The sequence below is a fragment of the Globicephala melas genome, chromosome 4, assembly GCF_963455315.2.
Source record: "Globicephala melas chromosome 4, mGloMel1.2, whole genome shotgun sequence".
Classification (NCBI taxonomy): Eukaryota; Metazoa; Chordata; class Mammalia; order Artiodactyla; family Delphinidae; genus Globicephala; species Globicephala melas.
Genome location: NC_083317.1, coordinates 58,794,637 through 58,866,725, shown reverse-complemented (window position 1 = coordinate 58,866,725; position 72,089 = coordinate 58,794,637). Strand labels below are relative to the sequence as shown.

General features: G+C 41.3%; 1 protein-coding gene across 1 annotated transcript; it reads left to right on the top strand.

The window, feature by feature from the left end:
- Nucleotides 1-37,161: 37,161 nt before the first annotated feature.
- CCDC80 (coiled-coil domain containing 80) lies at nt 37,162-71,522 on the top strand. Its single transcript, XM_030836784.3, has 8 exons — nt 37,162-37,296; nt 37,712-39,612; nt 47,558-47,714; nt 58,368-58,504; nt 60,096-60,244; nt 66,134-66,237; nt 68,702-68,782; nt 69,868-71,522. The coding sequence occupies exons 2-8, from the start codon at nt 37,723-37,725 to the stop codon at nt 70,212-70,214; spliced, it is 2,865 nt and encodes a 954-aa protein (XP_030692644.2). The 5' UTR covers nt 37,162-37,296; nt 37,712-37,722; the 3' UTR covers nt 70,215-71,522.
- The last annotated feature ends 567 nt before the right edge of the window (nt 71,523-72,089 follow it).

The following is a 72,089-nucleotide window of genomic DNA, read 5'->3' as shown; positions in this document are numbered from 1 at the left end:
GTATTTTGTAAGTTGAAACTCAAGTAGAGGTTGAGAAACAACTCATAGAGCCAGTAATGGGTGAAGCCAGGATTTTACCCAAGCTCTAACTCTTGCCCCAGTGCTCTTAATTTCTGTGCTGCATTCTGCTGGTTTGGAGTCACAGATCTTTGCACATTGCCACACTTAAATGTTTGTAGAATTGGATTGTTTGTTCAGGGAAGTGCTGTAGGGTTAGCTTGTGAGTGAAGAGAAGGTGCTGACATAGGTGATGAAAATATTATTAATTACACATGGCCTGAAATTCTGCTTTGGGATTTTCCGTGGGAGGTGACTAATTAGTCTTTTTTTCAGTTCTCTTTCAAAGAGTGCATGACTCTGGAGTATTGACGGAGGTTCACATTCAGGCCTGAACATCTTAATAAGAAATGGTTTTATCAGTCTTTTCTTCCCCTCTGGAGATAAACAAACATCCTAAGAGAAGGAGATTTTGATGAGTGTTTAGAATGCTTTGAGGGCCAATGAGTCTCCCAGTGCCCTTTGAACCCTAGGGCTGGATCTAGGAGTGTTATATGGGTATTTCACTTGAAATCAACTACTCTTGTGAGACTTTACCTTTGACAAGTTATTTATCTCAGATCATAGCATGCCCCCTGGCCATTACTCAGCATTTCTGGGAAACTCTCCACCCATCTGAGTTTGCAATAATCTTCTTGTTTGGCTGAATTGCAAGTCAAAACAACATCACCCTCCCTGGTCCAATTTGTTTTTCTTAGCATGGTGGAATCAGTCCCCACCGATATCACACAGGGGATTTGGAGGACTGTGGTTATAGTTTTCCAAGGTATACTAGGGTCTATGATAGGAAACCTGCTTTCTCCCCATGTTGGGAATTCTCTACTGTCAAGGGAAAGGCACATCCCAGTAAAGCAAAGATTTGGCAATTGGTTTCAAAGACACAGCCATTTTATTGCTCAGGTCTGCAAAAATAAGCATGGTGTCTTCTGGGACAGTGCCCTTGTAATTCAGCTATTGTTTAAACTCCAAAGCCGTAGGAGTTGTTTGGTTTGTGGCTCAGCACCAACACAGTTGCTGTCAATCCCCAGGCAGACACAACTCTGTCTGGTTGGCAGGACAAAGCCCATCTTCAATGGGAAAAAGGATAGTTTCATTGTTTGAGACAGCGAAGCTCCGTAAGAGAAAGAAAATGTTAATTTCAGACCTATAAGTTGCTTTCTCTCCTGAGCAGACCCAAGCATAGAAAAGGAGAGACACCATAGTGAGAGACACCATTTGTTTCGAGACTGAGAAGCATCTGCTTTTTTCCCATCCATAAAGAAGCAGGTGGCAGAAAGAATCAGATGTGGTCCAGGTGCTAAAAGGATTAAGAATTCTCCAAGGAAATAAATGCTAAGTCCGACAATCTTGCAAATAACCTATTCAAGAAATTTTACACCTTACCAATGAATTTTCTTTTTTGAAGGTTAGCACAACAATAACTGATATTTACATAGTGTTTATTCTGTGCCAGACACTAGTCTAAGTGCTTTTTTTTAAAACATATATTAAGTCCTTAAATTCTCACAGCAGCTCTATAAAGTGGGTGCTATTTTTATTCCCATTTTAAAAATGAGGCAACTAAGACACAGAGAGGATCAGTATCTTGCCCAAGTTTTCACAGTGAGCAAGGGCAGGGTAAGGAGTTAAATTCAAGCCGTCTAGATCCAGAGGCTAAAGATACTCCAAACACTTTTGAAACAGGAGGGAAGGGAGTAGGGCACAACCTCTAAAAGAATGACATAGCCCTTGAGGGTGGACATAAACTGGCTGGAACCAACTAGGTCCAAGATGGCGGAGGATTCAACTTCCAGTAAACCTTGAGCCTCATTACACACTTATTGTAATACATTAGCATCTAAATGACATACCCACCAGCGCCAGGACAGTTCCGATGCCAACCATCAAAGGTCAAAAAGTGGGTGGTGGGGCTTCTCTGGTGGTGCAGTGGTTAAGAATCCACCTGCCAATGCAGGGGACACGGGTTCGAGCCCTGGTTCTGGAAGATCCCACATGCCGCGGAGCAACTAAGCCCGTGCGTCACAACTACTGAGCCCACGTGCCACAACTATTGAAGCCAGTGCGCCTAGAGCCTGTGCTCCGCAACAAAGAGAAGCCACCGCAATGAGAAACCCGTGCACTGCAACGAAGAGTAGCCCCCGATGGCTGCAACTAGAGAAAGCCCACGTGCAGCAACGAAGACCCAACGCAACCAAAAATAAATAAATAAAATAAATAAATTTATAAGAAAAAAAAAGTGCGTGGTTCCTGGAAATCTCTGCCCCTTCCCCAAAATAGTTGGAATAACCCTCCCACTCGGTAGCCTATGAAATTACCCAGCCCATAAAAACTAACCACCCCATATTTCGGGGCCTCTCACCCTCTGAGATGGCCCACACTGTCTGTGGAGTGTGTTTCTCCCTTGGCTGCTCTCACTTTCCAAAATGATCTCATGCCCTGGGGCCACTCTTGGGAGGGACCTTTTGGGAGTGACCTAATTCTGTCTATGGAATGTGTATCTCTCTAAATAAATCCACTTCTTACCTATTACTTTGTCTCTCACTGAATTTTTTCTGCGCTGAGACACAAAGAACCTGAGCCTCAGTAAGTCCAGACACCAGGTGAGTGATTCTAATTAAAAGACCATGGGTGCAAGTCCCAATCTGGGTTTTGTCTGGGTTCGAGTCCCGGCCTGTGGGTCCAAGTCCCGATCTGAGGTGCATGGTTTCACTTTCACCAGAAAAAAAGGGAAAATGTAAAAGCAGGTAAAGTAGCATCAGTCATTTCTTTCCATTGATCTAGGTGGCCATGCTTTATGAATGACAAGAACTAAGCCACAATGTCCCAACCAGTGCTAATACTCTGTGGCTCTGGAATCCAGTTCTCTCTCCCTTTATCCTGACTCCTGCCTCCCTGATCTGGCAGGCTACTTCACGTACCAGCCGGTATCAGTGGGCTGATTATGTCTGAAATGATGCTGGGGAATGCGATATATGTCCATTTGTAAGAAAAGTCATCATAGAGTGGAGCCCTCAGTCGGGGTTTCTGGGTGCGTTGGATCAAGTCACTTCCCTTTCAGATCTGTTACAGCAACCCACACATGGACTCTGGTTAGACAGTATGTCATTTTCCAGAACTCAGCACATGATTGCCAAATTTCTATTCAAAGGTGACATTTTATAAAACACCAGATGTTCTTTGGTGTCTGACTAAAGTTAAGTATAAAAACAGCCATGGATTCATAAATATAGAACAATAATCTCCTCAGGAAAGTTTTCTGTCTCTGAGATCACTAATAATTAAGTTGACCAATTCAGGAGGATGATTAGTGCTGCAAAGTGAAGATAATCAGCTGTAATGGAAAGAGATGCTAACTAGCTGAGCTCATCCAGGTTAAAAAGTACATCTTTGTCATTCATTTGTTTTATTTTGTGTTTCAGTATGTGACTCTGTTTTTCCTACTGACTACTTTAATAGTCCCTGTTTTATATTCATTACTTAATATTTTACATCATACGTTCATGGTGATTGCTTCCAGTTCTAGGATCTCCAAGTCTGAGAGCTTGGACAGATGTTAGGGCCACCTGGGCAATCATCTTGAATGAAAAGGCTGAGACCCAACTAGGTTAAGGGACTTCTTAAGATTGTGTAGTGAGCGAAATGGTAAGAGATGATGCCCCACTGCTCTCATGATGGCTAGAACTCAGCTTCCTCCAACCACAATTGGTGATGGAGCAGAGAGAGGAGGGCAGGAGCTATCTGACACCAGCTTTCTCCCTTCTCCCTTTCTCTCCCGCTGGTAGGTTATCCTGTTACAAACACCAGCAACCATACTGATGACTTTGGAAGTAGAAGGGTGAGACAGGGTGGTGTATGGGTCTACTCATTGTAGAGTGACTGCCTCCAGGCGCTGTCTGCCTCCTCGTGGTTTTCAGTCCTTAACTTCAGGGCATTTTTTACCCAATGCTTTTAGCCATTGGGATACCTGCACTATGTCCTCCTCAAGGACAGGAGATAGTTTGGGGGCTTACAATTATAAAACCTTCACATTCTTGGTCACAGGTAAAATAAGTTTTTCTTTTCTTTTCATCATTTTTGTTAAGAACAGCTTCTTTTTACTCAGAAGCAGTTAAGGGGTCTAAATGGCTCTAAAATTGCTTACATTCTGTAATTATTTTGTCCTAAGTCACAAGGTGTATGTGTATATTTATTTACTCATATTTATATGTCTGTTTCTGAATCTGGGATACGAGTTTCTGAATCTAGAAAGGAAGTGGGGTGAGTTTTATTTTTATGTCTCAGGGTTTGAACTAGAGTTAGATTGAATTAAATGCTAATTGCAAAGGTCGAATTTAATAATATACAACAGTCCATATGTCAATGTAGAGATTTGTGTTTCTTTGAAACCCTGTTCTTCTTTAACAGCTCTTTCTTATGCATAGCTTGTAACTAGATATTAATTCCCCTAACTTGATATTTAATATGAAGTTAAACTTTTAGGGAAACATTTAATTTATATTCTTGGTTCATTGAGTCAGGGAAATACCATGGGTCAAACATATTCACAGCTAAGGCAAACCCCTTGCTTGGCGGCATCTGCTAAAGGAACACAACAAAAGAAAAATGACATCTTTTTCTTTATGGCAAATATCACAAGATCCTTACTAGCTGAGTTTAATTTTCCTGTTTCCAAGCGGTGAAAACAAAACCTCTAAGGGTTTCTTTGATCTGACCATGATCATGCAACAGAATGCCAAAGAGGAAACTCCGGGCTATTCTAGGTACCAATGTGTTCTATTTACCTAGTTCACTTCCCTTCTACTTGCAGAACTCAATCTGATCTCAACTTTACTGACTTAGACATTTCCTCAGATAAATAACCCCAAAGTGGATTCTGAATCATATTTGCCTCAAAATATTTGAGTACACTATTCTATGAACTCCTGTATCTAAGGGCTTCAGAGAAGAAGTAAAAAACACTCTGAAACATCCTAATGGGTTGGCAGAGGCCAGGAAAAGCAGCCCTGTTATGAAGAGGAGTTTCACTGAGACTTCTGAAGGAAGGGAATGTTTTATTGTCCTAATTTCAACACAGTCAGTGAGGGGGGTGTCAGCTGGATGCCAGATAAGGAAATTGAACCTGTAATGGAAAAAACCCACATCAGAAATCCAGCCACATCTATCCTAACGTTCATTTGAATTTTGTAAAAAGGCTCTTACAAAGTAACCTGATAAATTTAACATTACATTCATTTCCACCTGCTGTACCAGTGTGCTTGGGATTGGAATGCCCATCAGCTCCACCAACCAGAGAAATAAAGGCATTCCTAACTTTATCCCATTCAAATGATTTGTGATCTGAGCCAGGAAGAAACCCAGATAGGAAAGCCAAGCCCAGCCCGCATTGGCTGCATTCTGCCTGCAGAAGACAACTTAGCTTCTAAAGAAACTCCAAAGAGCCAAGAGTGAAACTTGACAAAGGCCAGAGGGTTATCTCAGCAACCTTCACTTAGACCTGCCTTGGAGGGTGTACCTAGATCAATATGTTTTAAATGGCTGAAATCACGTGAAATATATTCTCTGACCACAATGGAATAAAATTTGAAATCAATAATAGTAGGAAATTTGGGGAATTCATAAACATGTGGAAATTAAACAACCTATTCCTAAATAACCAATGGTTCAAACACTACTAAAATTAACTCAAGAAGAAATAGAAAATATGAACAGATCTATAACAAGTGATTGAGTTAATAATTTAAAAACCTCTTAACAAAGAAAAACTCTGGACCAGATGAGTTCACTGGTGAGTTCTACCAAATATTAAAAGAAAAATTAAAACCAATCCTTCTCAAACTCTTCCAAAATAATAGAAGAGGAAGAAATAGTTCTCAACTCATTCTATGAGACCAGCATTACACTGATACCAAAACCAGACAAAGACTATAAAAAGAGAAAACTATAGAACAACATCCCTCATGAATATAGATGCAAAAATTCTAAACAAAAGTTTCGTTATTTGAATCCAAAAATATGTAAAAGGGATAATATAATATGAGGAAGTTGTGTTTATCCCATGAGTGTGTAGTGCTGGCTTAATATTCAAAAATCAATCAATGTAATTAACCATATTAACAAACTAGAAAATAAAAACAAACCATGCTGTAATAATTGGATACCTTTATGCAAAACAAAGCAAAAGAGGTTTGATCTATCTCACACCATGTGAAAACTTAACTCAAGATGGATCATAGACCTAAATTTAAAATCAAAGCTATAAAACATAGAATAAAATCTTTTGTACTTGGGTTAGGCAAAATTTTCTTCTGTCCAACACCAAAACCACTATCCATAAAAGAAAATAAAAATAAATTGGACTTAATGAAAATTTTTAAATTTCTACTCTTTAAAAAGCACTGTTAAGAGAATGAAAAGTCAAGCCACAGACTGGATGAAATATTTGCAAAGCATATGTCTGAAAAAGAACTTGTAGGCAGAACATATAAGTAATTCTCAAAAATCAATAATCTGAAAGCCAACTATCCAATTTTTAAAAATGGGCAAAGTACTTGAACAGACATTTCCCTTCATCAAATAAGACAGATGACAAGTAAGTATATTACAAGATACTCAGCACTGTTAGTCATTAGGGAAATGCAAATAAAGTCACAAGGAGCTAACACCACCTATTAGAATGACTAAAATGAAAAAGAGTGACCACTGAGGGGAGTCTGGGGGAGAATGGACACATGTATATGTGTGGCTGAGTCGTTTTGCTGTGTGCCTGAAACTATCACAACATTGTTAATTAGCTATACCCCAATATAAAATAAAAAGTTAGTGGCTTCCCTGGTGGCTCAGTGGTTGAGAGTCCGCCTGCCGATGCAGGGGACATGAGTTAGTGCCCCTGTTCGGGAGGATCCCACATGCCGCGGAGCGGCTGGGCCCGTGAGCCATGGCTGCTGGGCCTGCGCGTCCGGAGCCTGTGCTCCGCAGCGGGAGAGGCCACAAAAGTGAGAGGCCCGCGCACTGGAAAAAAAAAAAAAAAGAAAAAGAGTGACCATATATAGCATTGATGAGGTTGTGGAGAAACTGCTGGTGGGAATGTAAAAATGACAAAACTACTTTGGCAAACAGTTTCACAGTTTCTTAAAATGTTAAAAATATATTTACTCTATGATCTAGCCATTTCTTCTCTTAGGTATTTACATAAGAAAAACAAAAACCATGTCCACACCAAGAGATGTATACACATACTCATAGCAGCTATTTTTGTAGTAGCCCAAGCCTAGAAACAACACAATTATCTATCCACAGGTGAATAGATAAATTATGGTGTATCTATACAACAGAATACCACTTAGCAAAAAAAGGAATGAACTATTGATACATACAGCAACATGAAAGGAGATTAAAATAATCCTTCTGAGTGAAAGAAGACACAAAAAAGAGCACACATGATTCTATTTATATAAAATTCTAGAAAATGCATACTAATCCGTGGTGACAGGAAGCAAATCAGTTGTTTGTTGGTAACAGGGAGTGGATGGGAGTGTGGAGGACTGGAAGGAGGGACAACTAAAGACCACAAGGAAGATTTTTGGGGTGATATATATGTCCACTTTCTTGATTTTGATGATGGTTTCATGGGTGTATATAACGTCATGTATATAATGTGTGTATATATATATATGTACTCAAAATTTATCACATTGTATACTTTAAATACGTGCAGTTTATTGTATGTCAATTATGCCTCAAAACCAAAATTTTGTAAATAACAGAGAATTATGACTATAGGTTGAAATTTTTTAAAAATTTAATTCAGTGCTCAAAAAAAAAAAGTTGTGGTATTGTGACTAAACTCCCTTATTCCTCCCAGCATTAAGTAATAATAAACAGCTTACCATGAATGAGGCCAAATTTTTAGCTACTTTACGTGTATCAGCCTTTTTAGTACTCAAAACATCCCTGGGAGATCAATAACCCCATTATAGCATTTTATAGCTGGGGAACCTGAGGCCTGGTTAGACTCCACCAGGAACTCACTGCTAAAACTAGCCAAGCCAGGATCTCAGTCCAGACTACCCTGCCCTCCTATGTTCACGCATGACCACCTCACTGTACTACCTCTCAGAAAAAAGTCTCAGATGGTTGGGAACTGAGCTTACTGGCTTGAAATAGAAATATTAGGACTAGGAGAGAGACCTCCAGGGAGCCAGGGAGGAGGGCTGAATGGGGGGCAGAAAGAGTCCAGATCTGGCTGCACACGTGTCCTGCAAGGGCCCACCTGGCTCTGTGCCTGATACATCACCGCCTGTGTCAAATGGCTTAGCCTAGACCTCGACTCTCTCCCTGGGTTGTGCATGCTGACTGCTTCTGCCCCAGGCCAACCTTGATGCTCAAGGCCGTTTACCAGCTTTCACAAGAAATTCAATCACACAATTTTGTTTTTAGTTTTCACAAAGATCTGGGGGATTCGTGGGAAAGGGGCACACCTCCCAATGCACCACATTTACTCAATTCCTCCACCTCAGGTAACACGAACTTCTCTAAGGCTCTCTCCCCTTCCCGACGAGTCTCCCGTCATGCCTCATGTTTGTCCTGCAAGGCTTGGTCCCAGTCGTTTTAAAATTTTCTTTCTCTACTTAAAACCTAGACCATGGCTTGTAGCCTCATCGCAAGCCCATCAAAACCATTTCTGCCTTAGGAAACTCTCAGATCAGCCGCTGAGAAGATAAAGTTGTCAGCATATCCTAGTAGAAGCAGACTTCCTAAGGTGCATCTATGTGTAGCTGTTGGGATCATATCCGTAAGAAAGGCATAGCCAGTGGACAAGGACCTTCCTCCGAACAGAACCTCAGCCCTTGGTTATTGAACCGAAGGCCGAAGCTCAGTGCACCCCTCAGGAACCCCGCCAAGATTTCCTCAGACCAGTACTGGGTGTCCCCTGGTGGCTAGTGGACTCATCTGCCTCAGTTTGTGTGGTTCTGTTTTGGGGGAGATTAAAAGGCTTGCACACTTCTCTCCCCACAAGCTTTGTACAGCTGCCTCACCTGGGCTTGCAAAACATAGTTATAAATGTGAAGGTAGCATTGGCAGCGGGGAAATTTATACCTCAGGATCTCAGGTCTCCAAGGGTGGAAAAAGCAGAACTGGGATGATCTCAAACACCAGTCTGGATTGTCCCAGCCGCGCCCTCTCTACGATTGCATGTGGGAGGCCAAGGGCTGGAATGGGAGGAAGAGAAACACATGCGGCTTCTCTCCAATCGTTCGTGCAGTGTGAGGTACGGGAGTGAAGTGAAATCCCCCGTGGGACGGTCTTGGCCAAGCCTCTTGTTTGCTAGGTCACCCCCTCACTCCAGCGATGACTAAGCTGATTCATTCATGGCATATCCATTTTCAAATGTCGAGAAACAGGTCTTGAGAGAGAAGAAGGAAGGTACAGGCCACAGTGTCCCCTCCTACAAGAGGAGAGATGTGTGTACAGAGCAGAGGGGTCAGTAAACATGTCCTTTGATTAGCAGTCACAATGTTACAGAAAGGCCTGAATCAGTTGCCATTTCTTTTCTTTTTTAATGGATTATTTTACATAAAAAAACAGAGTTCGTGACTAGCAGGTGATCTGACAACCTCACCTGTATTTACTTTAATAGCTTCTTAGCAGGTATCACTGCTTCAGTCTGTTTTATTTTTTTAATACCATGTGTTTTATTTGGCAATAATGACTTTTTTAAAATAAATTTATTTTTGGCTGCATTGGGTCTTCGTTGCTGCGTGCGGGCTTTCTCCAGTTGCAGAGAGCGGGGGCTACTCTTCGTTGTGGTGCGCGGGTTTCTCATTGCGGTGGCTTATCTTGTTGTGGAGCATGGGCTCCAGGCACGCGGGCTTCAGTAGTTCTGGCGCGCGGGCTCAGTAGTTGTGGCTCATGTGCGCTAGAGCGCAGGCTCTGTAGTTGTGTCACATGGGTTTAGCTGCTCTGCGGCATGTGGGATCCTCCCGGACCAGGGATCAAACCCGTGTCCCCTGCATTGGCAGCAGATTCCCAACCACTGCACCACCACGGAAGTCCCTACAGTCTGTTTTAAGCCCAGCAACCAGACAGATCCTTTTACAATGTAAATCAAATCATATCACTCCATTGATTGAAATCTTCCCATGGTGTCCCGTCTTGCTCAGAGTAAAAACCAGAGTTCCAGAAGTGCTCTGCAAGACCCTACAACGGTGGGACACCCCCTTACCTTTGATGTCCTCCCCTTCCTCTTCCTCTTCCTTCTTTCCATAGATTATGCAGATTCAAACCCTGGCTCTATCTTCTGTGTATCTTTGGGTGAATAACTTAACCAATCTGTGTCTCATTTCCTCATCTGTAAAATGAAGCTAATAATCCTATCTTGCTCATAGTGTTGTTATGAGGACAAAACATTTAATATTTTAAAAGCCCGTAAAATAGCCTGACACGTAGTAAGGACAATCCTATTTCTCCCCTGCTCCAGCCATGCTGGCTTCAGTGATTTTCCTCAAATAAGCCAGGTTTGTACCTGCCTGAGTGTCTTTGCAAATATTACTTTCTCTGCATGGCCCTGGCTTCCACAGATACCAACCAGACTTCCCCTCATCGCCTTCAAGCCTTGCTTACCAGTATTTGGGATGAATCAAAAATTTAAAAATTCAAAGCAAAAGTAGACCAAAAAAAAAAAGCCAGTCAGGAAGAAGTGAAATGAGTAGTGATCAAATTCAGGAAAGAAATGGAAGAAAAAGACAACATTATCTCACAATGAAGACTCAGTTACAAGGTGGCTAAAGGTGAAGAGATTTTTTTAAAAATTTAACAAGGAGCATTGAACAAAGACTGGAAAATAACTAAGAGAATTAAACTGTGTGATAACTTTTTTTTTCCTAGAAAATCATGAGGACACCTCAAGTTATAAACTAGATATAGATCAGCACTGTCTAGTTTCAGATTTACCAAATTATTGTTCTAGATATTTCTGTCTGAGAGCCCCAGGCCAGCTTGTCACCATCCTTGGCTATCAGAAAACCTTTTGGGGGCTTCCCTGGTGGCGCAGTGGTTGGGAGTCCGCCTGCCGATGCAGGGGACGCGGGTTCGTGCCCCGGTCCGGGAGGATCCCATGTGCCGCGGAGCGGCTGGGCCCGTGAGCCATGGCCACTGGACCTGCGCCTCCGGAGCCTGTGCTCCGCAGTGGAGGAGGGCGCGGCAGTGGGAGGCCCGCGTACCGCAAAAAGAAAAAAAAAAAAAGAAAACCTTTTGGCCGGTACCTCCATTCTGCTTCTTCCCCTCGACCAGGCTGACCTGTCTTTGTCTGGCCCTATGGCCAGCCAGGAAACAGAGAGCTCTCACTCTCTGAGGCCGGGCTGAGATGCACCCATCACCAGGCTCCCCAGACTTTCCGAGCAACCAGTCATGCCACATGCCTGGTTCCCCTACTCCCTGTCCTTTCTCCTCCTTCCCCTCCATCTCCAGGGCTGCCTTTGACCCATTGCTTCTCCCAGCAATCACACTGCTTCTGTTCAGCATGCTGGTGGTTATTACTTTCATTCTTTCATCAACAAGATTTATTTTAAGCAATAAGCGCCTACTTGTTTTCTTCCCCAGAGATTTCTAAACAACTTTATATATTTTTTCTCATTTCCAGAGAGCTCTAAACAATTATAAATGGAGACTTCCACGTGAGCACTGTTGGGGCCCGGGGCAGGCTGCTCCAAAATATGGCTCAATGGCATATTGATTATTTTGAATTTTAGTTATTTGAGAAGGAGCCAGTGGGGAAAAACCGATATTTAAACACCCCATCCTGACCCCTTCTTCCCTCTGAAAGCAGGAAATAAAATCTCCCCTATGAAGGTATCCTCCCCATACCAGGAGGATAGAAAGCATCCTTATCACCAGAGTTAGGGAATTCAAGGCTAAGAAAACTGTATAAGCAAGCTTTGTTACTTCTCCATTAGTCGACTACCCCAAGCATAAGCCCACTTTTTTGTTAAATCTTCACAGATAATTGTTTCTTTGTCTAAAAATGGTATATAAACAGCCTGTTTGGTGACTTCGGGGGTTCTATTTCTATGAGACCTCTGTGCCCTAATTCAATCAGTTTTTTCTCCTGTTAATCTGTCTTGTGTCAAGTGAATTATTAGGCCAGCCAAAAGAACTCAGAAGGGGTGGGAGGAAATTTCCCCCTCCCCAACAATACAGTGGACTCTTGAACAACACGGGTTTGAACTACTCAGGTGGATTTTTTTCGATAGTAAATACTACAGTCCTCTAAGTTGGTTGAATTCACGGATGCGGAAACACAGATGTGGAACATGGACTGTAAGACTATAAGTTATATGTGGATTCTTGACCGTGTGAAGGGTCGGTGCCCCTAATCCTCTCCACCCCCGGCATTGTTCAAGGGTCAACTGTACTTTAAATAAATACCACCTATTCAGAGACGAAAGTCAGGGGGAACTCTCCATACTCCAACTTTGCTCCTGTGGGTGGCGGGACTACTGAAAAGGGTATCTTCTAGGCAGTTTGGAAGATTGTAACTCCTTACCCATCCTGCCCTTGGCCATGCCTGTACTGCACTCCATGGCTCTGTGGGGCTGTGTAGGGAGGCCCGGTGCAAACTATAAAAGAAAAAGATATTATCTCTCACTCCTGGCATGAACCCCCTCTACACTCTATCCTGGAGAAGTGAGACTTAAGTCTGGGAAACCCAAACTCACTAAAGTGGAGTCAGAACTAAATAAGCTGTCAAAGAGATACAAAGAAATGTCACATGACTGAAAAGTTTTCAAAATACTAAACAGCTCAGAGTGGGGAAGGGGAACAAAAATATAAGAAGAAAAAATCTCAAAACACATACGAAGATTTTGTTTGATGTCCTTTGAATTAGAGCTGGGGGAAGAGTGAAAAGGATGAAGTTATGGGCATCTCCCCCAGGAGAATCTTTAGGGGAGGGAGGAGGACTTAACAATCCTCAGGTGTTGACCAGTTTGTTTTTCTTGTTTTTCTTTTCAGGAAACTTACCTGCTGGAGTCCTCATCTAACAACTGCTCTCAGCACCTTCAAATGATATCATTATTTTGCTGACAAGTTTTGGTGTGAAAAAGAGTTCTGTGAATTTGTCCCGGAATAGAAAGTGTCAATTTCACTGAGACTCACTCTTTGATTGCAGAGTTTTCCTGCAACCTGAAACAAAACCAACTTCCCCATTTTGCCACATCCGTCTTCTCTCTTCTCCTTTAACCAGAAGCATGCTGATGCGACCAGAGTGGAGAGGAAGTGAGCTGACTCAGTGTTCCCACCCCAAATAGAACCCTACAGAGCATGGAATGACCTGCTCAGGATGGTCATCATCACCGCCTGCTGGCTCTGACCTATGGCAGAAGGAAGAAGGAATGAGAAGCATGGGGAGGGAGAGGATTAAATTAAGAGACCAAACATAAAGAACATTCATGAATGGTTTTAAAGTTGGAGTTTACATGCACATTGATTCTATAAATACAAATTCTAGAGAAATCCTAAATGTGTTCATTTTCACAGTTTGAAGGCCGTATTGGTTTTCATTTTTGTAGTTATGCAATATACCACTTCCCCTAGTTTCCCATTCAACTCCAATACTACTGCAGCCTGAATTTAAGATTTTACTCCTTGAGTTTTGACTTTTGACATTAGGTGTTTGTAAATATAAAATAAACTGCCTTTGAAAATCTAGAAGTGAATGGCTTTTAGTCTGTCAGCCACACTGAGAATACTAGGGTTTTGGGGACACTTCTGTATACCCACCCCACTCCCTTTAGCTTTTACACTCTGCCCATGGACATACCTGCCCACCTCTACTCTCAACCTGCTGTGCCTGGATGAAACTTGGCTGCTGTTCACACATTCTATGGGGTGTAGTGGAAGAGTGGTTAAGACCACATTCTGAACACTGACTGACTGAGATCACAACGTGACTTTGCCACTTATTGGCTGTGTGACTTTGGGAGAGTCACTTAATCTCTCTGTGCTGTATTTGCCTCCTATTTAATATAAGGGATAATTTATATTGGAAGGAATAAAATAAATTTTTGTGTATAAAGTGCTTGGAACAGAGCCTGGCAATGTTACATGAATGTTAGATACTACTTTCCAATCCTAGAGTTCATATTATTCCTCCATGACCCCCTCCTGAGTTGCTCCTCTCTCTGATAATCTAAAACTTCCCTATTGCTTTATTTATTTATTTTCCAAAGAGGTCTTTATTTTGATTATTTAACAAAGTCACAATGAAAGCCAATATTTTAAAGTAATTATACTTTTAAAATAAGGTATATGAAAGATCACTTTTTAGTGTTTATAACCAATTTATATAAATAATAACATAAATCACAAAATATATACTTCAAATTGTCACATCAAATAGCTAATGGAAAGCAATATACTGATTTAAGCGATAGTATCTAAATTATTTGGGGCTCCTATTGATTTCTTTTCAGAATTTCAAATGTTCCTGACAACAAAATCAATACGGCACTTTACAAGACAGTTGGCCAAAAGTGAGGCCATTCTCTAGGCAGTACTTTCAGAAACATATCCATCCCATACCGATCTAGTTACCCATATCAATTTGTTAATAGAGATATTAATTTGAAGAGTACAAGGGACAACATATATTTGCAACTAAGTACAGGACATTCAGATATTTTGTACAACTAGTTGACAATGAAAAAAGGGTTCTAGATCTGGTTTTTAGACTGAATTCCCAAGATGGTTTAGAGAATTTGAGAGATTAAGAGAGTGAAGACTCTGCTCTCATAAACGAAACCCCAACAGGTGAATTGGGATGTACATAGTTGCACTTGTCTAGTATGATATTTCAATATTGGAAGGTTATGGTCTATATCCAAAGAGCCAATTTTGATGAGAAATATGATGGAACACATTGTTGAGTATTGGGTATAGTTTTAATGGTACTATCAGAATTTAAAATTATATTTTATCCTAAATGATAAATTATGAAATATTTTATCCTAAGCATTCATTTTGCATCACCATTAAGATACTTTCAATTTTATGTTTTCCTCTGTTGGAAATCCCCTAACATTTTTTTTCAAAAGACCAGAAGTTAGAAATAATATAATCAAGAGAAAAATGTTTATGAAGTTAAATAATACCAAATAAGAAGATGTAGTTTCAGCAAGAGTAATGAGACGGGACATTCATTGACAATTGCTTTCTCCTGTTAATGAAATTATTTAAAATATTACTATGTACTTCACAAATAATTCAGAGAGATACATTTTGACAAAAAGATATATATGCTTTTATGTTATTGATTCATAAGTACATATCTGGTTATTTCTGTTTTTTTCTTAGGATTCTCTAAGACATATATGCTTTACCTAAATATACAATAGCATTGTATTCTATACATAATATAAAGTAATACTTCAGGAAGTTTACACCCTTGGTTGTAAAAATAGAGGAAGAAATAATCCCCAAGAAATTTACAATTACATGGGGAAAATAAGAGAAATAACATTGTGGGACCAAATTTGAGAATCGCCAAACTATGGTCACTGTGTTGGCCTGACTCACTTTTGGCTCTGAATCTCTCCAACCCATGCAAATAGAACACATTACTCTCCAACTAAATGTCCTATTTCAGATCTGAGGACCAATTCTGCCTTTAGGAAGATGGATTGTAAAGATCTCCATATCTACAGCACATTTTTGGAAATACATTTTTTCTTTCGGCAACTCATTCTGCCAGATGCAGATCCCTAAGATATACAGCTGGGGGCATGACCCAGCCAAATGCATATTCTTATCTTTGCCCTATCTTATCTTTGTATACAGGCTCCATAGATAGAAAGGAACATAAGCTTTCTTACTGAAGTCTAGAACCTCGAGCAAGTTTAGAGGAATTATCTCTACCCTGGGACCCTACCAGTCTTTCATTAAAATATGCCTTCTGAAGATTGAATCTCTCACTCTGTGGATCCCCTGAACTTTTATAATCCCCACTCTCCTCCTTTGCAAAACCCAACTGTGGAGTCAAACTATACCTTCTGTGTGAACAATGGCAGGCTGTCTATGTCCTCTCCTCTTGGAAGTAATTTTTTTCATTTTAATGTACTAATTAGATTCTATTGCTATTATTATTTAGGTGATGAACAATGTCAGTTAAGGAAAAGAAAACCAATAACCAAACATTGTTATTGACTATATGATCGATAATAATATATTGTAAATATGTGTGCACACAAAAATATGAAAACATCATTAAAAATAATATCATAAAATGTTTAGGTTAGTTTTGAAATTATTTTTTAGTCCAAATATTTACTTTTTTTTTTTTTAACTGGAATACCTTTCAGGTTTATACCAGAAAGTATAAACCCTTCCTCTCACCCTTATTTAGTATATAGCACTTAATCAAATTTTACAACACAATGTTTTGTTTTTTAAAGTTAATTTTAGCTTATTCAGTTATAATAATATCCACAATATAGATAAGAAAGATAGACTCAACTTTTTACCATTGATCTTCTATTCATGCTAGAAAACTTCATAAAGTTCGTGGAAATGGCAGTAGCTATTCTCCTTTCAGAAACTTCGGTTACAGTATCAGGAGTTTATTTGCTTTTGTTGTTTTTTAGTATATCTCAGTAAACTTTTAAATGTAATCATCAATATGTACCATAATGGGTATGTATCTCTCATTTCATATTTTATTTCTCTGTTATCCTTTCTTCCCTATTGCTTTTAATCTCTGATAACTCTCCTCTTTTCTGTGAAACCATTGTCTGGATGATGTACTTAATACATAGCCTATTTTACCTTATTGTGTTATTCATTTTTCCTTATATCTGCTTCAGTGAGACTGAAGTCTTCAAGGACAGTGATGCTCTATTATGCATGTTTGTATCTCCTGTGCCCTGAACAGTGCTTTGCACACATAGGTCCTCAAGTAATTTGTTGCTGGGACTAATGAAAGCAGTGACAATGTAGAATTTGGAAAGAAGAGCATGACAGAGAAATAGAAAAACTCTACTTTGGTATGTTGGCTCCTAGTCTAACACTAAAGATTCCAAATAATCTGTGCAAGCAAGAAGGTAGAATTTTCACCTTTTCTGGATTGGAGAGCTGGGATGATCACAGTCTCCTTTGTGGACACCATGTGGGTTTTATTTGAAATGTCTCTACAAATGACATGGGGATTTTCATTAACCTCAGATTTGTCTGATAAGGTAAAGATGTTGACATGCTTTAGCCAATGCAGTTCTGATTCCAACTTAGCATTTCGCCCACAGTAGTCTGCAGGGCCCTCTGCAGAAAGCTCTGCAGGGCTTTGGCATGTGGGTTGCTCAGCACTTTGTCACCACACATGATTATCTAGAAGGCAGGGACTCTACATGGACCAGTGTGACTGGTGTTCCCACTGTGATACTGATAACGAAATGGATGCACAAAGCTAAGTGCAGAGGGAGGGTGGAGAGAGAGGTACATAGAGCTGGCTCTACATTCTCTCCTGCTTAGGGGGAAGAGTCTGCCTCTTCTGGCTTACCTTAAAGGATATGGGTTTGTCCTGGGGCCAAGTTGATGGGAAGAGTTTGCTCTAGCTTTGAGTTCAGTTCTTGGAAACTCATGCCAAGCTAATGTCTGTTGAATGAAGAATGAGTTGGTAAGTGTGTGAGTGAGTAACCTTAAGAAACTGAGGTTTCTCAATAAGATGTTTTTAAAAAAGAAAAAAGAAATCCAGATTTGGTTCTAGGTCATCAGCTCGAAAATGTGAAATGGACTACGTTGTTTTGTGTGTTTGTCCCATTGGCTCAGGTGTCTCCTGAGTTTTAGGATGAAATGGCATCATGAATTTATGCAACCTTTCTACCCAGGGCTCTACACCTTATACAATACTCTGATCCATTTTTAGAGTTATCTAAGAGGCAAATGTTATCATGATATACTCACTCCTTCAATGGCTTTTGGCCGCACTCAGAACAAGTCCAGCACCTTTACTGTGGCATGCCAAGGGCTCTCTTCCCTCTGCCTTTTCTTCCCATCTTGTCTCTTATTGCTCCTCCATTCAAAATTCAAAATTCCATTTCTTGTGCTCTGACTATGAAAAGCTGTCTGCTGTCCTCCAGTGTGCCAGATTCTTTCAAGCCCCCTCACATTTGCATAAATGGTTCCTTCACCACGCATGCCCGCTAGTCCTTTTTCCTTGGCCAACATCTACTCTTCCTCCAAGGATTAGCTCAAGAGTTTCCTCCTGGATGAAGCTCCCTCTGATGCCCTTCTAAGCAGAGTTAGCTGCTCTCTTTCCTATATTCTCCAGGCAACCTTTGCCAATTTCTATTGTAACAAACTTTCTGCCTCTCCAAACACACTGTGACCTGAGAAAAAATATTCTATCAGTATTACCACTGAGCATAATTCTGGTAGAGAGCTATTGTTGTCCACAAATATAATTATGGAATTTAATATAGAATAATGGTTATTTTCTGGATGTTGAATTTAATCTTGCCTGAGTTTGTATCATAGAACCTCCATTTTCTGAACTGCACCAGTTTTGTAACCTCTCTAAGCCTCAATTTCTCTGTCTGTAAAATGAAGTTAATAATCATGACTACCCCTTAGTCTGTGTGAGCATTAAATAAAATGTTGACTGTAAATGTCACAGTGCCTTGAGCACAGTGTGCATTCCATATTGTAATGCAGGGACTTCCCTGGTGGTCCAGTGGGTAAGACTCCACACAGGGGCCCTGGGTTTAATCCCTGGTGAGGGAACTAGATCCCACATGCATACCGCAACTAAAAAACGATCCTGCATGCCACAACTAAGACATGGAGCAGACAAAATAAGTAAATAAATAAATATTTTAAAAAATATATTGTAAGGCAGGCACAGCTGGGGATAGAATTTGTTTTTGTTCTCTCTGCTTCAACAAGAAAGAAGCTAGAAAAGCACTTGAACTCACTGATGCCAACATTTCTTAGAAAGAGGTTGAGATAGGAAATGTTCTCTAGAGTCTCTGTAGGTGGCTACCTTTAGAAGGTGACTGCCTCATTATCTGGGGAAGAAAAGATGGAATAAGACTCTCTGTTTTGACGCCCAGACTCTGGGCTAGAGGGGAGGAGAGGAAGATGGGTCCCTGCGTTGGCAGACTTGAGCCAAACCTAACTCTGTGCTCTAGGTCTGACTTACGGCTAGAGTGGGCTGTGCCTAAAAAAGAGAGAAGAAGCACTGATTGAAAGATGCTGAAATAGAGGCCGGGCCTTGCAACCGAGTGATGGCCTCACTTCTCCTTAATTGTCAGTGCACAGAGCTCTGTGCGTGGTCTTTGCAAGATGCTTCCTAAAACCCACATTTTGATTTTGAAATAGTTAGTGGTTAAAATTAATTTACATAAATTAATGTTTGTATAAAATTTGATTATACCTTTCAACTGGTCTTCATGGATTTTCTGGCTTATTCCTCATCAATTGAAGGTATCAGAATTATTCCCTTGGTATTGGTCTTGTAGTTTTGTTTTATCTCTTCTCTTTCACTTATTCTGATTCATACTCCTATATCAAACGAAGAGTAAAGCAAAAAAGGGCTGGAGACACACAGAGAATAAGAGAGAAAGACAGAGCTTATAGGCAGTATAGGCTGTCTTATGATATTAGTTAGACAACTATTGCCTTTAAAAATCATTATCTCCATTCATTATAATGTGCACTCACTGGGTATATCTTGTCAGAATCTGAAGGATGAACTTCTTCTGTGTCAGTCACCTGGGGTTATATCTGCTTTGAGCGGGAAGAGGCATTAAATAGCTATTATGGTGGGAAATTCCAGTGGAAAAAGGGGACTAGAGAAGTTTACAAAATAGGCAGTAAGGATGAAGTGGGCCAGAGCTCTACAAAGACCAGAACCAGACAACTGAAGAGAAATGATGTTAAACTTGATGGCCAAGAAATGACAGTTAACATCAAGGTGTACGATAGTTATAAATCCTGAGAGGTCAAGACTAAGGACTATGGTAAGGAAAGAAAATGGTGCTCATCACATTCAGCCAGAAGTGGCAGGGGTGATGGAGAGAGCTCTAGAGGCATCTGCAAGGACGCCTTCTCTTGCCTTGTGGTTCTTGAAGGATGCTGATCTCTCTGGACCTGGGGACTCTGCAGAACTGACCTGGAGCCCTGGAGTATGTGTGTGGATACAGGGACCCATCAAAGAAAAGACTACTTCCCTATCTTCAGAAAAGGAACTTCTGTTTCTATTTAAACGGATGCAATTATTTAGAAAACTCTAATTTAGAAGGTATGTTTTTATTTTTTTACAGTTGGCATTTCCATGTCCCAAGCTCCCTTTGCAGATGTTTCTTTCAAGGTTCTCTTGCTATAAAAGGGCAATAAATTTGAGGTGAGACCATGAAGACAGTAGTAAGAAGACATGAGATGATATGGTTTCAATAGTCACTTTGAAAAATTTGGGTTCACATAAGTATTTTGCACTGCAAGAATAGCTACAGGAACAGAAATTTCTATAAAAGATTCTCTGTGATGTCCGTTTTAGATGCATTTTGAGAGTAATGGCTCCATCCAGGAATGATTAGATGTTGCTAATCTGTCATGTTTTTAAAAGCTTTCTTTAAATCCGTATCATAATAAGAAGAACATGCTGTGGAAACCAAGCAGGCTCAGGGGAATATGGTGTTAGAGAGCAAAACTTTGGCCTTAAGGTCTTTTGTTTTGATCAAATAGATTTTGTGAAAACTAACTGCTTACCAGTAGTTTAGTAATTGAAGTCTGCACAGAAAAAGCAGAACACTCTGTGACTAAAGACACATTAAATATTAAATACTTATTAAATATTAAAGATGCAAATTAAATGATGGGTAGTAAATATAGATTAACGTAGATTTGTAAAATATGAATAAACTGAACTTCCTCTTAGAAATCATGTTGAAACCTTTCAAAGCAAGTAGTTTCAGTCTTGACTTCCCAAACGTGGGTTGAGAAGGAGAAGCTAAAGAAATATGCAGATCTTATGACAAAAAGAAAACAAACACGTTAACTCATTGTCATCATCATTATCAGACATTACTTAATTCCATTTTTGCAGGCGTGTGTTAACCAAACACAAAATTTCGAGCCCAGAGGCTTAATCACAGTATTAAAACACTATGAAAGAAGACTGAAAAAAATACAGATTTAAAGTTTCTCCTTTTGATTTTAGGTATGAAAAATGTTTAATCAGAAGAAAATCTTTGCCCAAATTTCACATAAAGAAAAAGCAGTGTATTTGGACAATTGCATGATAAATTCAATTTTTTAGTTGAATTTTAATAGATATGAAAATCAACTGTGCTTAGAAATAAAAGCAATACTGTCTTCCCTTGTAAAATAGAGGAGATAATAATACTTACTCATCAGGTATTAACCTAAAGAAAGTCCTGGCATGAGGAGATTGCTCAACATATGTTCATTTCCTCTCTTCAGTGACAGTGATCAAAATGTAACTATGAATATTCCTCTGGACCAATTAGGACAAAACAAATTGCGATGGGAATTTAATTATGTTTCATTCTTAGACCAAAAGAAGGAAACTACAGAGGCAGAGAAATCTGTAAAAACTTATTTCCTCCCTTCCAAGAGTGAACTCCCATCTACCCTCAATGATACTGTTGAACTTGGCAAGTGACGAACACACTATCCAGTATTTTGTAACTGTTTATAATTAACAGAGTTAAATATTTGAGTTAAGGTAACTCTTGAAATTTCTTTTTATTTTAAATAGAATTATAAAGCAATTAAGGGTGAAAACAACAACAGCAACAAAAGAAAGACAACCAAAGGCACTGATGGTGTCATGATAAACACATAACACCTATAATCATGAGATCTGGGTTTCAATTCTAGTAAGCACTGTGTGCCCTGGAGACTTAATTTCCTTGCCTGTGTGATAGAGATGACATCCGTTGTGAGAGTAAAACCGTTCATATAGAACATTCAGCCCACTGCTTGTCTCACAATATTGACTCATCCATTCATTCAGACATGTTCAGTGAGTTTTTACACTATGTCCAGCACTGTGCTAGGCACTGGAAATACAACACTGACAAAACAGACACAGCTCTGCTCTCAAGGAGCTTAAAAATGTGGCAGAAGAGGGTTTCCCTGGTGACTCAGTGGTTGAGAGTCCGCCTGCCGATGCAGGGGACGTGGGTTCGTGCCCCGGTCTGGAAGGATCCCGCATGCCGCAGAGCGGCTGGGTCCGTGAGCCATGGCCGCTGGGCCTGCGCGTCCGGAGCCTGTGCTCCGCAACAGGAGAGGCCACAGTAGTGAGAGGCCCGCGTACCGGAAAAAAAAGTGGCAGAAGAGGCAGACATTAAGAAAGACACAAATAATAGTTTGATAAATAAGTAAAAGTTAATTCTGACTAAAAATTAATTCCCTTTCCTCTCTCCTCATTTTTAATAAAGGGAACACGTGTGCTTTCTACTTTCACTTATAAGAATTAAGTGAGTTAATGAATTAAGTGAATCCACTCCGGACACTTCAAAGCTCTCCACAAATGTCTATGGCTATCTCTGTAACAAAAATTTATCAACTATGCACTAATTGCAAGGACCTAGGGAAGGCAGAAAGAGTAACGGGATGCAGGTTCTCCCTGCTTCTGCCGGGGGAGGTAGGCAACTGGGCACTGTGAGCCACAAGTCCAGACATAAAGTATGCGGTAGCCAAAAGGTTCATTCGGGTTTTTCTGTAACATGTTATGGACAAACCGGAACGAACTTTTTGGACTTCCCAATACTAAAATGTGCTTTGAGAGAGGGTGGGGAGAGTCATTGGATATCTGGAGGTGGCAGAGGTGGGCTCAGCTGGGAAGACTCTATGCAGCAGGTGCATTTGGACTTGACAGTTAGGGGACATCTGGACTTGAGATCAGCCAACAGAGAAAGCAAAAGTACAGAAGGGGGAGATCATCAAGGGGCAACAAAGAAAACATATGTGGTGTATTTTGGCTAGATTGAAGAAGGCACTAATGGCAGTAGTTGGCAACAAGAATTCGGACAAGCGGTTTAAGATCAGATCATAGAGGACTTTGAATGCCGAGCTAGAGTGTGACCTGTATTGTTGGCAGCTGCAAGTCATTAAAGGAGTTTGTGTAAGACAGTAACAAGACTGGAGCTGTGAGTCAGGAAGAGTAATCATCCTACCACAGTGTGTCAAATGGATGGTTACGACTACTGGTATGATTTGGCTCAAGGGTTCGGGGAAAGAGCTTCAGGGTCTTATACTTTGGTCCTCTTGAAAGCCAGGGTCCTGAAGCTATCAGAGTTGGAGCGGTCTGTGGAACTTGAAGCATTTGTGTATTTGCTCGTGCTGAGGCATAAAGAAAATAAACTTCCTTTTATGAATAACATGAAACTCATAATGTAGATCCAAAGAGCATATTTCCTTGGTGAAAATAAAGCACTCATTGCAACTACATCTCTCATTTGCCTTAGCACAGGTCACATTATCTATAATGTATATCATAGACATAGGGAAGAGAGACACCAGGAGGTAAAAACAATTGCTCTGGGCTTCCCTGGTGTCTCAGTGGTTGAGGGTCTGCCTGCCAATGCAGGGGACGCGGGTTTGTGCCCCGGTCCGGGAAGATCCCACATGCCGCGGAGCGGCTGGGCCCATGAGCCATGGCCGCTGAGCCTGTGCGTCCAGAGCCTGTGCTCCGCAATGGGAGAGGCCACTACAGTGAGAGGCCTGTGTACTTCAAAAAAAACAAAAACAAAAAAACAAAAAAACAAAAAACAATTGCTCTAAGCACTAAGCTGCTATGACCCACCGTTTTAAAAGGCACAGACCAGACCCTCTGCCTGCTTCACATACACACAAAGTCCAGTAATGGCTGCTCAGAGCAGCTTAATTAAATATCCCCGCTCCTGGAACTCCCATGGGCTACATGCACAGAACAAGCTGACCCTGACTCCCTCCCTCCCCACCCTGGAGCCTCTCAGAGCCAAAACAGCTGTGGGAGATGAGTGGTGGCCTGTCAGCCAATCAACAAGCAGCTGACAGGCTCCATTTGTGACTCTGCAGAGGTAGTGGAAGAAGCCAAGCTGCCCTGCCCAGCTGGGTTCAGAACCTTTAGACTGAAAGAGAATAACAGATGTTCATTTAAAAAAAAACAACGGCAAACCCCAAACATAATTTTATTACACAAATTCATGCCAGTGAATATTTGGAGAATAAGAACATTTTTGCCAGCCCTCACAGGGTGTCTGGAAGACAGCACAAAGAAGGGTCTACATATTTCTAATCTCTATCACATTTCCATGATGAACTCCAGAAAGTGTGAGACACTGCCTTGGTATGTCCCACAGAGGAGCTTTCAGGGTTTGCTCTGGGTTTATTTAGAGCCAGGAGGAAACAGGGGACTGGGTTTCCCATTCCCAACGCAAGGAGATCTAATTAAGTAGGAGCAAAATAGGTAGCTGAAGACTTTGTCTTATTACTTCATGTAAAAGTCATCACATTAAATAAACACATTTGGCATGAATTTACCAACAAAGAGGAAAATGACACTAAGCCACCCGGATAAGCTTTTAAAGAATTCAAAGTCCAGGATTTAAAATTCTCTTCAACCAAATAAGCCACCAGCAACTAGGTTGGGCCCTCAGTGATGAATGGATTATGTAATAAAGGAAGGCAGCCAGAGGTTAAACCCTTTCTCCCAGTGATGAGCAAATAAGCGAAAAACTCCCACAGAGAACGCTACCTAAGGGCCCTTTTGAAAAAGCCTCACCTTGCTGCCTTGGCCCAGAAGCCAGTGTGTTTATGGCCAACATGTGAGGTCATAAGCTCTGTAAAGGGCAAGGAAGGTGCCTTGAAAGGCTGTTTGGGCTGATCTTTGGGCTCTTGTGAACATTTGAGGCTCTGCCTTTTCTGACTCTTCCTCCAAAGTCTTCCTAGCTCAATTATGAGAAGATCTAAATGTCCACCTCAGTACCAGGATTTCCTGACCTCCCAACTCTCTCCTGGGGCGTTACTCGGTAACTAGGAAAGAACCAAATTGGCTTCCGGTAAACTAGAAGTTGTGCCTATCCAAAGCAGTCTTTCTTGATAATTTACTGTTAAGATGGAGCCTTGGGGGTAGAGATAGATTTACTTTAAGAACCCTAGGTAATACCTGTGGAAGAATTTAACCTGAAACTGGAGGATATAAAGAGAATCTCACACACATGCCCTCAGGAAGACAAAACTTATGAACTAAGAGACTAATTTCCTATAAACGCCTGATTTACAGAAAACTGATAGTGTGAGAATTCTCTCAGATGATGGGGGTTGATCAGAGGTTGTCTCACATCAGCCGTGAGAAGTTTTGCCAAAGGCACGAACGAGAGATGACCCAGGTCGTGTCAGTCTCACAAAGTGGGCTGCATCAAGCTTTGTTTGTGTGACTAGACTGATTTTGTCTGCTCGGAAGTTTTCAAGTCTGGTCTTCGTTTGTTTTTGATTTTAACTGACTCTAACTGAACCCTCCCCTCTACATCCCCTGCCTGCAAATACAACCTGTTATAAACCCTCAACTGACTCACCTGTAGCTTGCTGTAATTTGCTTGTCCCAAATTGCAATTCCTCCGCTATTCCCAAGTAAACTCATTCTTTTGAGTTTGCCTCACTTTACCTCTTTATTTAGGTCAACATACCTGTGAGGACTGTGGGAGTAGAAACTGACTCTAGTAGGTACTCAGACTGATATGTTGGACCCCGAAACCCCAGAGGTAGGTCAAGAGGCCAAGGCAGGGTTCATGGAGCAGAGGTCACAGGCAGAGGGGGGACCGACCTAGTCCAGGAGAAATACCTGACTGTAGGTATGCTGAATCACCTAAAACTATGAGCCATAGTCATTGCATTCAAGGACAGACATCCCAGGGGATGCTTCCTGCCTTGCACAAACTGTTTTTGGTATAATTAATTAATGGAATTATCTTAGATTTCCAAAAAAGCTTCAGATTAGATTTTTTTTTTTAACAGGGTTAGATTTTTCCCTTTGAGGTTGACATACGTCGACTATTTCTGCTATAGATTTGTGTACGGTAGGAAAGTTTAAATAATTTCTTAAAAATTATTAGTACAATGCATCTCATTTTACATGTTTGTTTTCAGATTGTTTGGAGGAGCTCTTTGTGAAAGTGCAAGAGGTCCATGTGACTCAACAAAAATTTAATCCTGAAAAAAGGCCATTAGAATTAACCCATCTCAACAGGTACTAAATGTCATAGCAAATAATTTAAAGTTTGTTTGCAACCTTATCTTGAAATCTGAAAGGAAAATATGAAGTTTATTTCAGATTTAATAAATTGAGTTGTAATTGCAAATGTGAGCTAAATTTCTTTTCTTTATGGCCGCTCTACGCAGCTTGCAGGATCTCAGTTCCCCAACCAGGGTTGGAACCCAGCCATGGCAGTGAAAGCCCAGAATCCTAACCACTAGGCCACCAGGGAACTCCGTGCACTGAATTCTTAGGATGATGGAGTGACTCACCTATTGATTTGGGGGAGAGTAAGATTTTCCCAACAAAACTGCATAACATGACCTAGTACCCATCACTTCACAGTTGGACTTTTACAGCACGGTCCCCACGAGGATCACATTTTTAAGCTTATTCAATAGCTTTTCAATGGCTTAACTGATATTCTAAAAGACTTAATCTGTTGATATCCAAATAATTTTCCCTTGAGGTACCATTTTTTTTTCCATTCTTGTTGATTTTCTCTTCTGCCAGATCTGTTTGTTAATATCTCTGCATGTAATTTCAGCAGTTCTTTATCACTTCTTATTAGATAAAGGTGCTAATTGATGGGCAAAGTTGTTATATGGAGAAAAATGTTTTGGAACTAACTTTGTAAGTGAACAGCCCACTAGTAAATATTTCTGTGTTATGATGACACTTCCTTCTCTACCTTGTGCCTTTAGAGGTAAACTCTGATGACAAACATTTCAAGTAAATTTTTCTCAGAAAGAAGCCAGGGAAATTCATCCGTTCATACCTAGTAATCATAGTAACCGTAGACTCCTACAGGCTAAACTTTCACCTGAGTTAGCCACTCACCTAATGCTTAAATTCTCTGCTAAGGAACCCCTATTTTAACACCTCCAACAGGGAGCTTACTGCTTCTGCATACATCTCTCTTCATCTTTGAACAGCTCTGACACTTATAACATTTTCCTTCTAGCAAGCCGAAATGTTATCTAGTATTTGGGCATATGAAAGTACAGCTATCAGGATGCTGGAAAAACACAGTGGGGAAAGGGAGGAACAAAAAAATCAATTGGGTTATTTTTTCCACTGAGATAAATTGAGTTTGAAAAGTTGGATGAACATTTAGCTGGCTCTACTGCAGTTGAAAACACAGGAAAGAAATTGGTTCTTTTAAGCATCGGTCAGATTGTCATGCTCTGAATATCTGTGAAACAGGTAGTTTCAAATCTCTCGCTAAGTACTTGTGTCATTTGAATAAACTGGGTGAATATTACTCATTTACACATAATAAAATATTTGTTTTTCAAAAAAACCTCTTAAAAATAACATCTGGGTTTAAAATATTGTTTGATGCTATATTTCTATTTATAATCACTTATACAGAAATCTTGATAATTTAGACATACTAGCTCACCATGAATAGTGTGCATATGTCATGTTATAATGTCCATCTATTTTGAGACGTTAAATTAAAAACAAAAGTCAAAAAAATAAATTAAAAAAATAGTCACAGTCTTTTAAAAATAACATAAATTATTTTGTTTATAAAAATAAAATTAAAATCACAGTCTTCTTCCTGCCTTTTTCCTTTTTCGAAGTTTTAAATATAACTAGGTTAATTTAGGTCTACCGTGGTGAAAATAAATTATTTCCGTCTTATTCCAGGTTTACACTCAGGCAAACTTTCTTATAGCCAAGTCGTTAAGACCCATAATTAATGGAATCAGTGCTCTTCAATTTCCAAATCATGCAGTTGAGCTGCTCTTTAATTGGAAACAGAGGCTCTGGGGCTCTGCTTTCCCTTCATATATGGTGGTGTTCTCTATTCAATTTACCCTGTGAGATGTGTCTCTAAGGGGTTTCATAGTTCCAGTAAATTCTGTGCCACTCACACTCAAAGTAGCAAGTGGTTTTTTTCCTGAAGACCATGGCCTTGAGGCCGTGCATTTCTCTTGCTCCTCAAGGCATCTTCTACACCATATTCATCTGTTGGTTAAAGTTCAAAACCTTCTTTGCAGGAGGAAATCTCAGGGTGCCAAGCTCCACTCGGGTATTACATTGCAGGCATGAAGTCTCATTCCTCCTTTCAACTTGATCCAAATTCACACCACCACCAGTTTTCCATCGTTACTGCTAGCATCAGTGCCTACTTTCCCATGTCACTTCTAGGCCAGGGGAGCCTTGAGCTTTCTCTCTGAAGTTCTCTGCTCACTGTTGAGGAATTTGCAGCAGGAATGAAACGTTGATGTTTGAAGAACATTATAGTGACAATCATTTGGAGGATGGATTGGAAAGGATGAGTCTGGTGGCCAGAAGACCAGTTGGAAGACTATTACAGCCTTAGAAGTGAGAGCCAACAGGAGACACAAAGTGTAAACACTGCTCCGACTTCTGATTTCATGACAGATTGGCACAAAATACATAATAGGTGAGTCTCCTTCCAATGCTTAGTCATTCCTCTTTGTGTTTGATGCTTAGCACCTCTGTCTGACCCTTTAGCTCCTTCCCATGTTGTTTCATTTGCCTTTTGCCTTAGGCTAGAAGTCTGAATTTATGACTGCTCTTGTGTGGATACCATTTCCCCCACCATTAAGCTGAGTATTAGGCACGTTTCATACATGAAAACTAGCCATTCTCAGTCATAGAGACAGATTCATAGAGACAGCAAGTAGAATAGTGGTTACCTGGGACTGAGGAAAGGGAGGAACAAGCAGTTATTGTTTAATAGGTACAGAATTTCAATTTGGGAGGATGAAAAAGTTATGGAGATGGACAACAATGTGAGTGTACTTAATGCCACTGAACTCTACACTTAAAAATCATTGAAATGGTAAGAGTTGTGTACATTTTACCACAATAAACAAACAAACAAGACTGAGAACTTTTGAAGCAAATCAACCCAAAAGCTTGCCACACTTCAGGATGTTTTATTTGTGTGAGCTGACAAATTTCCTGTCATTTACAGCAGCGAGCCGCGAATTTGCTGTTATTTGAACCGTGAAACACTGTCACAAAACCATCTTTAGAAAAAAAATTGAATCCTATTATTTATATAAAAAATAGCCATTCACATTTTTATAGATGAAGAAACTGAAGTTCAGGGAGCTTGACACTTTGCCCACGTCACACAACTAGTAAACAATGAAACTGGGATTCCAGTCTAAGGTTTGTTGGGCTGCAAATTTTGTGCTGCTTTCTCAGAGGCAAAACAAATCCTATCCAATGAATGAGTGAAATCTCCAAACATGGAAACTGTTCTCTAATCAGGAATTCTTTTTCAATCTAAGCTGTTCCTCTCATTTTGATGCGGTTACGAACATTTATTTGTACTGACTGAATTTTCCCAATAGTTAATGCCAAGGTTTCTGCCAAAATCCACCATCACAAATTATTTGTAAAGGGACCACATGATTTTATTTCCCATACTTAACTTGTAAATAAAAATATTATTTAAAACTTTGGAATGTTACCTGTTAACATATTCAAAACGAATTCGACTTTGAACTTTTAACTCGCTTTGAAGACCACATTGTATTTGATCTTCATTCTGGAGTTTTTGCAACAGACTTTGGTTAAAAGCATTTAAGTTAGAACAATATCATTTTTTAACAGAGATTTTTGAGATGTGATCACAAATGAATGTGACTTTTTTTTTTTTTTAAACAGCAGAGTTCAAATTAATATCGTTGACTTCAAAGCAGTCATCTTAGGAGACTGTAGATAGTGACGTTCCAATTATTCATTCATTGAAACACGTAAGTACTTATTCTATGCCAGACACTCAGAGCTTTTTCCTCCAAAACTAATTAATGAACCATGCAGGAAACTTATTACTTTATAGTCATTTATTATTTTGACCCCAACCAGAGTTATACAGTTTGGTCATCTACCTCATTCAATAGACTTAGCTCCTTCAGACTATGACTAATACTCAACTCCAAAATCAAAGGTTGAAGAATTGACAAAGTTGAAGATATGCCAAAGATTCCTTGACATGCAGCATATAACCACTTTGATGAGGCTAGCCCCGATCGTGTCTGATCACCCCATCTTAAACGGTACATTTCTTCATTCACTATAACTTTTCCCTTCATTGTTTTTCTTTAGAGTGCTTATCTCTCACTAACAGAATGTGAATTCCATGAAAGGAGCGATTTTTGTCTGTTGCCGTATTCCCAACACTGGAATAATGTCCAACACATAAAAGGTGCTCTATAAATAGTTTTTGAATAAATGAATGAATAAAATGAAGATTTATATTACTTTACATAAAATGTTTTGCCTCAATGTCACAATTCCATAATTCAATGCACGTATAAGGTTTAATTTTGATGGTTTATAGTGCTATGTCTTTTGTTTCTACTATTATTATTTAATAAATAGAGATAAAGGGACCCTCTGGTTCATTAAGTGTAGTTTTTTTTTTTCTTTTCTTTCCTTCTTTAAAGTGATATGCTGTAGTTGGGTTGTGTTCTGGGGTTTTGCCATTGCTCCTTTTAACTGTAATTTTTTGTGCCTTAACTATATGCAGGGTGCTGTGAAGGATGCAAAATAAATGTCAGGCTATTCCATGTTCTCAGAAGCTTAAAGATCTGCTTGGAAGGAAAGAACCCATATATGAAGGACAAAAAGATCAGAAGAGTGATGCTGTACAAAATACCTTGTCAGAGGAAGGAAAGTGATTCATACTGGAGTTTCTGGAAAAACCCCATGGAAGAGATAGTTACAGGGCCTGCACATTGCAGAATGAACTGAATGTGGACACATGGAGAAAGGACTTGTGGAGAGAGGGCCAGAGGTAACATATGGTTCAAGTTGTGAGTGAGAATAAACCACCATGAGCTCCTGCCTTTCTCCCACCATGAGCTGCCCCTCCTCCCCGTCCCTTATCCTCTTCTCATCTTCTAAATATTGTACGCCAGGCCACAGAACTCTTCATCTCCACCTATACTTGCTCCTTAAGTGATTTCTCCCAGCCTCGTACTTTAAATAACCTTCCAAATGTATAATCCCTGCTCAGTCCTCTTTGAAGTTTAGACTCATGTACCAACAGGCTAATCAACCTTTGTACCAGAGTGTTAAGTGGGAATTAAAAAAAAAAAATTGTGATTGTTTCTGCCCTTGTTGGCTCTATCTCCAAAACATCTACCAAAGAGGTTGACTTTTCTGCACCTTCACGGCCCCTGGCACCCCAATTCAATCTACCTGACCTTTTGCTTACACTAGTACAATAGCTTCCTCACTGGTCTTCCTGCTGCCGTTCTTGCTCCCATACTCCGTTCTCCATGTAGCACCCATTTCACACCATGTATCAGGTTTTCGGAAACTCTACTCAATATTTTGTAATAACCTATAAGGGAAAAGAAGCTGAAAAAGAATCTGAATCGCTGTGCTGTACACCTGAAACCAACACGACACTTGTTAATCAATTATACTTCTAATAAATAAATAAATAAAATTTCAAAATGAAAGAGAAAAGCCCTCACCATGTATCAGGTTCTGACACATCCTCACTTAACGTCTTTCAACATCACTCCTCTGAGACACATTTGTGACATAGTCCCTGCTTCAGTGTCTATGTGCTTGCTGCTCCCTCTTACTTAGACTGTTCTTTCCCTCCCCTGATACTTGAGTGACTTGCTCCCCTAAGAATCATTATCCTTGACCCTTATCTAATACGGCCTCCTTCCTTTCATCGCCTTATACTCCCTTCCCTTTAAAAAATCTCTTCCAAGCACATGTCTAGGTCTAGGTCTATTTATCTGTTCATATTCCTATAGTCTGTTTCCTATTACTGGCACAGAAGCTCCATGAGATCGGGATGTGTTCATTGTTATATCCCTAGTAACTAGAGCAATGCCTGGCATTGAATAAATATTTGTTGAATGAATGCATTACCATCCTTATGGCTCACCCCTCCTCATGTAAATAAGGTGATGTCCTGAGTGACGTGATCAAAACCTGAAGTGCGGGGTCAATACAGAGAAACAAGTGAAAGACAGGGCAATCCTAGCAGGACAAATGCAGGATACAGAGCCCAGATGGGAACTGGGAAAATGAGGATGAAAGGCCTGTCAGGCAATCTAGCACGTCCTGCCAGGCAGAGTATCTTGGACTCTTGTGGACCCTAGCGGACTTTAGAGCCAAAGGAATATACCAAGCAAGTTTTCCAGGTGCCACTCAGGAGTTGCCATGGGAAGCCTCTTTCACGGTAAAGCCTGCTCCAGGAATCAAAGAGGCAAAATCTCCAAGAGGAGTGGGGCCATAGTCATGCACTGAATTTTTACATGAAGATAAAGTTGGCAGTACTGCTGCAGAGAGTATAATGGACTAATATTTGTTTATCTTCTCCAGTGGGCTGTGAGCTTCTGAGGCGAAGACACTGCCTCATTCCCTACCATTCCTGGTATGAAGTCTGCACTCTTGCAAACATTTGGGAGAAAGAAATTGGACCATTGCTCTCTACTTGGTTATACGTAAGGGCATGGAGAGCAACATATTCAGAATTTTCCCCTTGAAACCTGATTGATATAAACTTTTGTATGCATTAAATGGCTAATAGCTGACTTTGAACTCAGTACAGGTCACCCCCTCCCAATTCACAACTAACCCTTCAAGCAGCAAATTGAGGGGTTAAAGACTTAAAATTTAAATGTTAAAGATTTAAAATGAGCCATTAAGTCATTCACATAGTTCCTTAATCTCTGCTATGGCAAAAACCTTCAATTTGCTCTAATTAGGACTTCAACATTTTCTTAATTAAACAACTTTCCATCTGGAAAAAAATGCCTTCAAGGTCCCTCTCACCCAAAGAAACCTCTGAAGTAATCAAAACTAAACGAATAAAAAAAGACTATTAAAACTGTTCTTCCCAATAGTTTTGGCCACTATGTATCAGGTCACTTTTATTTTTATTTATTTTTTTAAAAACGTATACACATACCTCAGCTTCAGATTAAACCTGCGAGCTTGTTGACATTTCAGAGACAATTTCAGAGTGTTTCTTTTTGGGGATTACCCTTTCTCAGAATTTCTCTGGGTAGCCGCAGCAGCAGCATCCTCAGTTCATGGTCATTGTGGGCTTTCCCCTTGACTTTGCTGTTCATTTCTTCAGTTTGTCCTACATTGTGAATGCTGAGAAAGAGAAGAGTTCATTTTCATTCTGAATGACATAAACGTGGCTGAAGACTGAACATTGATTACAGTCTGCAGATGGAAGGGAAAACCATGTAGCATTATCCCCGATGTGAATACTGTTTGTGTCTCTGCCACAAAGATGTGAAAAAATGGCTCTGCTATTCTTCCTGCTGGGGGTACAGGACACTGAAGAGTTTGCACTTTTTTCCTCTTTAATTTTTTTCTGGTTTCCTCTTAAGCAAATGATTTTTTCAGGCACTAGAACAATGTTTTGAATCGAGTCGGTAAGATCAACCGAGGTTTACTCTGTGTAGGGGACCAACTATGACAGAACCCATAGTTCTTCTAGGGTGCCTGGGACAGGTTATTTTCCTGAGTCTTGGTCTCAGGTCGCTGCAGCCTTAGGTCAGCGTGGTTCTGATCAGTTAGCACACCAGCTTCTGAATGTCTCCTTAGGTTTACTCTCATTTTCATCAAATAATCACCCCCATCCCAGTGTCTCTAAAGCAAACCTGTTTTGCACATTCTTTCCTTCCCTCCCTCCAAATTACTATGTGACCAATGTCAAGGCAGTGTCTTGTCAGTGAATCCCTGAATTAGCATTTCTAAAATCTAGTTTTGAATTTTATTCTTTTTACCTTTCTCTGACTCAGCATCAATCCCCCCCTCTCTAAAATCTCTCTCCTTTCTTTCTCTCTCTTCTCTGCAATTAGTTAATGTTTCTTTCTTAGGTTACAGAAGAAAGGGAAAGATCTAGGTGGGAAACGTTTAAAAACAGGGCTCTTAAATCATGGACTGGAAATTGAGAGTCATTGCAAATCCTACATCATTATGGGCTTTTTCAGAAAGGGGTGCATGCTAACTTGCTTCCTAGGCCCTTATCAGACATGTGCTCCCTGGTCTTCCCTGGGAGGTTTTTCTGAGGTCCCAGGGAAGGCTTTGGGTGTTGAGTTTGAAAAATCCTGAGCAGGCACCAGAAGTCGCATGCTGCCAGTGTGTCTGCTGGGCGTGTGGGAGCTTTGGGGAGACACTGAGGTGGAGGTATTAGATCCTCTCCCGCGTATGTGTTTAGCACGCCATCTAGTGGCTGAAGCTCACAGAAGGGAAGAAAGCCTAAGTACCCCAGAAGACCCAGCTCAGGGTTGGGCAGGCTTCCCCTCTGGGTCAAACCCAGGTCGCTAAAGTGGCTTTATTTCAACTTTACCCGTGCATAGGTGACAAATGTTGTGCACTTCGTTGGGAGGTTGGTGGAAGTCATGGGACAATCAAGAAAAAAGATAAAAGAGGATCTATTAAGAAAGGCAAAAAGTACTGCTAAACAATTATTCCAGAAAGTAGGACTCTAAAAGTGTAAGTGCTCTGACTGAGCATAATTAATGAGACTCTTCTATGAATATGGGGAACACAAAAAGAAATTGAAGGAAGAGAAGAAAGAGAGGGCATGGGAAGAAAGTGAAAGGGAGAGGCAGGATAGCATAATGCTTTGTAGACAGTTCTACACCTGGGTTCAAATTTCAGGGCCACCTCTTAGTATTTGTGTGACAGTAGGCAGTTACTTAAACTCACTCAGTCTCAGGTTGTCCATCCGTAAAGTGGGGATGATCCCACCTATCTCTTAGGGAGGCTGTAAGGGTTAGATAAAAGAATATAGGCAAGTGCCAAGACCAGAGCCTCACATGAAAATGCTCAATGAATAGGAGTTGTTATCAGCAGGGAGAAGACAAAAGGAGGAGAAAAGAAAGAAGCGGGGAGACCTAGTAAGGGATTGTGCGGAACACATTATGGTATGAGAAAGGAAATCACATCTAGGACTGTCCAACTCAGCACAAGGTCTTTGATCAACTTAACAGGTGAATCCCATGAAAGGGGAACTCTCTGCCTCCAGGGGACAGACAGAAGGTCTCTGCCGGAGGCCCACCTTTGTTCTGGACTCACAAGGATCTGAGATGACTCCACAGGGGGGCCTTCCTTCTTGGCACCCCTTGGTCTTCACGCTGTGGACTGAGAGCCTGACACTCGGCCCTCTACAGGTCTTCAATTCAGGGCTGAGATCTTATGTGAAGGAAAAGTCAATGACCAGTCGGAGATGGGGCTGATTAAAGGGAGCAAGCAGGGACCAGGTTTTATTCAGAGAGGGTAGCCATTAACATGGCCTAGCGTTCAAGGGACCTCCTGCAAACCCTGGCTCACCACTGTCCGTAGCAGGTGATGCTGACTGAATGCACTTGGAGAGGCTGGAAGAAATATCTGTATAACCCAAGGCATCTTCCCTCCCCACTAAAAGCTGAATCCTCATGGCAGTTCCAGGTGGTGGATGCACAGAGCTGCCTCAGTATCTCCTTTGGAAACCCGATATGGCTATTTCTAAGGATTGCCTAAAGCCCTCTGGACACCTGAAGCCTCCAGAGAGCAAGACATTGCGACACACACACACACACACACACATACACACACACTCATGCACATACACTCGTGCCCTCTGAGGAAGTTCTTAGCTTACCATCTCTAGCCAGAGCCCAGAATTGGAGGTCATAATGGCCTTTCCCTGTGTAATGGCTGCCCACAATCTCAGGGGAACAGCAGCCACTGCCTGCATTTCTAACCTTTTACCAGCTTCCTTTCATGCCAAGGAGAAACTAGGAACAAGAACACAGTAATATGATCCCCGGTTAGCATAAAATAAAAACAACCCAGCCATGTTTTCCATGGGCTTTTCCAACCTCAAACGAAATGCATGAAGCAGGGAGGAAGAGATAAAAATACATGCATGGAACTATAAATATACATACTGTCTGTGTATGTATAGCCAATCATCCTCACGCAAATGAGTATCTGTCTCTAGGAAAACCAAGCAGTCAGATGTAGAAATCTGAGAATTTTCGCTTTCCGAAGTGCAGTCTGTGTACAGACAGGAAGGGATAGTGCCCTGATGACTCAGTGGGGAAGGGGTTAAGTCCTCAGCCATCCTGTTCTAAAGTGATTTATGATGATGTGCAGTGTTTCAAAACTCTCCCCCACCCCCGCCCCAGCCCGACCCCAAAGATCAGCCCCTCTCTCTCCCCCAGTCCAGGCTCAGGCTCACCATGCTGAAATGGGAAGGAGGCGGTGTTTTGCTGATCTGTTAAATTCTTAGTGAAGTTTCCTTGATTTCCAGTGGCTGCTGTTGTTTGAGTTTGGTTTGGATCAAAACTGAGGTTGTCCTGGCATTGCTGGGACTGAATCCAGGCAAGAGGAAGAAGAAAAAGGAGAAGGAAAAGAGGAGAGAAAAAGGTGGGAAGAAATAAAGGGAGGAGAGAAGCGTAAGGAAAAGAAAAAAGTCCTTTTTCAACATCACATTCCTGTGTTTTCTCTCAGCCTGGAAACTATATTAATCCCAGTGCTTTTACGCTCGGAAACAAAGGGACTAAGCCAGACTGTGGGGGAAAGGGTGATAAGAAGGATCCTGGAACTCGAAAAAGAGAAAGAGCGAGATTCAGAAATAGCTGGGGCTCCACTTTAAGGGGCGTCCAGTACTGTCGGCCGGGGGCATTGGCACACACAGACACAGGAGCCTGAGCAGAAAGAAGATGCAGACAAATGGAGATGCAAAGACTTAAAAGGACAGCTCCTTTCACCTCATTCTACTTGTCAAGAAGGTAAAAAGGCACAGCCAGAAAGAAAAGAAAAAGCTCAACCCTCAGGTCCAGACAGGCGGTGGTCTGCGTGTGGCTTTGGGAGCTGGAGCTGCAGTACATCCCTTTGTATCGGACAGCCTCGCAAAGGAGAAAGAGAGTTGGGAGGAAAAGTATTTCATCTAGGAACTGTCCTGGGAGCACACTTCAGATTACATTTTAAAGCCTCTGCATTCCATCTCCATGAGCCACCATGTAAGTGTGTAATCCTGCCTGTCTTTGCTGTGCTTGTTTGTTTCTTTGTCGCTTATTTGAAGAAATGAAATGGGAATGTTGTCATAATTGATATGCTCAGTGTGCATTTTCTCTGAAGCATCAGACAGTCAGTTGAAACAGTGCAAGCATGTTGAATGGGTTTCCTGCTTAATATAGCTGTCTCTGCTAAGCACTGACAAACTACAGGGACTTAAATGCAACGGGATCTCATCCGACTTTCCATTCCCTGACCTGCCTCCTTCTTCTTCTCTAACCGCCCCCCCCTTCCCCTCCCCTTGGCCAAGATAGAGAAAGAGATAATGCCCAGCTCTGTTTGCAATTAAATGATTTTCTTTCTTTCTTTTTTTACTCTGCCCTCCCCTTTCTGTCTTTTGACCCTGCTGCCTCCCCAAAGTGGATTGCACAATGACATGGAGAATGGGACCCAGTTTTACCATGCTACTGGCATTGTGGCTGGTGTGCGGATCAGAACCCCACGCGCATGCCATGAATAGAGGGAGCCGCGGAGGGCAGAAAGCGCCTCCGGTTTCCCCCGTCAACAGAAGGCCAGCTCGGTTACTGAGGCACACGGGGAGGTCTCAGGGAATTGAGAGAACCACTCCGGAAGAACCAAACCTCCAGCCTCTCCAAAGAAGGAGGAGCGTACCGGTGTTGAGAGTGGCTCATGCCACGGCACCGTCAGCCTCCCTGGGTATCCACGGGGCCCCAGTGAGAACTGAGCGGAGACCAGCAGCCCGGAGCTCTCCCCGTGAGATGGTCCGAGATGAGGGGTCTTCAGCTCGGTCAAGAATGTTGCGCTTCCCGTCTGGCTCCAGCTCTCCCAACATCCTTGCCAGCTTTGCAGGGAAGAATAGGGTGTGGGTCATCTCGGCCCCCCACGCCTCGGAAGGCTACTACCGGCTCATGATGAGCCTGCTGAAGGACGACGTGTACTGTGAGCTGGCGGAAAGGCACATCCAGCAGATCGTGCTTTTCCACCAGGCAGGCGAGGAAGGAGGCAAGGTGCGGAGGATCACCACTGAGGGCCGGGTCCTGGAGCAGCCCCTGGACCCCAGCCTCATCCCAAAGCTGATGAGCTTCCTGAAGCTGGAGAAGGGCAAGTTTGGCATGGTGCTGTTGAAGAAGACGCTGCAGGTGGAGGAGCGCTACCCTTATCCGGTCAGGCTGGAGGCCATGTATGAGATCATCGACCAGGGCCCCATCCGCAGGATAGAGAAGATCAGGCAGAAGGGTTTTGTGCAAAAATGTAAGGCCTCCGGGGTAGAGGGTCAGGTGGTGGAGGAAGGGAACGATGGCAGAGAGGCAGGAAGGCCAGGCCTGAGCAGCGAAAAGAGGAAAGAGGAGCAGAGGAGGGCACAAGTGCTGCCAACCAGAGAGAGTCGGCTGAAGGCGATAAGAAAAGCGGCCACCGCTGCGGGGGCCCCTCCTCCACCGCCCACAACCCCACGGGCCACCACCCTGCCTCCTGCTGCAGCCACAGCAGTGACTCGGGCCACCTATCGGCCGGTGACGGTAACTGCAAGACCTACAACCCCCGTGGGCTTTCCGACCACCCAGAGGCCCTGGACCCCCCGGGTGCACCCTTCCTCGGAGCCTCACAGGGCCTCAGCAACAGCCGAGGTGGCCACTGCCAGGGGCCCCGTGGCCTCCAAGAACCTCTACCCTCCACCCAGGAAGGAGCAGCCCAGGGAGAGGCCGCAGACCGCCCGGAGGCCCAGCAAGGCCACCAGCTTCGAGCGCTTCACGGCTGCCCCTCCCACCACCGTCTCCGAGCCCAGCACCAGGGCTGGCGCCGGTCGTTTCCAGGACAACCGCACGGACAGGTGGGAGCACGGCCCCCGGGACCCGAATGTGGGGCCGGGTCCTCACAAGCCTGCAAAGGGGAAACCTCCCCAAAAGAAAGCCCGGGACAAAATCCTTAGCAATGAGTACGAGGGTAAGTATGACCTCAGCCGGCCGACCGCCTCTCAGCTGGAGGAGGAGTTGCAGGTGGGGAATGTTGCCCCCAAAAAAGCGAAGGAGTCTAAAAAGCACGAAAAGCTTGAGAAACCCGAGAAGGAGAAGAAAAAGAGGGTGAAGAGTGAGAAAGCAGACAAGTTACTCAAGAGTGAAAAGCAAGTGAAGAAGGACAAGGCTGAGAAAAAGAGCAGGCAGGAGAAAGAGAAGAACAAGAAGAAAAAGCCGGGGAGAACGGAGAAGGACGGGCACCTGAAACCCACGAAACACTTCGCTCAGAGTCCCAGGAAGTCGGTGACCGACCTGCTGGGGCCCTTGGAAGGCAAACGAAGGCTCCTTGTAAGTAATCTTCTCCTTGGCATTGTTCTGTGGGCCGAGGCAGTGTCCGGCCTTGGTGTGTTATTTTTCTAAAATCACATTGTTGGATGGCAGCCTGTGGCTGAACAGGTGCTATGTTCATGCTATGATCATGAGGTTTGTCAAGGAAAGCCAGCCAGGCCAGTGGTTCCTTTTGGTTAAGATATTCTATGAACCTCTATCCACACAGACCCGCGGCCCTAAGTACAGAATCAATGACTGGGGGATCTTAGCCATGAGCCCAGGGAAGCACCTGTGCTCAGCTTCTTCCAATCCCATCAGGCCCATCCCCACTTTACTTCTGTCTTCCACAGGACAGTGGAAAGATACACAGGAGGATACCGCTCCCTTTTGCCAAGTGCAAAGAATAAAAGAATACCTAAAGTGGAATGCACTGGCCGTGGTCACAATTTAGGAAAAGTGTTTCTCTCTGCATGAGCTTAAAAACTAGAAGCATGTGCATGGGTAAATGGCAGGTGTCCTCCTTTCCCCCCTAATTAGGTATATATCAGCAGTTGGAAGACTCAGGGGAAAGTGGAGCGGGCTGGGTGGGGAGTGGGTATGACGGGAGTGGGGAAGCGTCCTTGCTGGTCTGCCCTCACGAATATACTTTTAAAACCAGCTGGCTAAAATCTTCTCCCCTAAAGGCTGCCTCCCCTACTGCTTTGCCACCGTCCAAAGAATGATACCAGAACATAGTCAGACCCAAGAGGGCTTTGGACGGGAATAAGCACCATCTTAAACGTACAGGCATTCTCATCAGTGTAGAGAAAGGCTCTTCTTCTCTGAAAGTCTCCTTGCCCCTATTTTAGTGCCCTTCCAAGAAGGGCACTAAAAAGGGGCTAGGGGCCCTTTTTTGCCCCTGGCTTCTTAATGTTACATTTTACTCCAGGCTGCCTGGGAGGAAAAGGGCATAATGCAGTTAATTCAGAGAAAAAGATCAGCAAATGGATGTTGGGTAACCTGAGTCAGGAATAATTCTCTCAGCTAGCTGGGTGGAAGGGAGCTGTCCCATGCCATTGAGGACAGCATCTATCCTGCTGAAGACACAAGGTGACTCCATGCCCTGTGTTCCTGCCACCGAAAGAGATGGCATCTCTTAGAGGGTCTTTTAGTTTTTCCAACTAAATTTGGATTAATGATGTGAGCAAAGTGACTCTGTGTCCATGTATCTTTAGTGGTTTCAAAAAGTTAAATGTGCATTTGAAATACTATTCAGAGCAGAGTCCCTTGTGATATTTATCATGGGTGGGGCATATCCCCAGATTCTCTTAGCTATTTCATCCATAGTGTGTGTATCTATGTATTAGAACAAAGCCTAAGTTTTGGTTGATTCTACAGGTTCATATGTGTGTGTGTGTCTTTTTACATATTTTTTGTATGCTGTTACCTCGTTTTTCACCAGAGTCTTAAAGTAACTATGTAAACTTAGGTTAGCAGAGGATAGGCTGACTGTTAGAGTAGTTTAACAGCTGCTTGGTTATTCCCAGAGTACACAGGTTTCCAGTCAGAACCAGAAGAATCACTGATTTCAGAGTAGAATTCTACCTAGTACAGAAACTCTGGGGGCAAAGTGCTGTCTCTGGGGTCTGGGAAAGCATTAGTAACATGCTCTATTGCTCTCTTCCTGAGTACCTGGGACTTTGTCCAGCCTACTAAAGCATATCACCCAACCCTGGCCATTTGGCCAGCAGGGCAGACATAGTGTTCCTCATGGTCAGGTTTTAACCAGGGGGGAAATAATCATGGGTAAAATGTCAGGATTGTAATTGTGCACCCATCTGGCAAATACTTCCACCGCCCCTAGCTTGTGAGTCAGAAGAAAGAGGTTTTCATACTATATCCCTGATATTAGTCATGCCTTTCATTTCTCTCTCTTTCTCTCCACTCCCTTAGTCAGGGATTTGAAAGCCCAGCTGGGTCTTTTCTGCTTTTAACAGTATCCCTGATCATAAATTTCTAGCAAATGAAACTCAAACGACAGGTTCTGCTGATGTCATGTGAGGCAAAACAGAAACCAGCTGGGATTGCTCATGGCAATGTTGCTCTTTGGGGTTGGACAGAGAACTGGGATTGTTATTAGAAAGAAAATACCAACAGGAGGCATTTCAGTCCCACGTGTGTTCAGCTGATGATCATATCGGAACTGTGTTCTCTGAAGAGCTAATGATGTCTAAAAGAAGAATGGATTAGAAAAGGCATGATAAAAGAAACACAACCTAAAGTCAAAAGATGGAGAGAAAAGTGTCTTTTTCACCAGACAGAGAGGAGACCAGTGTCTCTGGGTGAAAGATTTTGCTGGTGCCATGTATCTTTTTTCCATTCATTTTTCCTGTCAGGCATGGTTGATGTTATTCAGGAAGTTTCAGTGATTCAATTAACATTCATTAAGGCTCAGCAGCCTCCAAGCTGTTCAAGTACAGCTGACAGCATAGCCTAACCCAGTGTGCTCAAACTGAAATGAGGTTTGCATTCCAAGAAGCTGTGCTGGCCCTTTAGCTCACCTTCCCAGATTTTCAGTGACTTGCTGCCCAGGTACAGTTAACCTACTGCTTTGCATTTATTTATATCATTCTTTAGATGTGAAAACATCACATAACTGCTACTTAACTACTTAGAGAAGCACTGGCAGAGATGGTATAGGTTATGGTCAGGTGAACAGCATCCTAATGGGCTTCAAAAGGAGCTTCAGGTAGAGCCAGGTGTTCTATTCTTAGGCCAGAGGTCAAGCCTCCAAACCCGCTGCCTCTCAGCCTGTCAACTGAAAGGGGCACATCCTGCAAGGTGCTTTGCTGAGACTGTGAATTAACTTTCACAACAGTCCCGTGAGGAAGGACTAATCAACTCCATTTACAGAGGAGGCAACAGAAGCTTAGACAAGTTGAGAAGTTTCCCAAGGTGTATAGCTAATACGTGACAAAGCCAGAATTAGAACTGAGGTCTGTTTGATTTTTAAAACTGAGGGTCAAACCACTGCCCCGCTCTGCCTTCCCATGGGTGTGAGCTTATCATGGACATATGCCATAAAAAGAAGGGGAAACTGAGAAATGGACGTTAGTAATATGGATGTTTTAAAATTCATTTTCAGCCTTGAATTACTCATATAAAGGGTGAGGTACACCAACTGTCAACATTTTGTGTTGAGCACCAATGTTCAGTTTCTGTCTTTAATACCCAGCTAGTTCTTTGCACCTCAACTCACCGGCTTTCCACACAGTCAGTGGAGAACAATAGATTGAATCCCAGTTAACCTAATCCCTCAGACTGGTTGGTGTTGGTTTGGGGGTGACAACAGTGAGAATATAGATGAGCTGTTTATCACTAAAACACTGGAGTCCAGAGTGTAGCTGAAAAGCCATCGTGCTGTGCCCTGAGATCTACCTACTTGTCAATGAGCAAGAGGGCTCATCACGCCAAAGTACATAGATTCAAGTTCAAGTTTAAGCATTCTTAAGACTGAATCTCCCATAATTCAAGTACGTTCATACTTTTAACCTTACCTCAGAAATTTGGATATTGGGACAACAATCTACTTATTTGGTTTAATTTTAGAAAAGGATATAAAGCTCCGGTTTACTAAGGCAGACTACCAGCTGGGACGCTATTTCTCAGAATCCTGTCCTAGTATTTTGACCTTAACACAGTATTTGGAATAAGTTGAGACTTAAAATGTCTTCCCCCTGACATCTTCACATTCCTGTTTGTGCCCTTTACTTATGCAACCTGGCTTCATTATACTCTGAGGCTGCTTGTGCCAACATACCAGTTGGAACAGAAACATGAAAAAGAACAACACAATTCTAAATTCACTTTACATGCCCTGATTTATCACCACCAAACTGGAAAGAGGCCAAGTGCTAGACAATAATGTTTACTGAGAAGTTCTAGAATGCTCTTTTTAGGAAGCGGGGACTGGATACCATTTTAAACACTGTTTGAAGTAGTGCCACACTAGAAAATGAATGGGACGTAGATGTCAACACACAGGGAAAGAGTCGCTGAAATACGTTTAGATGATCAGCCTCTTTTACTTTCTGTGCTGCAAACTCGAGGAGCAGATTGAACATATGGGAGAGTGTCTTTACCAACGGTTCGTGGGCTGCATCTTGACTTACATAACCAGGAAACCACTCCTGGCTGGAATGATCTGTGTAGCCAGAGGAACGTGGGCCAGAATTGTGCTCCTACTGTCTGCAGGGCAATGGTGGGGCTGGAGCTTCAGTGCCTTGAAGAATGGATCCTCTGGTTGGGGAGATATGACATAAACATGAAACAAAGAGGTAAAAGGAAATACATAAATTTCAGGTGAGCCGCGCAGGCAATAAGAACAGTAATTAAAAGGAGAAAGTGAGCATTGTGGGCCAGAAGACACTTTAAGGAGGATGGCTGCATTTGAAGAATGACTCAGATTCTGATAAGATGGAAGGGTGGGGAGGACTTTCTGGGTGAGAAGGGTGACATGGGTGAAGGCAGAGGAAGGAATGTGAGTGAATTATTCAGAGGCAACATACATCTGTGATGCTCTGGTGCACGCAGCCTGTATATATATATTCTAATGTATGTGCTTGATTCTCACTACTTTATGAGCTCATAGGGAAGTTGTTCCATAGTAAAGATGAGAAAACTAAGGTTCAGCATGTTAAGCGGCCTTGTTGAGGTTACAGAGTAGCCAGGGGTTGAACTAGGACTAAAATGCAGGCCTTCCAATTTTGACTGCAATCACCCTGCCTTCCAATTTTGACTGCAATCACCCTTTCTCTGTGTCACTCTGCACAGATTCCTCTCATTTCACAATTTAGGCCGGTCTGGCTACAGGGTGAAGAGGTCACGTAAGGGAGGAATAGGAGGAAAGTTAGCTAGAGAAAGCCAGAGGCCAGGTTGTGGAGGGCTGGAAGCTAGGAAATGAGTCATGCTAAATGAATGTCACCTCACGGGTGGGTTAAGGCTTCCTTGGGCAAAGGGCCTGAGGTGAAAGTAAACATCAGAGCCCTTTATTTATTTAAGTACAGCTCCCACTGGGTATCCAGGGCCTAAGGCTACTGTATTCAGAGGTACAGGGGAGAAGCTGCCAGGCAGGGGAGAATGAGGTTCTATTTGATTACATATTCTCTGAAATTCTCAATTATGCACAAGGGGGAGAGAAAGACCAAAGCGGGCTTTGAGGACTCTTAAAATCCTGTCATATCATGGTCTGTCCATGTACTGTAGGGGTCCATGAATGGAATGGAGTCTATGTATGGATTTGAAGTTACAGAGGCAGGTAATTATCAGTCATCTAGCATATATTCTAAATATGGGCCTATCCTTCTTTTAGAACAGGGAGTCCAGACTCATTACCAGTAAATCTTACCTTCGTTTTTTTACTCTTTTGTGTTCTCACTTAAACATTCATTTTATTTATTTTAAAATAGTGTATCTGTGAACAAAAAAAAAGCCAGAAAGAAAAACCTAAAACATACCAACTAAAAACAAAACTCCTGGATATGGGCTACCATGAAAACCTAAAGAATTATTTTCAAACGTCATGTAGCTAATTAAAAAACTAAAAAACAAAGCGAAAATACCATCACTATATCTTTTTATAGCCACCTTAAATCTTTTTTAAGACTAAGTATGAATCAATGAATAAATAAGGGGAAATTTTATTATTTTCCTCTTGGGAAATTATTTTTCTAAAACAAGCATTTCCTACTCACCCTGTCCATCTGAAGAGGTATATAAATACAAAATCAAAAATAGATGAAATCGGGTTGAGAATCTGCCCGCTAATGCAGGGGACACGGGTTCGAGGCCTGGTCTGGGAAGATCCCACATGCCGCGGAGCAACTAGGCCCGTGAGCCACAACCACTGAGCCTGCATGTCTGGAGCCTGTGCTCCGCAGCAAGAGAGGCCACGATAGCGAGAGGCCCGCGTACCGTGATGAAGAGTGGCCCCCGCTTGCCACAACTAGAGAAAGCCCTTGCACAGAAACGAAGACCCAACACAGCCAAAAAATAAATAAATAAAAAAATTTAAAGTAGCTAAAATCATTTACATTCCCACCAGCAGTGTATGAACTTCCAGTTTCTCTACCTATTAAAAAAAAATAGATGAAATCATGTCTATTTAAGATAAATAACAATCTGAGAAAAACGAAACAAAACAAAACTTCATTCCGGATAAACTTTTGTTCCACTCAAAAGCTATTGAACTCATTTTGATTTCCATGAAGCATAGTATCTTCTCAAGCACAGAGAATTCTTAGAAGGGAAAGCCTGCAGGCAGCAATAATCACATCTCTGACAGAGCAAAATAAACAGCAGGATGAGCTGGGAGCAGATTTGTTACCATTTTGATAAAGTATTCGATAAAGAGGTTAACAACGTGGTGACTTTCCCTCTGCAAAATGCCAAGCTAATAGCCACAAACTTCAGAAATATTTTATAAGGTTAGATGGGTAAGTAGAAAAGTGGTTGACAAATTTGAATTGGTCGAAGGAAAGAAACCGTATAGACGGTGGTCCAGTGGTTAGGACTCCATGCTTTCACTGCCAGTTCAATCCTGGCCTCTGAACTAATGATGAGCCTGCAAAGGGTGAGTAGACAGTGTTTACTGCAGACATCAGCCTAGTGAGCTAATGGGGTTAGAGAGGTCAACAAAGACCTGGTCATCATCAGCATAAAACTTCATGTCCTTCCACTTCCAGGGTGAACAGCACATGCCTACACACTCATGGATTGTGGTACACAGTTCTGGTTTCTGCTCAGGAAGAACCTGGTAAAATTGGAGAAAGCTCGGGAAAAGGCAGCAAAAATAATCACCAGAGTCAAAAGGCTTTTATTTTGGACTCGATTAAAACACTGAGGCAGTCTTAGGGAGAGGGTTCAAGAGGAGCCCTAAAAAATAAGAGTATCCTCATTTTATCCAAAATAATGAAATATGTTTTCCCAGATAGCTGGTGACTAAATCATCTCTTTCTATTGCTGTATCTTCTCTTTCCCCAGAAAACGTCAGAGTTTCAAAGTAAGTGTGAGAGACACAGGGGCTAGGTGAAAAATACAGTTTTGAATTGGAGAGAAGGCGAGCTGAAAGAGTAAAACCCATCCTGTTCGAGGACTCCAACATCAGACATCCACCACGAGCTCTATGCAGGCCCAGTGTGACAATGACTATATTCTGTGACAATACTGGGCCAAAAGGGTGTCCTAAAAATTCTCTGCAAGGTTGCCCCATAAAAATTCTAAGCCGTCGAATCTTCCATAGTGCCTAAGGCCTGTCTATGAAACTCAACCCCGTGAGACATGAAATAATAGTGGTAACCACTGAATTCATGAATGTCTGAGCAGCCAATTAAGATAATGAAGATCAAAATAGAGGAAGAAATGGGAATTCCCTGGCGGTCCAGTGGTTAGGACTCTGTGCTTCCACTGCAGGGGGCACGGGTTTAATCCCTGGTTGGCGAACTAAGATCCCGCATGCTGTGGGTGGTGCAGCAAAAAAAAAAAAAAAAAAAAAAAAAAGAGAGAGAAAGAAAGAATACAGTCATTTAAAAAATAAATAAATAAAACATAAAACAAGAGAGATAGCATTTATTGAACAATTGTTGCATGCCAAGTATCATGTAATGCTTACATCAGCCTTGCGAAAGAAGCATTCCTGTGCAGAGTTCACAAATGAGAAAACCAAGACATGTGGAGACTGGTAATGAAGGCAGACAATAGTGGAAATGAATAGAAAACTCTAAGCTGTCTGGAGTCATTAAAAAAAGGCCTTTCCAAATGGTCTCTTTTGGCCTTAATTATACTATCTATTCAACAAAACAATCTAGTTTCTTCGTTTAGGTGTCAGTCACTACCAACCCTCTATTCCAAATCATCCCTTTGGCTTTTGCCTCTGTGTGAAACTATCACCATGAGTTACTATTTTCTTGCTTTCACCCTCTTCCAGCTGATCACTGCTCCCAAGGCTGAGAACAATATGTATGTGCAGCAGCGAGATGAGTATCTGGAAAGTTTCTGCAAGATGGCCACCAGGAAAGTCTCCGTGATCACCATCTTTGGCCCTATCAACAACAGCACCATGAAAATCGACCACTTCCAGCTAGGTTCTCTGAAACACTTTATTATATTATTGCTTTTCTCTCAGCTAAAGTGGGGCACACCTTATGGGAGAGGTCGGTGGGGAATCAAAAGGAAAATTCAGGTTTCAAGAGGGCTCTTTTCTTGTGGTAACAAATGTCAGTCTGCCTAATTATTGATATGTAGCCATTCTGAATGGTTCTGGTTTAAGTTTTGGGCACTTTAAAATGAAAAATATGCAAACACTGTATGGTTTGAAAGTCAGTAAGATGGAGGAAAAGGGGAGAAGTAATACAGTGTGTCGGGGGCAGCCAGAGAGGTATCCTGACACTTTCTTCTGGATCCTGAGTCGTCTTTTTTTTTTTTTTTTTTTTTTTTGCGGCACGCGGGCCTCTCACTGTCGTGGCCTCTCCCGTTGCGGAGCACAGGTTCCGGACGCGCAGGCTCAGCGGCCATGGCTCACGGGCCCAGCCGCTCCACGGCATGTGGGATCTTCCCGGACCGGGGCACGAACCCGTGTCCCCTGCACCCGCAGGTGGACTCTCAACCACTGCGCCACCAGGGAAGCCCCTGAGTCTTCTTGCCTGTGAGCAGCACCATCTGATATTCCTGTAGCCTTTGTGCTGCAGGCGACTCCCTCACAGATGGGGTTCCTGCAGACCCTTGGGGGTCCTTGACTCTGGCCAGGCTTGGGGGGAATGAGCCGGGGCTGAGAGAAGCTGTGAAGCTAAATGAAAAATCACTGGAAATACAGACTGAATGGCGCCCACGTCCTTTTGGAAAGCAGAGGGATTTGGCTGAATGTAGAGTTTTCACAATTTTTCATATTAATGATGCGTGTGAGGCGTACAGCTCAGCGTTAGGCAGCTAAGGTCTAACTCACTGCGTTCTCATGGGAACATGGCAAGACTTACTGTGAGCAGTTATGCCTCATGGTCAGAAGCCCCACCTCTAACCCACCCAGTTTCTTTTATAACTATTACATCTCTAGAGCTTTATTTTTTTTAAAAAAACGTTTTTTCTTACATGATTTCTCTACTTTTGTTTATTGTTGTTTCAACTATAATGAAAATCCTTCTTCTTGTACCATTTGCGTATCCTACATATTTTCCATAAAATATATTTCATCTGAAAGCATATAAAACATACTTTTTCCATTAGTTAACTTTTTTTTTTCTGGCTGCACCGTGGCATGTGGGATCTTAGTTCCCTGACCGGGGATCAAACCTGCGCCCCCTGCAGTGGAAGTGCGGAGTCTTAACCACTGGACCACCAGGGAAGTCCCTCCATCAGTTAACATTTAACTTCATTACATGTAACATGTTACCTCACATATTTTTCTGTCATGTGATCTTGGTATCATTGAACACATATCAGTCATAATTATGTCATGATAATGTCAACTTGATTTTAATATAGTCTGGCTTTCTAAATCGTATTTTTTTATTGTCGTAAAAACACTCAGCATGAGATCTATCCTCTTAACTAATTTTTAAGTGCACAATACAGTATTGTTTAGTATAGGTACAGTGTGGGCCAGCAGGTCTCCCAAATTTATTTGGGTTTGAAGTTCCAGTTATGCATTCTCTATTTTTATTAGCTCACTTTTCCCTGAGATAGTTCTAAAGGAAAATAAATAGCATCCTTTCCAATGTCCTCTCATAAATCATTGTGGATCAGTGATTGGTTTGTGGACATTTATCTCTGTGCTGTATGTATGTCTGGAGGGAGAACAAAAAGAGAGAGAGAGAGAGAGTGTGTCCTTACCAACAATAACAATAATCATACAAACAAAAGACACAAAAGAAGTTCTAGAGTTAAATAAAGAGGTTCAAATCCACGGTCACAATGTATTTGTTGTGTGACTTTGGGCAATTTATTTCCTAAGTCTCAGCTTAGAACATAGTTATATACATTTCACAGATGATGGTGAGGATTTAATAAGAAGTTATATGTAATTACCTGTCACATAATAAGTACTACTATTGTCGTCATCACCACCATTTGATCTGGCAGGCATCTGGAGATCAATGCGCTGTCACAGGGACTAGAGCACGTATAATTGAAAAATACTTGTAACTGCCTTCTGCTAATTACACAGCGTTGACAGGGAACCCTCACAACTGCTTCTCAGGGTCAGGCTGCATTACTACTCTTGGTGACAAAACTGAAGCCCAAGAGGGACTTCCCTAATGGTCCTGTGGCTAAGACTCCGCGCTCCCAATGCAGGGACCCCGGGTTCGATCCCTGGTCAGGGAACTAGATCTTGCATGCATGCCGCAACTAATGCTCCCACATGCCGCAGCAAAGATCCCGTGTGCCGCAACAAAGGCCCGGCACAGCCAAAATAAATAAACTAATATTAAAAGAAAAAAATTTTTAAATGGTGTATTAAAAAAAAACCAAAACTGAAGCCCAAGAGACTAATACTACAAAGCCACATATTCTGTGGTTAACTGGGAGTCAACCATTGGCTTCCTGGATTTTCAAATAGTTGCATGAGCCAGTGAGCTTGGTTATAATCCAGATGTCTAGAGAGGAAGTAGGTATTCAATCCAGTACAGAAACATGCTGGCTGGTGATGAAAGCCTTCCTCCACCAGGTGTTCCCAGTGTCAAATATGTTACGCACCAACTCACACAAAGAATTGTCATTCCTTACTTCAGAGAAGTTTGGAAAAATCATTATATCTTCCACCTCAACCTCTACATGGTCCTAACTGTTACAAGCATTTGGTGCTGCCTTGGCAAAATTTTAACATGAATCCTGCTGTCTTTTAGACATCTGGATTGAATATGAACTGTAGAGGACTGAGATTTTCTTTTCTGCCTTATTGGAAATCAGGTATTGTGATTTGGGTATTTGCCACTTACTGAATGGGAGCTTGGACATGATTTGGGGGCCTTTTATTTTGTTCCTTATCTGATTCCTGGAAGGCCTTTCTCTCCTTGTGTCATGTCCCAGGTTACCCTTATGGGAAAGGCTGTAGTACTTTCAGCCAAGACTGGGAGTCAGCCATGGGAAAACAGGAGTTGGCGTGTGCCATGGTCTCAGTGAACCAATCTCCAGCCTTGACCGATTTTCAGCTGGAAATCTCTCAGATGGCCTTACTTTCCTCAAAATAAATCAGGCACTCTCTACTCTTCCAGTCTTTTACTGGTCCTTAAAAGCAGAGGCCCACATCCAACTACAGTGTGGGCTGTACTCATCAGCTGGCCTGTCTTGCTAAATGTATTTGAGTTATAGATGATGGACCTACAAACACCAGGGAACTTACTTTAAGGTTTCAGTCATCATTTGTTCTTGAGCAAATTCCAATGCAGAATAAGCCCATCTGGCTTTGCCAGCCCAGAGTATATTATACGTGATGGTTTAGAATGACCTAACACAAAAAGAAAATAAAAATTAAAAAAAAAAAACCCAAAACCAAAAGACGAAAAATAGAATGACCTAACACATAAAGACATTCTTAATTGTTAGAGATATTTAAAGTATCAATCTAAGATAGGAATATTGGTGTCTATGTTAAGTGTATGAATTATAGACAAAGTTTGTCAGGTGAGAAGGAGTTCCTAGCTAAAGACATTTATTGCAGAATGAAAAGAGAAGTGAGGAAAGCACAGCAGACATGTATATATATATATTTATGTGCTTAGCAAAATGTAGAGATGAAAAATATTTTGACACTGGTATTGATCACCAAATTTTAAGAGTTAGAACACAGGACATTTTTACGGGCAAAGGCAGTTTTTGATAGTTTCTTTTTTTTTTTCGGTACGCGGGCCTCTCACTGCTGTGGCCTCTCCCATTGCGGAGCGCAGGCTCAGCGGCCATAGCTCACTGGCCCAGCCGCTCCGTGGCACGTGGGATCCTCCCGGACCGGGGCACAAACCTGTGTCCCCTGCATCGGCAGGTGGACTCTCAACCACTGCCCCACCAGGAAAGCCCTGATAGTTTCTTTTTAAAGAATAAAAAAAGGGAGGTGGAAGAGTTTATGGAAGTGTAGTGTGGCAACAAGGAGAAACAGTGTTGATTCCTTATTCATGTGAGTAGAGAATTCCTGGGTGAATCTCTAACACAACTTTCCTAAGTGAGACTGATAGAATACATTTCAGCCTAAAATACTCTACCTTCGATCCTGTTGAAGAGAATTGCTCTTTGTGAACAGCTCACAACCATCAGGATCCATAACAATGCAGACATGCTGCTTTCCCACAGGAGCACCTGAAAAATTGACCCTTTGCCCCAATTCCTCCTTTCTTCAGTGGTGACTATGCCCGGCAGCTGCCTTCTCTAGAGCCTGCCACCCTGTGCCGGGAGACAAGGCTGGGTGAGTGATCAGATTTCCAGAAACTGCCTGTGGTCTCCCTCTCTGTTTATTCAGTCTTTGATTATCAATCGCTCTGTGCCCTAGAGGCTGGAGAGGCTGCCCCCTAACTTGTCCAGTCATCCCATTCAACATCAAGTGTACCAGTGTCGAGATCAACCCCTGCAAGCAAGGGATGAAAAACACCTGATAAGTCAAGTGTATAAAACAAGTGCTTGAAGAATGTGGTAGAGGAATAAGCTCTTCCGATTGCAGTCATCACAGTACTGTATGTATCACAGAATTTTGAAAAGCGGGTGGCTTTAAAGGAGGGGCCTTGAAACTGAGTAGATTGTTTTTGATAGATGATGACTCTATCATAGGTGCTTTTTGTTTTTATTCTTTTTTTTAAACAAATGATACATTTTTTGGATTCCAAAGTCAGAGCTACATAAAAAGGCATACACAGACAAGTCTTACACCCGTTCCTGACCCTTTACCTTATTACTCTCTGCCCCCATAGGAATATTTACGATTCCTTGTTTATCCATTTAATGCTTGTTTGTGCAAACACAAATAAATATAAATACCTATATTCCTCTTCTCTCTCTCTTTTTTTTTTCTTTTTGACAGGAAACTGTTTTATTACCTTGGCTAGGAAAGACCTTTTTTTTTTTTTAAATTGAAGTATAGTTGATTTACAAAGTTGTGTTAGTTCCAGGTATACAACAAAGTGAATATATATATATATATTCTTTTTCAGATTCTTTTCCATTATAGGTTATTACAAGATATTGAATATAGTTCCCTGTGCTACAACGTAGTTTCTTTCTGTTTTCCCCTTCTTTTTTATACTGTATGGACTACTTTGCGTTTTGCTTCTTTCATTTAAATATATTTCCTGGAGATCTTTTCTTATGAGTACATAGAGATCTTTCTCATTCCTTATTAAGCCATTGTGAGATTCTACCACAGTCTCTTTAACCATTCCCGTTGATGGACATTTGGATTGCTTTCAGTATATTGTTTTTATAAACAATTTCAGAATTAACCCGTACACATGTCACTCTATGTATGTGGGTATATCTTTACAATAGATTCTGAGATGTAAGATTGTTGGGCCAAACAGAAAGTGTATCTAGTTTGGGTAGATATCACCAAATTTCTCTCCATACAAGTTGTATCATATTGCAGTCCCACCAGAAATGTGTAAGAACGTCTATCTCCCCAAACCTCTTCAATAGACTGTGCGATCAAACTTGTGAATGTTCTTAAGGAATGCAGTGTGCAAAAAATGGTATCTTAGTGTGATATAGTGTTAGGTTGCGTTTCTCTTTTTATGAGTATGATCGAAGATATTTTCATATGTTTCAGGAACATTTATGCTTTGTTTTTAGTGTCCTTTGCTTATTTTTCTATTGTGTTGTTGGTCTTTTTAATCTCACTTTATAGGCGTTCTTTATAAAACAGAAGGAAAATTCAGACTCCCTCTTCCCACTCCAAGATGCTGACCCAGTTTGGGGATGGGGATGGGGTCCAGAAATCTGTTTTTAAAATGTTGCTCAAGGGATTCTGATTTGCAGATAAGTTTGATCTAGAGCAGAAGGTTGGGTGTAGGATAGAAGGGAAGGGAGGGCTAGAAATATAGATTGGCACCCGATTTTAGAGGATTTCAAATACCAGGACAAAGAATTCAAACTTTATTTGGTAAACCATGTGAAGTCACTAAAGATTTCTAAATATATTTTTCAAATAAATTTTAAATAACTTTTAAGGTTTAGTAGTCAGTCTGTAGGACAGAAAAGCACCTGGCAGGACACATTCTTCATAGACAAGACAAATTGGCAAATTGGTCTTTCTAGACAATTGAGACAATTGATTAAGGCAGAGGAATAGTGCCCCCCAGGGAGCATGAACCAGATAGATCTGGATTCAAGGATTGTAATTTTAACATGCACTCCAGGTTCATGATGAAGGTAGACAGTGACTCATACTTTGAAAAACTGCAAGAGGAAATTGGGAACTTCTGAAGCAATGGGGGAGCTGAAGTGGTCCCAGGACATTGGAGGAATGGCCTGAATTTAGGGATGAAGAGAAAGAGGAGAAACCATGGATGTCACAGAGACGCAGCAGTCACAGAGGGAGGCTTCAGACACAATGCCTGGCACACAGTTGGTGTTTAATAAGTTGTAATTGGAGCTGAATTTTTCTGCAGTGTCATTGCTGTCTATAGTCAGACATGGAAGAACGAATACATGAAGAAACTTACTACTACGTGAAGACCACTGACTTTTGGAGTTGGAGTTCTGAAAGGGTGGGAAACTAGGCAGGTGTTTCTCTTCTAGAGCCAGTACTCATCAGCACACAGCAGAGTTCATCCTCCCCCTGTCCCTCCTCAAAAATCTTAGGTCCAGGGGCTTCCTTGGTGGCGCAGTGGTTGAGAGTCCGCCTGCCGATGCAGGGGACACAGGTTCGTGCCCCGGTCCGGGAGGATCCCACGTGCCGCGGAGCGGCTGGTCCAGTGAGCCATGGCCACTGAGCCTGCGCGTCTGGAGCCTGTGCTCCGCAATGGGAGAGGCCACAGTAGTGAGAGACCCGCGTACCGCAAAAAAAAAAAAAAATCTTAGGTCCAGGGGCAGGTTGTGTGGAATGACCAAATCCTACCAAATGGGCTTGGATCTGTGAATCATTTTAGACAGATCAGGACCATATGGACAATTTATAGGATGTGTTCTAAAGAATGTTTGCTTTAAACCCTGCCACCCTTGAGGAGGACTAGAGATCTTTGGCAGAACTTGGATAAATTTAATAAGAATCTGTCAAATTCATGTTGCTTTTCCAGACTGAAGAGAACCTCTTGTTCACCCAGCCCTGATTGAGACAGAATGCAGAGCGTATCAGAGACCTGTGTCAGGAGTAGGCAGCTGGAGACAGGAACTGGCCTCACACTTACCCTCCTCAGAATTCAGCCAGAGGTAGACTCTGTCTTGCTCTAGAGTTGTCCCCATCCCAGTTGGATCCAGTGTTCATCAGGCCTTTCATTGTTTTTCTTTGGCAGATTCTCTCAGCACAAACATTGCTTCGGGATGTATCTTTCTGTAGGCTGGGAGTGCAAAATGTTCTGTTTATCATTTTTAGTTTGATCAAATCATTTCAGAAAATATTCTAGTTGAAGGGAGAATCCAGACCATGAAGTTGGTTTTTTTTTTCCCCTCCATATCTTAGTAGAATAAAATTTGGTTTAAATCTTGTTCTTGGGTCATCTCTATCCTTGAGTGTGGTGCACTTTGTGAAAGTAGAGAGAGGACTGGATGGGAGTGAGGTCATGTTACCTGAGTCCTAACCTGCAGTCTGTTATTAACTAGCAATGTGAACTTGAGCAGATTGCTCCCTTCATGGTGTCTGTGATAGGTCGGTTCTCTGGGAAACAGACTCTGAGATTTGCATGCAAGAGGTTAATGGGGAGTATTCTCAGGAATAATGCCTATGAGGGGTGAGGGATGCAAAGTGATAGAGAGAATTTGAATGCAATTGGCCCTTCAGCATTGTTCACTTTGAGGCAAGGGGGCAGCTGTTATATCTACTGCCTCCCCCCCTGCAGCAACCACTGAGTGTGGGCTGTCTCTTTGTAAGGGTGTGATTTGGGGAAAGGCAGCACTTTTCTAAGGAGAGCAGTTTTCAGAGGGATTCAGCTGCTAACATTCACAGCAGCTTTAGTCCTGAAGGTAGGATCTGGCCAGCACTGCAGAGTGTCCACTGCAGTCCTTGGTTTCATCTTCAGTAATGTGACTGGGTTGGGCCAGATACTGTCTGTAGCAGTTGTCTATTGCCACAATAAGGCTATGTAATAAAGACCCACACACCTCAGTGGCATACGACATTAAACGTTCATTGAGTCGCAAGCCTGAAAGGTTCAGCTTTGGCTTGCCCGTGTGTTTGCAGTCAGCTGCCTGTTGGTTAGGTGGTTCTGCTGATCTTGGCTGGGGTCAACTGGCTGTCAGTTGATCTGGGATAGCCCTGGCTGGGGTGAGACCAGAGTAACTTGGCTTGACTTATCCTCTTCAAGGCTAGTATGGATGTAGTCTCATGGTAATGGCAGAAGCAGCAGGAATCCCAAATGTGCAGGCCCATTTCTAGCCTCCATTTGTATCACTTATGTGAACACTGGCTAACCCTGACCGAAGCAAGTTATATAGATGAGCTCAGGATCAACCCATCCACCATAACAGGCAGCTACAGCTACTGGGCAAAGTGTAAGTATCGGGAAGGGTGGAGAATTGGGATCATTTTTTTTTTTTTTTTTTTGCGGTACGCGGGCCTCTCACTGTTGTGGCCTCTCCCGTTGCGGAGCACAGGCTCCGTACGCGCAGGCTCAGCGGCCACGGCTCATGGGCCCAGCCGCTCTGCGGTATGTGGGATCTTCCCGGACCAGGGCACGAACCCATGTCCCCTGCATCGGCAGGCGGACTCTCAACTACTGCACCACCAGGGAAGCCCTGGGACCATTTTTGAAATCCACTACAGTCTCCAATTTCCTTTCATCTCAGCCATTCAATGGTTTTTGTGACTTTACCTGTTAGGTAGATGTAAATGTTCTAATTGTGGTTCTACTTAGGAACTTGAACTCTGTTCAAGTTACTTATCTCTGAATTCAGCATCCAGCACAGAATCAACTTAGGACACTGGCAGCAAATATTTTGTTCAATGAACAAAAGCAAAAATGAATGTATGTTATGGATTAAAAATAGCAATTCCTAGGTTCAAGATAAAATCTGGTTTGTAAGGTCTTAGAATCAGAACATTAGTTGTTGAGGACATTTACAAATCAGTTTTTTAAAGATTTCCTTCATTATTATTATTGTTGTTGTTATTAATCACAAAGTAAAATATGCTTCTTGTTAAAATTTAAATAATATAGACTTACATGGAGTAAACAGTGAAATTTTCTACCTCACCTCTTCCCACTCCCCAGAGGCAACCATTTTTATCAGCTGTATGTCCTTCTGGACTTTTTCCTATGCATATTCCCATATAGATGTATTATGTTTTCTTTTGCTTTATTTCCTTTTAAGAATAACATCATACTATGCACTTTATTCTGCAAGTTGCTGTTTTTATTCAGTGAGCTATACTAAACAAAAACCAACACCATGAACCTAACAATTCTTTTAAATTAATTTATATTTTATTAATGATAGCATTCTCTCCCCTCTCATTATGATCTGCTTGGGAGAATGAAGCTTTTTGTTTATATACTTTCAACTTATATACTTTCAATCCTAATCAAATAAACCAAAGTAATACTTAAATTGTAATTGTCCCCTTTATATCAATAAAAGAGTAATAGTCTGTGGTACTCAGCTGTGTAACCTCTGTATCTGCAAAATTGTGTTTTTTTCTACTGTAGTACTATTCACTGGGTAGCAGTATTGATAATAACTGATAGATTCCCTTCTGTAATAGATCTGTTATCACATATTTGCTAACTTTAACTTTTGTACATTTTTTTAAAATACAGGGGATTATTTGCAGATAAAAATTTTAATAGGGTTGAGGGAAACACTGTGACCTGTATGGGAGAGAAGAAGTAAATAAAGCTATCCTATCTTTTCCAAAATGCTTTCCAGACATAGTAATTTGCCATGTTCATACTTCCCATTAACCCAGTAGCACCTTTAGGAACCATTCTGAATTATAATAATTTGTTTTCAGGGTTTGATATTTGAAAAAATACCTAACACTAAAAACTTCCATCAATTCAGTAACATTTTACTTAAAATTGTATTCACTTACAAAATTTATATTATGAATAGCTTGACTTGTTTTGAGGCCAAATGACCAGATTTGAACATAGGCTTTTTATTTTTCTCTATGGCAATGACATAGTTCACTGAGTCCCAAAGTGATTCTCTAAGTGGGAGGAACAGGCACTGATTTTAGACTTAAACAAATAACTAAAAGTAAAATAAAATTTAAAATGAAATAAAACTTAACCAAAGAATCTGGGTCTGGTTCCCTGGTGAGCTAGGGTGATGACTCATCCCCAGAGTGAGTTGGCAGTCTTCTTCCAGGGATGACTCAGCAGCTTCACTCTCACGTTGCTCCTTCTGATTCACTGTGACCAGGGTGGGCAGAGATGGCGGTTTGATCATCTTTGGAAAAGTGATTTTCAAAATGAGTTTATTCACTTGTTTCTATATTTATTTGTTCACTTTGGAAACGCTCGTTCAAACAAAATGTTAGTCAAATGTGTGCAACTAACAAAAACTGTTCTAATTAACTTGGGATGAAGGCTCAGGGCCTCCACCCTTTGGTTTCCCACTGATTTCTGTTTTGTCACATCCATATTTATTCACATTTCATTTGCCTTAAGATAATGAGAAACCTATGCGTGTTGTGGATGATGAGGACTTGGTAGACCAGCATCTTATCAGCGAGCTAAGGAAGGAGTATGGAATGACCTACAATGACTTCTTCATGGTGCTCACCGATGTGGACCTGAGAGTCAAGGTATGGGTTCCTGTTTTGGATGATGCAGTGACATTCCTTAAGATAGCAACTCAATTTTTTGTCAATGAGTCTATTAGACATATGACTAAGCACAAGTTATTTCATAAATGGGAAGGTTTTGAAATGGTCCAAATAGTTCCCACTGTCCTGTAGAATTTGTGTCTAGAAATGTGGTCTATGGAAAATATTGGATTGGATGACCACCTACGGCCCAGCTACTTGACTCAGACTAAATTCTTCTGTAACATCAAAGTCATGCATTCACCAGACAATTGTTGAATAGCTATGATGTTTATCACCAGCCAGGCCCTGGTGATAAAAAGTAAAGAGTATTTAGCTTCTGTTTTCAGAAAACCCAGATTTAACATAGGTCTACTTTGAAAGGGCCTGGAAGTTTACCTCCTGATCAAACATGGGCAAGACAGTAGGGTTTTACACCTACTTTCTTCCTATGATAAGGACAGAGATTCTGAACCCTGAAAAACTGTGCCATGTAGTCATAATAATATTAACAATAATAACTAACTTTATTGAGTGCTTTCATTATGTCAAGCACTCACCTCAGATGTTTACAATCCTTGTCTCAAACCTCTAAGATAAATAGCAAGTATTATCATTGTTTCACAGAGGACAAATAGAGACCCAGAGTAGTTAGGTAACTTGCCCAAGTTCACCCAGTTGGTGTTGGGCTTCATACCCACGCAGGTTGACTCCAGAGCCCATGCTTACATGAAAATCCTTTTGAAAAAAAGCTGCCTGGACTATTAGAATAGCTGATTCAACCTGCAGTAGTTTTCTGGATCTAGAGAGAGATCCCTTCAATAATTCATTCCACATTTGTGTTGTGCCACCGTTAATGTGAGAGGTTGGACTAGATGATCCCCAAGGTCTCGGCCAGCTTTCACATTCCATGATTTACTAAATTCCCATTGAGGGCACTTATGCTGATCAGCCAGCCCTCAAATCTACCTCAGGTTGCTGTTCTAAGTCCAGACAGCTTTGATGCAGGAAACTGAATTTCATTATCCCCAAAAAAGTTAGCCCCAACTTTTTTTCTGAGAATACGTAAGCAAACATGACCTAATTTTAAGTAATGCTCACTCAATAAAATAGTCTCTGGGAATCACAAAGAGTTTATGTAGATTTCTGATGACCACAGAGCAGGCCTCCTTCTGGTGGAAAATTACACTTATTGCTCAGGTCAGATACTCTAACATGTTGTTCCATTTGTTTTCTTGTGTTTAGTACAGTGTTTCTGACCTTCTCTCCAGTTGTATAGTGAAGAGGAACCAGCTTAGTCCCAGAGGTAGGGAAGTGAGCCTAGAATATGTGTGGTGAGGAAGGCATGGACCCTTCCCAATAAAAAGAGTGAAGTTAAGACCTTCATGGAAGGTAACGGCTTTTGTTTCATGGATTCAAAACCTCAAAAACTCAGCAGAGGTACTACTGCAGGAGAGAATTTATAAATCAAAGAGCCCTCCAGGCTCTGATTTCCCTGGAGCCACCCTGAATTCTCTCAAGCTCTCTATCCTCTGGACATAGGGAAGAAACACCTTCATACATTATATACTTTTTATTTTTCCTTCAACAGCAATATTATGAGGTGCCTATAGCAATGAAGTCTGTGTTCGATGTGATTGATACCTTTCAGTCCCGAATCAAAGACATGGAAAAGCAGAAGAAGGAGGGCATTGTTTGCAAAGAAGACAAGAAGCAGTCACTGGAGAACTTCCTATCCAGGTACATCACCTTTGGAGACCCCGAGGAGGCAGACGGGAGAGTGTTCTGAGTGAGCTAATGAAAACCCCAGAGAAACACAGAGCAGACATGTGTGTGCAGAGTGACCTTCCCTGTGAGACGTCTGTCCTCTTCATGGCACTCTAGCCACCAGGCTTAGTCTTGTCCTTTTGGAAGTTGCTCTGGTGGCAAGGCTGGCTGGGGTCAGCTCCAAGCTTGAGTGTTAATTGGGTGGCTTTGGATAGGTCTTTTCTTGTTTTTCTGCCTTTTTTTTTTTTTTTTTTTTTTTTTTTTGGGCACAGATACAGAATTCTGAACTTCTGTGAGGGTTAGTTTATTCATTCAGTCAATTTGGAGGGCTTTGTATAGTGTACTTTTATTTTACATATTTATTGGGCCTTTTCTAGTTCCAAACAGGATTTGGAACACTGCTTGATTTTCTGCTTCCTTCCAACTCTGCAGAGAACAAAAGCTCCACTAAGACCTCAAAAGGACAAATCCTCTTGACCCAGCTCCCTGATTCCTTGGGGAGTATGGTTTATTGAAAACCATTATAGGGAAACTCTAGTACATACACCAAAAAGAGTGTAAAAAAAATCACTCTACTTCTTCCCTTCTCCATCCCTTCCCTCATGTTGGATGAAAATTCTACAAATCCTTGGGACCTTAAGAGGTGCAAGGATGCAGAAATTTCATCTAAGCATCAAGAATTCTGTGATTAGGAAATGGATAATCTGAATTCCTCTAGATTCAGAAAGCTTGGGTCTTTTAAGAGATAACAACATGATGTGTAAAGAGCATAGGACTTGCCATTCATCCAAATTTTCAGTTTACAATTTTCTAGGTATGTTGCCCCTATGCTTCCAATTAACCCTATCTTAAAAATCTCTCACCCGTGAGGATAACGACAGCAAGTAGCCCTACTTCCACTCCAGGGTTGCTGTAATCACCTTTTGTGCCAAGCACTTCTTCTTCCCTCCTGAGTTTAATCTTCACAACAATCCCATGATCTAAATACTGTAACTACTGTCTTGCTGCAGACAAGACAACTCAGGCTAATGAAGATTAAATAACTTTCATCACTGAACTAGTGTCAGTTCTAGAACTTAGTGGCCCCAGGATAATCTGGTTCCCAAAGTCCACGCTCTTATCTAACACTCGTTTTGAAAATATAATGTGAATTAATTTTAGTGTGAACCCAGAGGCCCAGAGTTTGAAGTGAAGAAAGATACTCCTAAAACCACAGGATTTCAGAGCTGAAAGGAACCCAAGATTCTGCCTTCATCCAAATTTTCAGTACAGAGCAAATACCTGGAGTGGAGATGAAAGGTGCATGCCTCCCTAAGGACATAAGGCTCAGTCAGTCTTCCGGCCACTCTCCTGGCTGAGAAATGGCTCTAGGGCTCTACTGGGCCGATGGCTTCTTGTCCAATCCTGGGGGCTCTGAAATATCAACTTTTAGTTCAAGGTCATCCTTCTAGATGTCAGTGATTTAGAAGATTGAGGATAAGAGCTTGCTGTTGTCCTTGAGGTATTTTCTTCCCCTCCCCTTCCCTCTCCTTCCCTTCCTTTTATTTCTTTTACCTTTCTCTCCTTTTTTAGGCAGAAAAGATTCTTTAGAAGTTTACTTTTGATTTTAACCAATAGTGTTAAATATATCCAAGTTATAAATTCAAGACCTTAGTTTTCTCTTAAACTTTTAAGTTAGGCTTTTAAATCTTATCATTTTATTTATAACCTGGCAAATTTTAACTATCACTCTTTAGGGGCTTTGAATAATGTTTAATCTCACTTATGAACTCAGTAATTAAACAATGTCATTATGCCAAACAACCATTTTACATTTAATATATTTCTTTCAATTCCTTGAAATAAACAAAACCTTTCTGAGTACTTAAATGAGCCATAAGTTTAATAAGTTAATCTTGTAAATACAGTGAATCTAAAGTTTTCTCAGATGTTCCAATAACTGTATACGCTTAGTAAGATTTCAACCTAAAACTATACATCTAAACCAAATACTCAATTACACATTCTAGTTTGGAGTTTCAAGGCTATCATTTTAAGCCAAATTCTCTTAAGTTTCACAAGAACATAAATTATATAAAGAAAATCAGAAATGTATATTATTACTACGATTTTGATTCTTTGCAAACTTCCTCTTCTTAATTCTGAATCTTCTAGGACTGAAAGAGGCATACCCACTGAACCAACCCATTAAACTCACATAGCCTGATCTCTAAAGCAGTAACCATCTAGTTCATTGATATTACTTATAACCAAGGATTTAGGCCATCCATGAGACCTGCAACTACAGACATTCTGAGGGATTATTTTCACCATTTCCAGGCAGAGGGTCTTTTTATAATCACAGTGTCATGGGTTTCAAAACTTGAAAAGGAAAACTGACATTATCTCACTTTTGTTCACTCACAAAGCTTGCAATGCTCATTCAAGTTGATCACTGGCTTGAATTTGTATTTTTTTGATTCTTAAGACATTGTACATATTTTGCATCTAAAGTCTTTTGAACTGGACAGGGCCCTACATAATGTAAATGTATTTTCCTTCTAATGTTAGAGACTTGTGAGCTCTTATATTCACTACTATTTCAGGAACATACATCTTTTATGGATATTCAGAATGGCATATGATTATAAGTTAGATGTCCTATGGCTATCTATGACCTGTGGTCATGGAATCATCGTGCTGACAATTATCACTGATCTTAAAAATTAAAGTAGAATAGTGTGTTACTTAAAGGCATGAGTAAGACAGCCCTGAAGTTGATTCCTGGTTTCTCCACTTATTAGCTGTGTGACCTTGGGCTAATTGCTTAATCTCTTTGGGCTTTAGTTTTTTCATTTGCAAAATGGGCATAATAAATTTAGCTATCCTTAAGATCGTTGTGAAAGGTAAATTTGATACTAAAGGTAATGAGCTAGAACCTAGCACAAAGCAAGTAATCAATAAATGGTGGTTATTAGTAGTATTAGGGCCATTTATTCAGGTCCTAGTTAGAGAACTTTGTCATCAAAGGAGAGCTAAGAGGAGATATAATAAACACCTTCAGAACTGAAACCCAGGCAAAAAGAACTGAAAAAAAAAAATGTTTTTTCTACCTAACTGTTCTATAAATAAAGGAGTATCCAAATGGGAATTTTCCTTCATATTTGCTGAGTTGTTGGTGGGCCTATACAGCCTGGTTTCAGCTGACCAGACTCTGAAGCCAGTCTAGTTTTTAGTGACACTCATATGATTCAGGCTATAATTACCTTTCTCTGAGACAGAAGCCCTAAAGAGTGGGCAAATGCACACTAATTTGGAAATGCCAGTTAAAAGAAGCAAACACGTGCATAGCTTGTAGACTTTCCATTTACTGACAAAGTAAAGTGACGGAAAAACAGTTTGTCCAAAATAAGGATCTGGGCCACATTCACATCTCTTGTTACTTCCCACAGAAGTTAGTTCCATTAACATTTGTCCTTCAGTGTTGGGAGCTGGGGCCTTGTATCTTAATGTAAATGTCTGTGGGATAAAGAATCATCACTTAGGGGAAATGGCCTTCTCTTGATTGTGTCTGGGACAGGGAGTCTCAGATCCCATCCTTCTCCAGTCTGACAGCATTCAGTGGTGCACACAGGTAAACAAGCCAAAATAGACCTCACCCAAAATAGCTCCCTCCAGGATACTCTGAAGCTCTGTGTGAGGCCAGGAAGGCTGGCCTGCTTTGGGTGCTGGCTGGGGTGCCGGTGCTGGTCTGGCATGCCTCCTAAGGAAGCAGGGAAGATACAGGAGACCCTTTTCGTGATCCGAGAGCAGTCACTGTTCCGTTTCCCAGGAAACCTCAGACAGTCTCAGACTCTCCTCTCCCCTCCTTTATGCAAATACATTCATCTTCCTATCCTCAGTGGAGATTTTAGTTTTTCTTTCCCTTTGAAGAAAAACAAGCAGAGGAAGCTAATGTAATGTCACAGCAAGCAATTCTTGGCGAGCCTTGCTACAGGCACCCATTCAGAGGTTGTATTTCATCAGACTATCATTTTCTCTCATTCATCCAAACCACTATTCCCCTAAGAGGCCATTTTCTTTGGGACTGAAAACTCTCCTGTTCACTGTGAGGCTTGAAGGGGCACAGGGAGAGAAGCCATGAATAAAATCAACTGGCTTCCGGCTCCATGAGTGCACTGACACCCCGCAGTCACCAGCACTGAGGGCAGAAAGCAAAAAACCCTTCTCCAGTGAAGGTGGAATTTGAGACAAATGCACGCAGCGGCCCGTTGGATGCACACCCTCTCTCCTTCCTATCCTCTTTGGGACCCTGACGCGCCAGCCAAGCATCAGCACCTCTGAGGGGGTAGACTAGGGAAAGCACTGCACCAGGAGTCAGAGAAATCTGTATTTCGGTACCACCTCTTAGATTTACTAGTTAGGCAAGTTACCTCACTTCTCTAAGCCTCGTTTTGTTATCTGTGAAATGGGGAAAACAAGTCACGCCCTCACTGAACTCTAGTGAGGATCACATATTGTGTAGGTGAAAGTGAGCTATAAAATGATACACAAACATAAGGATTAAATGGGTTGTTGTATGACATCATGATAGATAATGTCCAAGATCTGTTAATGGGGAAATGGACATTATCCATCAGTAGGACAAAGTTCTAAATCAAGAAGCCTGCAGAATAAGACATGATCTATAGCCATGCCATCACATGCATAACTTCCATTGATGGGTTTTAGAGTTTAATTCTTATAACACCTCTTTGAGGTGGATGCTCTTTTTGATTCTAGAGCTAAGGAAAAACAATGACTTAGATGAACAGAGTGACATGCTCAAGGAACCCAAAAAGTCGCAGTGACAAAATGTGGACCAAGCTTCCTGGCTGTAAGACAAAAGCTCTTTCCACTGCCCTGCCGTGTTGGAGCTGTAAGAGCAGAAACAAGTTTATCATATAATCTAAAATCCTATGGCTCTAGGTTTAGCCCCATTCTGCTTCATAGGGGTACTCTGTAAGTGGTGGTTCTTACTATGATGATAGGGTACATTTTAGAACTAGCATTTGCCCCTGGAAGAGCCCCTGGCTATTGAGGAAGGTACACAGGACTTTGTTTTTCCAGGAACCCTCCTTGACCCCTTAAGACACTTTCCTATTTTCCTTCTTCCTGTCACTGTCATCTACTTAAAATGCAGTTCTTTTTCTCCATACTATTTCCTGTCCATATATTCACTGATCCCTGCCCCACCCAAAAACCCTAGGGAACTCTACCAGAACCTGAGTTTTCTTTTCTTTTTTTTCTTTTTTTTTTTTTTTGCGGTATGTGGGCCTCTCACTGTTGTGGCCTCACACAGGCTCCGGACACGCAGGCCCAGCGGCCATGGCTCACAGGCCCAGCCGCTCCGCGGCATGTGGGATCTTCCCGGACCGGGGCACAAACCCGTGTCTCCTGCATCGGCAGGCGGACTCTCAACCACTGCGCCACCAGGGAAGCCCCAGAACCTGAGTTTTCTTCAGTTATTTTCTGATTCCCTTATTTCTGTTGCTACAAGTTAACATACAATATCAGCTAGTTTTCATTATATCTGAGAGATTTGTCTCTCCCTAAGTGACCTCATCAGGCATGGGGACCAGACTCATGCCTGATGACCAGATTCATGCCTGACACATCACGCAAATGTCACAGTATGGCAGACTGTGAAGTTACAAAAGAAAACGTGCAAGAAATGTGGTAATACCGTTTAATATTAGGCTTTGAGGAGCTATGAAATATTTGTAAGGGTCACTGTTTTTTATTCTGGGCACAGGAAAAAAAAGACAGCCAAAGTTCCTCTGCGTTTTCACACTGGCCTCTATTGTTTGAAGCAGCAGTTGTGGCCTTCTGCTTCTTTTCCAGGTTCCGATGGAGGAGGCGGTTGCTAGTGATCTCAGCACCTAATGATGAAGACTGGGCCTATTCACAGCAGCTCTCTGCCCTCAGTGGTCAGGCATGCAATTTTGGTGAGTGGGAAGCCTCACTGACCTGCTTGTCTTAAAGCATCACTGCTTTCCCATACCACTCTCTTCCTGGTCTGTTCTAAAATGGAACATTAGGTCATCCAAATATTCCCCAGTCCAAACTGTAGATTCCTAGACACTTACTCAGTTATACTGAGGATAAAGTTGCTTTCAGACTGAAATCTTAGTCAACTGGGGTCTATTTTTCTTTTTTCTTTTTTCTCAATATTCTGCCCTCTCAGGTTCTTCATTAAAGTGTTTGAAAATACCTACTGCTTTCCTTTAAGTGATCTCTATTATGTTGTCTTCTTGTTTACTTTTTAAAAACTTGTCTCAAGATCATAAAACTCAGGTATTATCATTTTCTTACGTAATAATTAGGTACCAACATGGTGTACTTCTCCACAGATTAAATATCTTTTGTAAAACAGGAATGGCTTTGGGAATTAATGAATGAATTGAAGCACACTGTACTATATTGTCATTCCCTTAGAAAGGATTTTGATCTATAACTGGGCACCAGGAAGACAGCAAGATCTGTTAAACAGAACCTTATGCTTTAAGACAAGCAGGTCAAAGAGAAATGCAGTTTATTATTACTATCATTATTTGCAGTAAATTGCTCAGTGTTTTGAAAACTAATGTATGCTTTCTTTACCAAACATTATTATCCTAGTGGTCAGAAAGAGCTAGTATCATTTTGAATATGGACATATAGAAAGGAAAGGAAATGCATAATACAGAGAACTTATTACTAAGTTCTGTTTTGAACCAAAGAGATAATGGCAATTTCAAAAGTGGAAATCACAACTGAAGTCTCATGTAAAATACACCTCTGCAGAGGAAGAATTTTGAGAGAGTCATTAGAGGGGGGAAGAGTAGCTAGGGGGCCACAGATTAAAAAATTCGTAATTGGAACATAGATGAATCTTTATTCTTTTGATACTTCTATTAGGAAGAAGAATCATTTATTAGTTATAAAACTGTGTTTGATTTATAAAAGGTGGTGTGGTGGCATAAGTCTTGTAAAACATTACCAGAGCCTGGGCCCTTGCTATGACCCAGTACCTGAACATTATAAATACATTTCAATTTTAAGATGTGAAATAATAACTCAAAAGAAGGCAGAAAATGAGCTCATAACAGTAAAAACAATTAGAAAATTTGTGAATTTTTATTTATACTCCTATTAACAAGGTTAATGCTTTAAGAACTTGTATCAATATATGTAAAGAAGATTTGATTGTGCCAGTATTCTTAGGCAAAATTTAAATTATGTATAGCCACCAACAGTGCTGGGTAAGACAGAAGTTTTTAGAGCAGTTAATGACCCTCCACAATAAGAATATAAATAAAATCATGGTTTGCTAATTTTCTAAAGATGTCTTTGCAGCAGCTATTAGGTGATGTTTCATTTTGAATCTCTGCGCAGAGCCCAAGTCAAACACTTTTGCAGTAGACAGGAAATGTGAACAAGTCATGTTTTTAAGGAATAATTAAATTCATGATCTTCCCTTTTGAAAATATGACTCAACAACATGTAGAACAGAAACGCTTCACTTCTCTGGGAGAAGAGTAAAGGCCACAAAATTTTTTTGTAATAGCATTTTGCCTGGATTTCAACTCTTCCTTAAAAAAGCCCTCCATGGTGGCTTTCAGTTTTCTCCCCTGGACAGTCAACACCGTCAACATTCATATTTCGTTCCAAGTTGCTACCATGACTAGGCTCGGATTTTGTCTAAAACCACGAACTCTGAATAGGATGAATCTAGAGCCTCCTTGTCCTCCGGTGTCCTTTCTCCTGAATCTTTTCATATGCGCTTCATCTTCAAAAGAATTCCAGCAAGCTACCAAGGCATGACCTCCTTTCCTTTCCTGAAACTTTAGCTGAGGCCGGGAAGCAAGCTCTGCCTGCTGTGCTACCCCTTTGAGTCTTCTAAAAAAGTGCTAAGAACCTGCCCTTTAAACTGACAAACTTTTCTTTGAGGAAGCCAGAATGATTTCTTAAACAATCACAACGGCTAGGGTCTGTAGTCTTTTCTTTGAGAGAAAATTAAATTATCCATGCAAGCTGTTTAGGCATGACTTTTTTCGAGAACACTAATCAGCTTAGATCATCTTAGATATTTTAAAGTTCCGATGGCTTCATTTTTGTTTTGTCATTTAGTAGAGTGAGAATCACAGTTTAAAAGCAAATTCTTCTATTTCAATCTGCAAAAACAAAACAAAACCAGACCACATCTGACCCTGTTGTTAATCCCAAAATCTGCAATTAGTCTTTTTTCAAGATGTTATAAGTATTTAAATATATATTTTTAATGAAAAAACTTTAAAAAAATGAATTATTTTACCTAATCAGGTTATGTTTTATATTCTTTTTAAACTTAGAGATTTTTAATTCTCAGACGTCCAGTGTTTGGAGGTGAAAGAAAACTTACAGATTCTACGGCTTTCTTTTTTCTCTTAGGTCTGCGCCACATAACTGTTCTGAAGCTTTTAGGTGTTGGAGAGGAAGTAGGGGGAGTTTTAGAACTGTTCCCGATTAATGGTAAAGTATTACTTTAAAACAGTATAAACTACTGATAAGTTCAGTTAAATTATGTTAATTTATATGTAAGCAGTGGGTGTACCCCTCAGGTGAAGAAAGGTCACAAAATCCTCCCTCTTCATGTTTGCCTGTGTGTGTGTGTGTGTGTGTGTGTGTGTGTGTGTACACAGGATGCATGTAGAAGAAGGGGAAGGAGAGCACAAGCACTAATATTGTTTTTACTAAAAAAATCATAAGTGACAGCAAAAATATCCATTTTCTTAACTGAAATAAGTAATTCTTTTTTGTCTGCATGGGGCTTTATTGGCTTACAAAGCATTTTCATCTATGTTATCTCATTTAATTCTCGAAATAGTTTTACGAGGCACAAAGGTCATATCTCACTGATTCCCTTGCAACAGATGAGGACATATACTAAAAGGCTCAGAGAAGCTGAAAGAAAATGACAGTGACTAAAAGTTTCAGAAAGTAAACCCAGTCCTTCCATCCAAGATCAAGCACTTTACCTGAGATAATGTGGATAAATCCCTGGCACAGTGCTGGACAGAGCAGATACGCAGAAAGTCTCAGTGCCCTTCTCCCTTCGCTTTCTTCTTTTCACTAATGATAATAGTTTAAATATATTCCCAGCTCTTAGATAATTGGTATTTTTCACCTTTGACAATGAAATAAAAGTTTTGTTATAAAGACAACAGCATCAAAAGTAAAACTGTAACCGCTAAGAAGAAACTAAACTAATTGGAAGTAAACTTAGAAATATAAACAATATAATCTTTGTTAGGGACAAATTTTATAGCAGTTGATCTTGCCAGGATTAAACGAAGGGACTGGTTTTATACTTTGTAACATTCCTATAAGGAGACATTATGTGCCCCAAAGTTGGATACACTAATAATGTTGTAGAACAGCAGGGACATTTCTTTGCTAATAGAAAAAACAAGCAAACTTTTTAAATTGGATTTTTGAGCTGAAGAGAAGAGACTCCTGGGTCCTCTCTCTATTCTCACAGTGGTTTCTTCTCACTTTGATGCTTTCCTGAGTGCTGCCTCTTCAATCCTCTAACAACTTTTCTAATCCTATTCCAGGGAGCTCTGTTGTGGAGCGAGAAGACGTACCAGCCCATTTGGTGAAAGACATACGTAACTATTTTCAAGTGAGCCCAGAGTACTTCTCCATGCTTCTAGTTGGAAAAGATGGAAATGTGAAATCCTGGTATCCTTCCCCAATGTGGTCCATGGTGATTGTGTACGATTTAATTGATTCGATGCAACTCCGGAGACAGGAAATGGCTATTCAGCAGTCACTGGGGATGCGCTGCCCAGAAGATGAGTATGCAGGCTATGGTTACCATAGTTACCATCAAGGATACCAGGATGGTTACCAGGATGACTACCGTCATCATGAGAGTTACCACCATGGATACCCTTACTGAACAGAAATATGTAACCTTAGCCCCAGCCAGTTTCCCCTGCAGCTGTTGAAGCCACATGTGGCCAGCTATGTAAAGGAGAGTTCTTCCACACTGCCTACATTCCCTGCCTTTTTCTTTCAGTGTTCTTCCAAGATTAAATAAATAGCAAACTTTTGCCTACTCTTGAGTTGTTACTGAAGCCTTAAATCATAAAGATGTTTAAAAGAATTGTTTGTCTAACTGGAGAGGATCTGGTGCTGAATAATGTTATTGAAAATGGATATTTTCCTTTTCTTAATATGGTGGATGTGAATGGGAATACAGTATTCTATAGCGTAAGTATTTATACCTCTCTTTTTAGTATTTTTAGTATTAATTGGTAAGTGAAAACCATGATTGTTAAAGAAAATTAAAGATCACAGCACAGATATTTTCAGATGAACATCTGAGCAGATGGAACAGACAGAGCAGATAGCTTCTTAACCCTTTTTGAAATGTTAGTCTAAAAATGATTAAGACAGCTCTGCTCTGTACTGTGAATTTCTTTCCTGAAGTTTGATACTACAGGAGTCCGGTGATATTGGCTACCAAAGCCAGGGCAAGTACCAAACTCAGCTTTGTTATCATAGCCACTTCCTGCCCTGTTTCTGTTAACTTTTAGTGTCTTTTCAGGGAAAAGGAACTTCTAAATCACCACCAGAATCTGGCTCTGCATCTAGAGGTGCTACTTTCAGAGTTCTATCAGGTACCATGGAATTTCCAGCATGGGAAACCTTGACTCTTCACGTTTGACTCCCTAATGGGCCCATTATCATACTGGCACCTTGTAAAATAAAATTACAAAGGAGATTATTTTTAGGGGTTCTTTTTGTTTTCAAAGGAAAATGTTACTAAATTAACAGTGGATAAAATTGTAACTGGATTGCAGAATATAATCCTTGTCTTTGAAACAGAGCATTTATTTTTTACATATGGCATATAAACTAAATATTCTCCCTTCCTCCCTCCCTCTTTCCCTTCCTTCCTTCTTTCCTACTTTTCTTTGTTTTTCAGCAAAGACCAAGTAATATTAACTAACATGTATGAGCCTGCCCTAAGGTGATCAGATTCCCCAGCGTTTAGCATCCGGACAGTGCCAGCCTCTATCAGTAATGGGGATGCTTATTTTTTGTCACTGTTATTAACAACTAATTCTCCAAATAGTCTTGAAATTGGTTATTAACTCTAGTGAGCCTAGATATTAATAACTGCATTCAAGCCACATGTGAATACTACTAGCGTTTAACTTATCTATGCCTATTTGTACGAGTTTGTCTTTACATCATCTGAACTTTGTTATAATTATAGTAAAAGTGGAATTTGTACCTCAATGAACCTGAGGAATCACTTGTTTTGTCCCTTTTTCTCTATGAAGACCATTCATTCTTACCTGTTTTACAGGTAACTGAGGTCCAGAAAGTACAAGTGACTTCAGAACACAGTTTTCTTATTATATAAACTATGCTCCCACCCTACCCCTCTCCCATGGTGGAGAGCTTTCCTCCTCTCTCCTTCTAGAACAATCTGTACCAGCTGCCTGAAGGGTGAAGGTGCAAGAACCAGGTTGATGTGCATTGCTCTTACATTTTTGCCAAGGTGAAGCACAGCTTAAAATTGCCAATAAGAATGGTTTTCTTTATGATTCTTTCTGAAAGTACATAGGGACAATTTCTAAGGGCCACAAATTGTCTCAATTTCAGGAAATATAATAATGAGGGAGTTTCATCTCCCAAGGAAACTAGGTAGGGATGATAGAAAATTTACTTATAGAATAATATGAATAAGGTTTTAGTTCCTACACCCAAAGAAAGACAACACTTTTTCATAACCTGAGATTACTTTTTCAAGAATTCTTCT

Excerpts from the sequence above, each read along its gene's own strand:
- CCDC80 (XM_030836784.3), top strand. The coding sequence starts at position 37,723 with ATGACATGGAGAATGGGACCCAGTTTTACCATGCTACTGGCATTGTGG. Across the intron at positions 47,715-58,367 it reads AATCGACCACTTCCAGCTAG|ATAATGAGAAACCTATGCGT; the intron begins GTTCTCTGAAAC and ends ATTTGCCTTAAG. Across the intron at positions 58,505-60,095 it reads ATGTGGACCTGAGAGTCAAG|CAATATTATGAGGTGCCTAT; the intron begins GTATGGGTTCCT and ends TTCCTTCAACAG.